General features: G+C 39.3%; 1 protein-coding gene across 5 annotated transcripts; it reads left to right on the plus strand.

The window, feature by feature from the left end:
- The first annotated feature begins 28730 nt into the window (after nucleotides 1-28730).
- LOC121984381 (ER membrane protein complex subunit 3-like) lies at nucleotides 28731-59926 on the plus strand. 5 transcript variants are annotated; one of them, XM_042537295.1, is made up of 10 exons: nucleotides 28731-28970; nucleotides 29102-29274; nucleotides 29391-29484; nucleotides 31606-31725; nucleotides 31806-31854; nucleotides 57653-57752; nucleotides 57844-57905; nucleotides 58010-58068; nucleotides 58148-58226; nucleotides 59519-59926. In XM_042537295.1, exons 1-9 carry the CDS (start codon nucleotides 28746-28748, stop codon nucleotides 58181-58183), a joined length of 918 nt encoding a protein of 305 aa, XP_042393229.1. In that variant the 5' UTR covers nucleotides 28731-28745; the 3' UTR covers nucleotides 58184-58226; nucleotides 59519-59926. The 5 variants fall into 5 exon arrangements, with proteins under 5 accessions (XP_042393229.1, XP_042393226.1, XP_042393227.1 ...); XM_042537292.1 differs by lacking the exon at nucleotides 58148-58226; XM_042537293.1 differs by lacking the exon at nucleotides 58148-58226 and having other exon boundaries at nucleotides 28731-28958.
- Nucleotides 59927-72089: the final 12163 nt, after the last annotated feature.

The following is a 72089-nucleotide window of genomic DNA, read 5'->3' on the forward strand; positions in this document are numbered from 1 at the left end:
ATGTGGAGACCCCAGTGGTGACTGAAGTCCCATCAGTTGCCCTGGAAGTCGCCACGACACCTAGAAGACAAGAAGCATATCTCATCCAGTGGCTGAAGCTGAAACCAGAAAGCTTGGGATGCCCAGGCTTGGTTTAAAACACTAGAGAGCACTATGGAGCTTCTTGACTGGCCAGAAGTCGAGAAGGTCAAGTGCGCCTCTTTCTGCCTGTCTGGAGATGCTCGTATGTGGTGGGAGAGGATAAAGACCAAGAGAGCAGCCGATCAGATGAGCTGGGCAGATTTTCAGTTAGAGTTCTATGAAGAGTTCTATCACCAACAAGCACTATGAGGAGTTTATAGAGTTCAAGTCAGCCAAGATAGAAGACAAGACAATAGGGAGCCCGGAGCCCCAGGCAAGTAAGTGCAGAAGAACAGAAAGAAGGTAAGAAAGAGGGGGTTTGGGTGGTCTGTGAATATCCCGAGGTATTCCCAACAGATCTACCTGGACTACCTCCCAATAAATGGGTAGATTTGAGATTGAATTGGTTCCTAGAACCGGTCCAATTTCAAAAGCTCCTTATCGCATGTCTCCAGCAGAGCTGAAGGAGTTACAAGAACAACTACAGCGGTTACTTGACAAAGGCTTCATTCGCCCCAGTCACTTACCTTGGGGAGTTCCTGTGTTGTTCGTTAAGAAGAAAGACGGATCTGTGCTAATGTGCATAGATTTCAGAACGCTGAGCAAAGTAGCAGTTAAGACAAGTACCCCCTTCCCAGGATCGATGACTTATTTGATCAGTAAAGAGGAGCAACAGTGTTCTCAAAGATAGACCTACGCTCTGGGTACCATCAGCTGAAGGTGAAAGAAAGAGATATACCCAGAACGGCGTTCAGGACCAGATACGAGCACTACGAGTTTGTAGTCATGCCTTTTGGAGTGATTAATGCACCTGCGGTCTTCATGGACTTAATGAACAGGGTGTTCAGAGAATATCTTGACAAATTTGTCATCGTATTCATCGACGACATTCTGGTCCATTCAAGGACCCCAGAGGAGCATGACACGCACTTGAGGATAGTACTACAGACCCTTCAGCAAAAGTAGCTTTATGCTAAATTCTCAAAGTGCGAGTTCTGGTTAGATCAAGTGACATTTCTAGGTCACATAATTTCTAAAAAAGGTATTCAAGTGGACCCAACCAAAATAGAGGCGGTCAACAACTGGCATAGACCCAAGAACGCCAGGGAGATCAGAAGCTTCCTTGGTTTAGCTGGGTACTACAGGAAGTTCGTGGAGGACTTTTCCCCGATAGCCTCTCCACTAACAGCCCTCACCAGAAAGAACAAGAGATTCGAATGGTCAGATAAATGTGAGCAGAGTTTCCAAGAGCTAAAGAAGAGATTGATCAGTGCTCCCATTCTGACTGTTCCACAGAGCGACAAGAGTTTCGACATCTACAGTGATGCTTCCAAGATGGGCTTAGGAGTTGTCCTCATGCAAGAAGGAAAAGTCATAGCTTATGCTTCCAGACAACTCAAAGAATTATGAGAAGAACTACCCTACTCATGATCTTGAGCTGGCAGCTGTGGTTTTTGCACTTAAACTCTGGCGACATTATTTGTATGGAGTTCAGTGTAGAATCTTCACAGATCATCAGAGTCTTAAGTACTTCTTCACTCAGAAGGACTTAAACATGAGACAGCGCAGGTGGCTGGAGTTGGTCAAAGATTACGACTGTGAAATCCTCTACCACCCAGGTAAAGCTAACAAAGTGGCTGATGCACTAAGCAGAAAATCCAGTGCATCCCTGATGTCTTTGTCATCATTAGCACTGCCACTGCAGAAGGAGTTGTCAGAATTTGGACTTGAAATTATTGAAGGGCAACTCTCTGCATTAACCTTAGAGTCTACATTGCTTGTGGAGATACAGTGAAAGCAAAGCGAAGATCCGGACATCCAGAAGATCAAGCAGGGGATACAGAAAGAAGACAACTCAGAGTTTAGAGTAACAAATAGCGGAATTCTTTATCAGGGGAGTCGCATTTGCGTGCCCAATGATGAAGAACTAAGGAAGAAGATCTTAGAGGAAGCTCACAGTACACCATATTCCGTGCATCTTGGTTCTTCCAAGATGTACCAAGATGTGAAACACAGGTTTTGGTGGTCAGGACTCAAAAGAGATGTAGCTAAGTATGTCAGTACCTGCTTGACATGCCAGAGAGTCAAAGCAGAACACCGGAGACCAGGAGGAGTTCTTCAGCCTCTTCCAATACCAGAGTGGAAGTGGGAAGACATATCCATGGACTTCATAATAGGTCTTCCAAGAACTACAAACGGATATGACGCAATATGGATAGTAGTGGACAGATTGACTAAGTCAGCCCATTTCCTAGCCATCAAGGTGTACCACTCTATAGAGCAGTTGGCCTAGCTATATGTTAAAGAGGTAGTCAGACTTCATGGAGTTCCTAAATCTATCATTTTTGATAGAGATGAGCGCTTCACTTCACACTTTTGGAAGTGCGTTCAGAATGCACTAGGCACCTAACTCAAGTTCAGCACAACTTTCCATCCACAGACTGATGGACAGACAGAGCGAGTGAATCAGATTTTAGAAGATATGCTCAGAGCTTGTGCGCTAGATTTCAAAGGAAGTTGGTGCAAGTATTTGTGCTTAGCTGAATTCGCTTACAATAATAGCTATCAGGCCACCATCAAGATGACACCTTATGAAGCACTATATGGCAGGAAATGTCGATCACCCATATGCTGACAAGAAGCAGGAGAGAGAAAAGAGATGGAAGCAGAGTTGGGCATTCAGACAGAGTTGATAGATGAGACTACTCAGGCGATCCAGAAAATCAGACAGAGAATTGAGACTGCCCAGAGCAGACAGAAGAGTTATGCTGACACACGTCGTAGGCCACTGAAATTCCAAGTAGGAGATTCAGTTTTCCTCAAGGTCGCTCCTATGAAGGGAGTGATGAGATTTGGCAAGAAGGGCAAATTAAGTCCTCGCTATGTAGGACCTTACCTGATCATAGAGAGGATTGGGAAAGTAGCTTACAAGTTGGACATGCCACAAGACATGTCAGCAATATACAAAGTATTTCATGTCTCCATGCTAAAGAAGTGTCTCTATGACCCGAGCCAAGTGATTCAGCCTCAGTCAGTGCAGATCCAAGAGGATCTTAGTTATGAGAGCAGACCTACACAGATAGTGGACAGAGCAGTTAAGAGATTAAGAAATAAAGAAGTACCACTAGTGAAGGTCATCTGGCAGAACCAGAAGCACGAGGAAGTCACTTGGGAGCGGGAGGACAGTATGAGACAGAAGTATCCAGAGCTATTCTAAGTTCGAGGACGAACTTTTTATAAGGTATGAGGGATTGTAACGACCCAATTTTCCCTTTTTCAAGTTCTAAAAGTCCATAAAAATATTTGGAAATGCTTTTAAAATATTCTAGAGATTTTTAGAAATTTTTAGAGTATTTTTATGCAATTTTTGGAGGTCGTTTAGTATGTTTACAAAAAGAAAGAAATTCTGACAAAAACCGTTGAAGGCAAGGCTCGAACCCGTGACCTCGGGTCGAACTCGATCTAACTGGACGCAGTCGACCAGCTGAGCTACGCGGGTTTTGTTAACCCAATATGGAGAGAAATAGATTTAAGTTATAGAAAAGGGCAGAAATAAACCTAGGTTTTAAAGGGTTAATTTTCTTCCCAAGCCCTAATTTCTATTCCTTCTCCTCTTCGGGTGCGTCGGCGTCGCTGGTCTCGGGCGAAACGCAGCAACTTTGGAGCTTCTCTCCGGCGGCCGACGAAGGCTTCTTCCGGTGAACCTTGCGGATCCGAGTTCCTCCCGTCGAAGAGAGCCCGCAAACACAGAAGAAGCGCCGAGATTTGAGCTCATCCGAACCCTAGACCCCCTTCCTCTTCTCGGTTGTAAGTCCTAGCAATCAAGGGTAAGTACTACTCACCTGCGGTAGGAGTTGCTCCGAACTTTGGATTTCGTTCCTTGCTTCTGGATCTTGCTGTGCCGAGTAGAAGAGCATGTTAGGGCAATAGATTTTCGGATTTTTATGCTAGGCTTTCCTTTTCAATCAACTAGGGTTGTTGTGTTGAAATTTCCTATGCGAGTTTCCTTGTAGAAGTTACTGTGCCGAATTTACCATGCTAAGTGCTGTGCCGAGGGTTTCTTGCTTGAGTTGCTGTTGAACAAGACTATAAGCTAGGGTTTTCCCTTTTATTCCTTACCTTCTGTAGCATAACTATTGAGCATGATAGGTTATGGTTCGAGTTTAATTGTATAGAGGAAGTTTAGCTCTTGATTGTAGTATCCGTGTATGTCCACCTGCTGCCATAAATTCCAGCAAGTTCATTTTCTTGTTTTGGCCGAGCAAATGGGCATAAATAGCCCTTAGTTAATAGTAGGTAGTTCTGAGTTTTGTTTGCTACCTCCATGAACATGAACAGCCCTGCACGGTTAGTTTCCCTTGCCACTAAATGAGCATGCACAACTTAGTATACTAGTAAGTTTGGATAGATTATTTGTTACTGTTTTAAGGGCAAGAATAACCTTGTTATAACAGTTCAAAGTTAGTTCATTTTGCCCTATTTTACAGCATGGTTAGTAAGCTTAAAGTTGCTTTCTTAGCTCTATTTTATAGCATGATTAGTAAGCTTAAAGTTGCTTTCTTAGCTCTATTCTATAGCATGATTAGTAAGCTTAAAGTTGCTTTCTTTGCTCTATTTTATAGCATGGTTAGTAAGCTTAAAGTTGCTTTCTTTGCTCTATTTTATAGCATGATTAGTAAGATTAAAGTTGCTTTCTTAGCTCTATTTTATAGGATGATTAGTAAGATTAGATTAGCTTTCTTTGCTCTTATCACAGCATGTTTTAAAAGTTCAAACTAGCTCTCTTTTGCTCTATTCTATAGCATGATTAGTAAGATCAAATTAGTCTTCCTTTGTAAGATTAGATTAGCTTTCTTTGCTCTTATCATAGCATGTTTTAAAAGTTCAAACTAGCTCTCTTTTGCTCTATTCTATAGCATGATTAGTAAGTTCAGATGTGCTTTCTTTTCCTTTGTTTTATAGCATGTTTAGAAAGATCAGATTTTGCTTTTCTGTTGCTTTGTTTTATAACATGCTTAGAGAGAGTTTAGATTTGTTTCCCTTGTATTGTTTTTATAGCATGCTTAGTTAATTGTAATCCTACATTTGTTAGGTATATCTAAAGGATTCCAATAAACTCTAATAAAGGATTATGAGAAAACTGAGTAAAAAGAAAAAGACCAAGGTCTAGTTAAAAGAGATAACAAGTAAATTAAAGTAAGAGGCTAGTACCCGACTTCCAAGGTTGTCGTTAAATAAATCCAGGTGACCAATTCCAAGGTCTTGGCCCTGGTAAGACCAAGGTCTTTACCTCATAGGACTAGAGGCTCGCTACCTCAGTCACTATTAGATAGCGCGCAAAACAAAGATGGTACTAAGCCTGGGCCCAAAGAAGAAAAGAAAAGAAAAGAAGAACAAGAAGAAGAAAGTGAAAGAGAAATTAAAAGATTAATTTCTAGTATAAGTAAAGCAAGAAGAAAAGAAGAAGAAGGTAAAAGAGAAATTAAAAGATTAATTTCTGGTATAAAGATATAAGAAAATGAAACAAGTTTTATGCTTAGAATCAATAAAAGTTTAGTTCTTTAATTCTAAGCTTACAGTAGTTGTTTCATTACTTTCCTGTCAGTTAGTGAGCATGTTTAGTATTCAGTTTTATTTCTGTATACCATGAGTACATGCAGCTTTGCTTTAGCATTTCAGTTTTAGTATTGTTGCATTCTTTTTCTGCACTTCGAGTTTTTGTGAGATAGATTAGTACTTACTAAGCGTTTTCGCTTATAGATCTTTTTTTTCCTTTCATCCTACTGCAGATAAAGGAAAAGCTAAGATATGAAAGGGAGGCGACAGGATGGTGGTGGTGATGAAGGTGTGTGATGTCTGGACTGTGGAGAGATCCAGAAGTAGCTGGCAAAATTGTCTAGACTTTCTTTTAGTCCTCTGTTAATGTTGTATTACATTTGGGATTGTAGTTGAGTTTATTTCCGCATGTCTAGCTAGTCTCTTTTATTATTTGTGGAGTGCTGTAGTCATTGCTATTGCTAGAGTAGTTTCTTTGTTTTTATTGTGATTTTTATTACTGTGTGGTTGTGGAAAATATGTTCCAGCCGTCTGTGGCTACGTATACTATGTTTGTATTATAGATTTGGTCACCGGTACAGGGGAGACTCTGCCGAAATTTTTCGGTAGGGTTTCCATGTGATATTTAATCATACCGGTTAAGTAGAGTTAGTAGTTAAGTAACGGTCATCTTTAGAGAGTAGTAGTAGTAAGAAGGGTGGTCTGTTACACTAGTTTATAGCATATCAATTATTGAATTAATTATAGGAGGTTGTCGACATATATAGAGAGCATTATTCTTAATTATTCCTAGTTAAGTATTAATATATAAGGCCAATATTAATATGCTAAGACTAACATATAGGTCAATTGATGACTTATTCTCACAAGATATGGATATAAGATATCAAGTTGACACATGGGTATATATTAGAAATCTATACTGAATTGACTCATTGTGAGAAGTTTCATGGATCGTTATATGAGTGTCATAAATATTCTCATAGTGACTATTAGTATAGATAGTCCTTATATCTAAAGTTACTATGGTTCCCTACATATGGAGTTGTGTACTTTTATATCGACAAACATTACCTATAAAAAGGTGGACTATAAAGTTGTTCACTGGTATACAATAAGCTATGCATAGGGATGTGAGTAATGTAGATGAGATTTGTCCTTTCCATATAACGAAAGACATATCTGTGGGCCTCTTGATTGAGTAGGACTACTAAAATGCATAACCATACTCAAATAAGTCAATATTAGATATTAAACTTATTTGGTTAAGTGAGTCTATTTAAAGATCAAAAAACACATAAATTGATTAGAGGATGACACAGTTTATGTCTCGTAGATCAATCTAGATATCAAGGATAAAAAGATTGAGCAATCAAGATCATGGTCAAGGATAGGTTAGGTTATATCTCAACATTTTCATCACTTGGGTAGCATTGATGCATTGTTAGATGTCTCTCATTGCTTGTGTATCTAAAATAGTTTTAGAAGCACTACCAATGTTATGAGAAACTAATAGGTCACACACAAAGAGCTTGTTGATTTGGAGATTGATTTTTTTTTGGCTTTGAACCTTAAGCATATTGGATTAATAAGTTAATCTAATTGGGTTTTGGACATATTGGATTAATTAGTTAATCCTTTTAAGAACCCAACTATAGAGCACGCTAAGAGTTCTTGTTGAAGATGAAGAGTTCTTGTTGAAGATGAAGAGTTAGCAAGAAGGTGAAGGGTTAGCTTCTTCTTCCTTACCACATTAAATACCCATCACTAGCAAGAACCCATTAGAAAAAAGAAAAGAGTTCTTTTTCTTCTTCACCTTTTGCCACCTTAAATAGCCATCTCTAGCAAGAAGGTGTGGTGGTGTGAGACTCTCTTATTCTGGAATTCGTGAGACGAAGGAAGGGATATGTTCATGTGGATACCGTAGAGGTGTGGACATTCTAATCGTGCTAAGATCAACCGAACTAGAAGTCTTCTGAGGGTTGTTCATGCATCAAAGGTAACAATTCTATTTGCTAGTGTATTTGCAAGAATAATTTTGCAATCACATAGATCCCCGGAGGGATCAATCTTCGCTGTGTTTTTAATTTATTTATTGCTATAAATCTCTATAATGGTATCAGAGTCATTTGTGAATACATTCTACATCTTCTTTTATATTTGATATAAACGAATGGACATGTGTTTATTATGATTTGCTCAAAATGATTTATAGGTGGTTCTGACGGGTGTTGTTTTTTATTTATCTGGAATGAAATAGTTTGTGTTAATCAATAGTGATTGTGGCATCTTCAAGTTAAATATGAAGGCGTGCTATAATCCGATTTCATTTGGTGAATCATAAATCCTATGACCCCGTATGGTTTCACCATATAAATCGTTAATCAGAATCATAATAAAATGGTGTTATAGATTTGTTACATGTGATATTTGCTATGGTTCATGGTTATGGCCTATTATCCAATTTTATTAGATTATGTGTATTATTGTAAATTCATAATATAGCCTATGTGCATGCCTTTTAACTTCACACTTTAAGTTGTAAAAGGATTTCTCTTCTCAACAAACTCTCCTCGAATGTAACTCAAGGCTTTATTTTGCAATGTATAAATTAGAATAATTCTAATATAATACTAAACGACAATTGAAAAGAAGGAGGCCAACAACATATCACAATCAAAGAAGCACTTAGAGAAGATGCAATCTCCTAGGTTGGCTTATCGATCCTCTCATTGGCTTGAGAATATCATAGTAGATGGGTCATAACCATGTCACATTTTTTGCTTATTTTGCATATATGTTGATGTATGTCATGCTTGAATATGATGCATATATAATTAGCAGTTTTACCATAGTTAGGTCAATTTAATATACCTACGAAAGTTTGATACTCACTACTACCTTGATCAATTATAGACATGTTTGCCAAAATAAAATGACTTAATTTATCTTGGTAGAGTGTAACAGGATAATTATGATGTCTAACTATTAAACTTTGGGTGTGACTTAAGAGGCATATGGTCATTCGATGAGCAACAGAACAAATAATCTTATTTACCTAACTATCCAAGAGTTGCATACGATGTAATTGGTAAATGTTACCTATCTAATATATCTAAGTCTTGAGTGATTAATCAAAACTAACTCAAGATGAGGTACAATATGGATCTTGTCCCACTTGAATGTTATTGTTATTGGGGGTTGGAGCTAGTAGTGTGGGTAGACTACGGTTGCTCACATCTACGACTTGCTCCTACTAAGCTTTATATTTTAGTGGGAGAATCATTTAATTAAATGCCTAATTAAGTGATTTAAATATGATACTTATTTCTGTATTTTTTTTAGATCACTATGTCAACACACACATCTAATACCCTCTCACTGTGATCTATCCTTGATAAGGACAGGCTCAATAGAGCTAATTTTTTGGACTGGTATAGAAACTTAAGAATTATTCTCAAGCAAGAGAGAAAACTATACATCATAGAGCAACCTATTCCTAAACTACCCGCCTCTAATACTACTCGTGCTAATGAGGATGCTCATAAGAAGCATAAGGATGATACTTTGGATGTGTCATGCCTTATGCTTACTACCATGAACTCTAAGCTCTAGAAGTAACATGAGAATATGAATGCTTATGATATGATTGAACATCTTAGACAACTATATCAGTGGCAGGCAAGACACTAGAGATTTGAGATATTTAAGGCTTTATTTCAATGAAAGATACACGGAGGTCTTGTAGGAACTCAACTACTAAAAATGATTAGGTACGTTAAGAACCTTGAGAGATTGGGATTTCCATTGAGCAAAGAATTGACCATTGACCTTATTCAGCAATCATTGCTAGAAAGCTATAGTCAATTTGTCGTGAACTATAACATGAATGAAATTGATAAACTGTTACTTGAGATGTTAAGCATGTTGAGAATTGTTAAACTAAATCTTAAGAAGATAAAGCCTAGTACCATTTTGATTGTGCAAAAGGGTAAAAGCAAATGGAAGCTCAAAGTTAAGGGTAATCCCCAAGCCAAAGGCAAGACCAAGTCTCATGCATTGAAATCTAAAGGTAGAGTGGCTAAGGAAGGAACCTGCTATTGACATTCAATCAAAGTCACACATTGAAAAGATTTAGGAAAGATCATAGGGTTAAAAGGATGTAGGATATCTTCATTGGCATGAGGTCTTTTGGGAAGAGCCCAAGATCAAATCCATAAGGGTCTAGGCTCAAAGTGAACAATATCATGACATTGTGGAGATATGTGAGCATTCTTCGATCCCAACAAATGGTATCAGAGACATGGTCTAGACCAGATGCAATGTGGGGTGACCTTGAATGAAGTTGAGGGTAGACCCGGAGTAGGTCAAGATGACTGATGCTTGCGGGAAGGCCTAGAGTAGGTCAGGGTGATCGGATACTCGCAAGGAGGGCTGAAGTAGATTAAGGTGACTGAATGCTCATGGGGAGGCTCAGAGTAGGTCAAGGTGACCGGGTACGGATGCTTGCGGAGAACCCTAGAGCAGGTCAAGGTGACCAGATGCTCGCGAGGAGCCCCAGATCATGAGACTAATTTTGGTCATTCGTTTAAGAGGGGGATTGTTGGGGTTCAATCAAAATCCCCATATTGGAAAGATTTGGGAAGATCATGGGGTTAAAAGGATGCAGGATATCTCCATTGGCATGAGACCTTTTGGGAAGAGCCCAAGAGCAAAGTCATGAGGGCCTAGGCTCAAAGTGGACAATATCATGTCATTGTGGAGATATGTGAACATCCTTCTGTCCCAACACCTACTTCCACTATAGTGAGACCAGACATTGGAAGAGGAACTGTAAGTTGTACTTGGAGGAAGTAAAAAAGAAAAGGAGTGAGACTTCTGTCTCAGCTATATATCTTATAGAAGTCAATCTATCCACTTTTTTCTTCATGGGGATTAGATATCGGTTATGCATCTCGCATTTGAACTAATTGTTGGGTTTTTCGGGCCGCGAAAACCGCTTTTTGGCGTCGCGGAAACCCCGAAACTCCCTAGCCAACGGATCCGTGCGAAGAGTATAGAACAAAAATTTTACATGTACGAGTTTCTTACTTAGATCTACTCTTAGATCTATATGTTTAGAAAATTACCCTTGATGGGTGCCCTTTTCGAATCCCGCTCGTCCAAGGAAGTTCTGGATCTCAAGATTATCAACGTAGACAATCCTCTAGAAGTATCTACACGAACAAGAAGTGTTCTCTAACACACAAGGATGGAGAAGAGAACACCACAAGTGTGCTAGCACTTCTTGATGCTCTCGGATGGGATTGGAAGAAGAAGAAAAGAAAAGAAGAGAACACACTCCTCTAAAAAATCTCTATGTGACTTTCACTAACCTTTCTTCTTGGATTAGACTCATTCTCCTTTCTTCTCCCTTGCTTGAAACCCATGACCAAGAGAAGAGAAGGAGCAAAAAAAAGAGAGATTGAGGAAGAAGATGATGTGAATGTGAGTGAATGAAAAATTCATTCTCATTCAAAACCAAAAAGGTAACCCCCATTCTGATTAAATGTGGCCATTAAAGAGAATAGATATGTAACCCCCATGAGGTGGCACACTTTGATGATGTGGCACATCATCATTAGTCCTCCTAATGCCAAATCACTAATGATGTGGCAAATAGTCAAGTCAAACTTGACTCTTCCTCTTCCTCTCAAGTCAAGTCAAACTTGACTTAATCTCTCTCATGGTTGATCTAATCCAACCATTTAATTCAAGCCAATTTAATATAATGAATCTAATTCATTTAATTAAATTGATTCAATGAGTCATAATCTAAATTAGACTCATTGAACACATGAATCAACTTGAGTCCAACTCAATTAGCCCAATTAGGATTACTCTTAATCCAATTTGATTCATCACATGAATCTAATCCTCTTGGTTCATCATATGAACCTAATCTCCATCCACTTGTTCTTTGTGTGTGACCCAATAGGTTCTTGTAACATTGGCAATGCCCCTAAATCCATTTAGGACCATAAGTAATGAGCGGTATCTAGCAATACATCATTACTACCCAAGTTTCAAGAATGTTGAGATCCAACATCATCTTGTGACTACTAATTGTGACTCCTCACAATATATGACAAGTGTCATTCTAGCCTAGACATCTAGATTGATTAATGTGAGGCATAGACCGTGTCATCCTCTAATCAATCTAAATCTTGAACTCCAAGTAGACTCAATAAATCAAATGAGCTCAATATCTCATATTGACTCATTTGGGCATGGCCATGCACTTCGTGGTCTCACTCTATCAAGAATACCGATGTCTCTCCCGTCATATAGGATGGATAGATCCCATCTACATCACTCACATTCCTTCGCATAATTTGTTACATACCGAGTAATCGCCTTTATAGTCCACCCAGTTACGGGTGACGTTTGACGAAACTAAAGTACATAACTCCTTATGTAGGGAACCATGGTGACTTTAGGTCTAAGGACTAGAAGTCATACTAATAGCCACATGAGAAAGTATATGACACTCATATAACGATTCATGATACTTTCTCATGGCGGGTCATTCAGTATACATTCTCTAATGTATACCCATGTGTCAACTTGATATCTCTATATCCATGACTTGTGAGATCAAGTCATCGAGTTGACCTACATGCTAGTCTTATTGCATTAACATTGTCCCTGAATGTTAATACTCGACTATGAATGATTAAGAGTAGTGTTCCCTATATCATCTCACTATCGATTCAACCAATCGATTGATATAGGTAAGAACCTTCTACTCAAGGATGCTATTATACTTAGTTTATTTGGCACCAATATAAGTAAGTATAATAACCAAAACAAATGCCTTTATTTATTTAAGAATATGATACAACAAGTCCATAAAACAATCATCAAATGATTGGCTCTAGGGCTCTAACTAACAATCTCCCACTAGCACTAGTGTCAATCAGTGTAGGCTCTAAGCCCCAATGACCTAGTGTGACCATCATGCTTCCTCTGTGCCAAAGCCTTGGTCAAGGGATCTGCGATGTTAGCCTCTATGGGTACTCTGCAAATCTTCACATCTCCTCTCTCGATAATCTCTCGAATGAGATGGAAGCGCCGTAGTATGTGTTTGGTTCGCTGGTGTGAGCGAGGTTCCTTCGCCTGTGCTATAACTCCATTGTTGTCACAATAGAGCTTAATAGGGTCAGCAATGCTAGGAACCACCCCAAGTTCAGTGACGAACTTGCGAATCCAAACTGTCTCCTTTGCTGCCTCTGATGCAGCAATATAATCGGCCTCTGTCGTAGAATCAGCTACTGTGTCCTGCTTCGAACTCTTCCAGCTCACAGCACCACCATTTATGCAAAACACGAACCCTGACTGCGATCGATAATCATCCTGGTCGGTTTGGAAGCTAGCATCACTGTAACCCTTTACAGCTAGCTCATCATTGCCTCCATATATCAAGAAATATTCTTTAGTCCTTCTTAAGTACTTAAGAATATTATTGACCGCTATCCAGTGACTTTCACCTGGATCTGACTGGTATCTGCTCGTCATGCTCAAAGCATACGAGACATCAGGTCGTGTACATAGTATGGCGTACATGATAGATCCTATGGCTGAGGCATAAGGGATCTGATCCATGCGGTCTCTCTCCTCTCTAGAAGAGGGACCTTGAGTCTTCGAAAGACTCACGCCATGTGACATCGGCAGAAACCCCTTCTTGGAGTTCTGCATGGCAAACCGAAGGAGTACCTTGTCAATGTATGTACTCTGACTTAGGCCAAGCAATCTCTTAGATCTATCTCTATAGATCTGTATCCCTAGAATACGGGATGCCTCACCTAAGTCCTTCATTGAGAAACATGTCCCTAACCAAGTCTTGACAGACTGTAGCAAAGGGATGTCTTTCCCAATGAGTAGTATGTCATCCACATACAATATGAGGAAGATAACTATGTCCCCTACAACCTTCTTGTAGACACAAGGTTCATCTTCGTTCTTGATGAAATCAAACTGTTTGATTGCATCATCGAATTGAAGATTCCAGCTCCGAGAAGCTTGCTTTAGTCCATAAATGGACTTATGCAGCTTGCATACTCTGCTAGTATGTTGTGGATCTACAAAACCCTCAGGTTGTGTCATGTACACATCCTCAAGTAGGTTTCCATTCAGAAACGCAGTTTTGACATCCATCTGTCATATCTCATAGTCATGGTAAGCTGCAATAGCAAGCATGATCCGAATGGACTTAAACATCGCTACTGGAGAAAAGGTTTCATCATAGTCAATACCATGAATCTGCTTGAAACCTTTAGCTACCAAGCGACCCTTATAGATAAGTCCATCCATGTCAGTCTTTCTCTTAAAGACCCACTTACACCCAATGGGTTTTACCCCTTCAGGTGGATCAACTAAAGTCCATACTTGGTTGGTGTACATGGATTCCATTTCAGATCTCATGGCCTCTAGCCATTTCTCGGAATCTGGTCTCATCACAGCTTCCTGATAGGTGGTAGGCTCATCCTCTACGAGCTCAACGTCATCATGGTCAGACAAGAGAAATAAGTATCTCTCAGGCTGACGAGGTACCCTATCAGACCTGCGAAGAGGTATGTCTACTTGAACTGGTTGTTGTTCCTCAACTCCTTGTGGAACAACATCATCCACAACACTTTGTGGTTCCAGTTCAACTTCCATCGAGGCTTCAGTGCTATTGTTCGCATCTTGAACTTCTTCAAGATCGAATGTGCTCCCACTAGTCTTTCTAGAAACAAAGTCCCTTTCTAGAAAGACCCCAGTCTTTGACACAACTACCTTGTCTGAATGTAGAAGTAATATCCCTTAGTTTCCTTGGGATATCCAATGAAATAGCACTTGTCGGATTTGGGTCCTAACTTGTCTGAGACTTGACGTCGAACGTAAGCCTCACAACCCCAAATCCTCATGAAAGACACTTGGGCATCTCTCCCAGTCCATATCCTATATGGTGTCTTTATCACGGCCTTGGATGGAACTCGGTTGAGTATAAAAGCTGCCGTGTCTAGAGCATAGCCCCAAAGGAATGTCGGAAGATCTGTATGACTCATCATAGACCGTACCATATCTAATAAGGTATGATTCCTCCTTTCGGATACACTATTCCACTGTGGTGTTCCAGGAGGAGTGAGTTGGGATAGGATCCCACACTCAGCTAGATAGTCACGAAACTCATAGCTAAGGTATTCTCCACCTCGATCTGATCGAAGTATCTTAATACTCTTGCCAAGCTGTTTCTGTACTTCATTCTTGAATTCTTTGAACTTTTCAAAGGATTCAGACTTATGTGTCATCAAGTACACATAACCATATCTACTGAAGTCATCAGTAAATGTGATGAAGTACCTATAACCGCCTCTAGCAGCGACATTTAAAGGGCCACATACATCACTATGTATAAGTCCTAACAAATCAGTCGCTCTTTCGCTGTGCCCACTAAAAGGTGTCTTGGTCATCTTGCCTAGTAGGCATGACTCGCACGTCTCATAAGATTCAAAATCAAATGAGTCCAGCAAACCATCCTTATGGAGCTAGGATAAACGTTTGTCATTTATATGACCTAAGTGACAGTGCCAGAGATAGGTTTGATTCATGTCATTTGACTTGAACCTCTTGGTATTTATGTTATAGATAGGGCTCTCAAGGTCTAGAATATAGAGTCTGTTCATCAGAGGTGCACTACAATAGAACATATCGTTTAAATAGACGGAACAACATTTGGTCTTTATTGTAAACGAAAATCCTTTCTTGTCCAAACAAGAAACTGAAATTATGTTCTTAGTCAAGGCAGGTACATAACAACAATCATCTAATTATAGTACAAGCCTAGAGGGTAGAGATAGATAGTAAGTTCCTACAGCAATAGCAGCAACTCGTGCTCCATTGCCTACTCGTAGGTCTACCTCACCCTTCGTCAATGTCCTGCTATTTCTCAGCGCTTGTACATTAGTACAAATGTGCGAAGCACATCCGGTATCTAATACCCACGATGAAGAAATAGAGAGGTTGACTTCTATAACATGTATACCTGAAGTAGAAATCTTATTTCTCTTCTTCTTAAGATCTTCCAGGTATTCTTTGGAGTTCCTCTTCCAGTGCCTTGCTTGTCCTTGATATAGGTGACAAAGATGTTTAACCATATCATAAGCGCCCATCAACTCATGTTGCTTCTGAAGCTCAGCGTTCATGGTCGCGAGCATAAGACAGGACACATCTAATGCGTCATCTTGATGCTTCTTGTAAGCATCTCGATCTGCTCGTGTGGCAGTGGCAGGAGGAGCCTCCGGAATGGGCTGCTCCAGAACGTACAGTTTACGTTCTTGGGTGAGAACTATTCTCAGGTTCCTGTACCAGTCCAGGAAATTTTCTTCGTTGAGCTTGTCCTTCTTAAGGACAGAACGCAGAGAGAAGTTGTTCGTGTTTGACGTCATGGAAATTCTACAACAGAAATAAATGCAGAAATAGATATCATATTCTTAATCATTTAATTAGGCCTTCAACTAAATGATGCTCCCACTGAATTCTATAATTCATGTGGGACAAGATCCACATCATACTAACCCTTGAGTTAGCTTTGGCTAATACGCCCAAGACTTAGTATGATCGGTAGGTAACGATTATCAATTACATCTCTACGCAACTCTTGTTTATAGGATCAAGATCCGCATTGATATTAAAACTTGAGTTAGCTTTGGCTAATACGCCCAAGAATTAATATAAACATGATTTTGTCCTACCTTTCCAACCGTTAGAAGAATGTCTATAGTTGTATTCGATCCAACCAAGTAAACTAGGAATACTCAATCTAATTGAGTTTGTACTCGCCCATGCGTTGATTAGAGGGACCAAGATTGTCCCTCCGTACCCTACCAAGATAATATGTGTTGCTCTGCTTTGGCAGATTCAACAACACATGTGATCGAGGTAGTGATAGGTATCACGGCACGGTAGGCATTAGAGTTGACATGATTTAGATCTAATCTAAACGTCGATGTTGTATCATATACTCGATATAGATCTAATCTAATCGATAGGGTGCATCTTGTACATGATGTAGATCTAATCTAATCGTAAGGGTGCATCTTGTGCATGATTTAGATCTAATCTTAATCGTTAGATACTAATTAATTACTTAATTAAACATGAATCACATACACAAGTAATTAACTAAATTTTGTGATTATGTCATGGCCCTACTACGATCTTCTCAAGCCAATGAGAAGATCGGATGGTCAACCTAAGGTCAATAGCTTCTCAAGCTCCTTCCTTTGACCACCTCGTGTTGCTCGCGCCCTCCTCGTAACTTCGTCTCGAGTGGACCTTCCACCGCTTCAAAATTTACATTACAATTTTGAAACTCGAGTTACATTCGAGTTTAAATCTAATTTACAACCAGAATATAAATAGGGAGGCACGATGCGCAGGTCGCGTATCAAATACAGCACACACTAACACATAACGGCACGCAGGCCGTATTATAAATTACAACACAAATCCAATCATATTGGGTCTTTTTGGGCCATGACTATCACAAAAATAATATATAATTCAAAATTATATATTTTCATAATTTTCTGTAATTTTTCATAATTTTTACAATTTTATGAGTAAATTTTTCCCGGCTGTCCCAATTAGCAATTTCGAGCGCAATCGCGGAGCAAATCCCCTTGCGGGGTTAGGGGCAGTACCCCTACCCACGATCTAACCATCGTGAGTTGCTCCTAAGTGATCCTACAGTGCCTTATCCCACTGTCCCAAAAGGTTTTTGGGTCGAAACATTGCCGTTACGGAAAAATCTTCTCGGTAGTCGAAGCCTACAAGTGTCTAAACACTTGTGCTTCGCTTCTACGAGAAAAATACCCTTTAAAACTATAAAAATCATGAAATAACAGAAATTCACAGAATGTTTATTTTTCATAAAAACCAAAATAAACTCGTACACGTCTTCGCACGTGGCTCTGATACCACTGTTGGGTTTTTCGGGCCGCGAAAATCGCTTTTTCGCGTCGCGGAAACCCCGAAACTCCCTAGCCAACGGATCCGTGCGAAGAGTATAGAACAAAAATTTTACATGTACGAGTTTCTTACCTAGATCTACTCTTAGATCTATATGTTTAGAAAATTACTCTTGATGCGTGCCCTTTTCGAATCCCGCTCGTCCAAGGAAGTGCCGGATCTCAAGATTATTAACGTAGACAATCCTCTAGAAGTATCCACATGAACAAGATGTGTTCTCTAACACACAAGGATGGAGAAGAGAACACCACAAGTGTGCTAGCACTTCTTGATGCTCTCGGATGGGATTGGAAGAAGAAGAAAAGAAAATAAGAGAACACACTCTTCTAAAAAATCTCTATGTGACTTTCACTAACCTTTCTTCTTGGATTAGACTCACTCTCCTTTCTTCTCCCTTGCTTGAAACCCACGACCAAGAGAAGAGAAGGAGCAAAAAAAAGAGAGATTGAGGAAGAAGATGATGTGAATGTGAGTGAATGAAAAATTCATTCTCATTCAAAACAAAAAAGGTAACCCCCATTCTCATTAAATGTGACCATTAAAGAGAATAGATTTGTAACCCCCATGAGGTGGCACACTTTGATGATGTGGCACATCATCATTAGTTCTCCTAATGCCAAATCACTAATGATGTGGCAAATAGTCAAGTCAAACTTGACTCTTCCTCTTCCTCTCAAGTCAAGTCAAACTTGACTTAATCTCTCTCATGGTTGATCTAATCCAACCATTTAATTCAAGCCAATTTAATATAATGAATCTAATTCATTTAATTAAATTGATTCAATGAGTCATAATCTAAATTAGACTCATTGAACACATGAATCAACTTGAGTCCAACTCAATTAGCCCAATTATGATTACTCTTAATCCAATTTGATTCATCACATGAATCTAATCCTCTTGGTTCATCATATGAACCTAATCTCCATCCACTTGTTCTTTGTGTGTGACCCAATAGGTTCTTGTAACATTGGTAATGCCCCTAAACCCATTTAGGACCATAAGTAATGAGCGGTATCTAGCAATACATCATTACTACCCAAGTTACAAGAATGTTGAGATCCAACATCACCTTGTGACTACTAATTGTGACTCCTCACAATATATGACAAGTGTCCTTCTATCCTAGACATCTAGATTGATTAATGTGAGACATAGACCATATCATCCTCTAATCAATCTAAATCTTGAACTCCAAGTAGACTCAATAAATCAAATGAGCTCAATATCTCATATTGACTCATTTGGGCATGGCCATGCACTTCGTGGTCTCACTCTATCAAGAATACCGATGTCTCTCCCGTCATATAGGATGGATAGATCCCATCTACATCACTCACATTCCTTCGCATAATTTGTTACATACCGAGTAATCGCCTTTATAGTCCACCCAGTTACGGGTGACGTTTGACGAAACCAAAGTACATAACTCCTTATGTAGGGAACCATGGTGACTTCAGGTCTAAGGACTAGTAGTCATACTAATAGCCACATGAGAAAGTATATGACACTCATATAATGATTCATGATACTTTCTCATGACGGGTCATTCAGTATACATTCTCTAATGCATACCCATGTGTCAACTTGATATCTCTATATCTATGACTTGTGAGATCAAGTCATCAAGTTGACCTACATGCTAGTTTTATTGCATTAACATTGTCCCTGAATGTTAATACTCGACTAGGAATTATTAAGAGTAGTGTTCCCTATATCATCTCACTATCGATTCAACCAATCGATTGATATAGGTAAGAACCTTCTACTCAAGGATACTATTATACTTAGTTTATTTGGCACCAATACAAGTAAGTATAATAACCAAAATAAATGTCTTTATTTATTTAAGAATATGATACAACAAGTCCATAATACAATCATCAAATGATTGGCTCTAGGACTCTAACTAACACTAATGTGTATGAGCTAAGAAAAAGTAGATCATTGACAAAGGGTGAAGTGGACTTACGAGTAAACAATAATGCAAGAGTTGCTGCTATAGCTGTAGAAATATATTTCTTATCTTTGCCACTAGGCTTGTCTTAGAACTTAAGGAGTGATATTAGATGTCTTCTTTGACTAAGAACATAATTTCTATTTCTTATTTGGACATAAAAGAATTTTCATTTATAATAAAGAATAAAGATTATTCCATTTATTTAAATGATATGTTCTATTGTAGTGCATAACTAATAAATGGACTCTATGTTCTAGATCTTGAAAACTCAATCTATAACATAAATACAAAATAGTTAAAATCTAATGATTTAAAATAAACATATCTCTGGCATTGTCTCTTGGGACACATAAATGAGAAACGTATATTAAAACTCCATAAGGATGGACTTTTAGACTCATTTGATTTTAAATTATATGAGGTATGCGAATCTTGTCTATTAGGCAAGATAACAAAAACTCCTTTTAGTGGACACAAAGAATGAGCTAATGATTTATTAGGATTAATACATAGTGATATATGTGACCCTTTCAATATAGTAGCTAGAAGAGGGCTATCAATAATTCATTATTTTTATTGATAATTTCAGTAGATATAGCTATGTGTATCTAATGATGTAAGATACAGCAAATTAAATAATAAGTATGATTGAAGAAATAACCTTAGAGAATTTTTTGAAAATTTTTAGAAATTTTTTAATGATTTAAACGGAGTTCATATGACACGTTTAAAGGAATGAATTGATTAGGCTTAGAGAAAACCTATTTAGAATATCACTTAAGTGAGAGTTGATTAACTTGATTAACCTAAGTTGATTAACTTAAACCTAAGTATATAAAGTAAACCTAAGTTTACTTAATTCCCTCATTTCTCTCCTTTCCATCTCTCTGGATCCAATCTATGTCGACTCCTCCCTCTTTCTCCTCTTTGCTTCCTCGCACCACTACCTAACACCGCGGCTTGGCATTAGTTGGCCGTCTGCCACCAGCCGCCCAAGCTTCCCCTATTTTCCCTGATTTCTCTCCTCTCACGTGATATGCATAGAAGAAAGCATCCACTGCTTGGCGTCGCCAACATCGTCGCTGGGAGGGTGGAGTTGATGAAGGGGTTGAGGGCAAACTCTTCCCCTTGCTTGCGGATCCCAGCAAAGCAACATCGATGAGGTCTATTGCCTCCTCTTCATCGGATTTGTAGTATCTTTACCTCGTCGGCATAGATCTGCTACTGACTCTTCCAATTTCCTTCGACCACGAGTTTTGCCCTAGTTCTAATCAAGTCACCTACCTTCTCACCCGCCAGACGCAACCACTTCTGTAAACCATCATCGTTGTGTGTTGCCACAGTGAGGTCTGTCGTTAGTACCTCTTCTCCACGCCATTGCCATTGTCATTGCCTTCCTTCTGGTGAGCAATGGGTTGCTCCTCATGCAAAGATCGGGAAGAAGCAGTGAACCTCCGACAAAAAGAAGGAAGGTAACGAATGGAGGAGTTTGGAATTTGGGGTACTGTTTTGATTGTAGTTGATGTAGATTGAGGTTTGTGATAGTTTTGGACTGATTAAGATTATGTGAATTGGTTTGAAATGTTTGTAGTTGTTGGATCAACCATTGTAGCTCCAACCCTTCTTTTGGCAACAGCTTCATAGTAGCTTCAATCATGAATTTCCAGTAGCAAGCTTCTCCAGCTGTGAATCCTATAGCGAAGCATCCGATTTAGGTGAGTTTTAAAGTTGATTTTATTTCTATATTGGATGTGAATATTGTATTATAGATTGGATTGATTGTGGGTTGAAATAATTGAGATGGATTAATTATGTAGCATTGATCCATGATGTTTAGTAGATGATACAATGGTTTGAATGAGGGGTTAATGGATTATAGAAATTGATTAAGTTGTATTAGATTAATTAATGGATTGTAGGTTATGATTGAAGCAATTAAAGGATTTATGGATGAAAGTAATTGAAGTTAATCATTAATTAGGATAATTAATCATCATTCGATTAGGGTTTTCCCTAATTAATTTGGGTTTGTGTTTAGCTAGTTGTTTCTTATGTGATTAGCTAAACTATACATCATGTGACTTGTAGAATTTTGATTCGAGATGAACGTTTCAAACGTGGGATTGCTTAGCACGATTGACACATAAGGCAGGTACTTCTTGCTTTGTCTCTTTAGTATTTTGACCTTAGTGCATGAGCTATATATTCAGATAGTTGTTGTATTTACCTTGACTCCACTCGTATTTTTCCTGTGCTTGATACTTATTCACTTGATCTTTGAGATACTCATTTCTATATCTATACATCTCACATTGCTATCCATGATATTTAGCAGATAATAGATACTATATACTAGATATTAGATATCATGCTTACTTGCTTTGAATACTATTTATTTACATACCTTATTGAGCATGCTGGCTTCCTATAGCATACCTGATTTCTATTTATATGTATATATGATGACTATTGCATCTTACACATCATGTCATTGCATGCATGTCGGCGACCATGTCACCCTTATGGTTGAGAGGGTCGTTGGCCAGAGCAGCACGCTCGGCCACTCATGGATAGTGGTAGCTGGAGCAGATATCGCTTGTCCTGTCATGCCACACTCGACCACTCATGGGTAGCTGTAGTTGGAGTTATGTGCAGCAGGGACCCCCTTCGCCTGACGCTAGATAGCTACTCAACACCTGTCCACTCGATCACTCGAGAGTAGTGGCAGCCTTTGAGTGAGTACAATTGTCATCGATCCAGCCTCTCGACCATACAGGGGTCGTGGTGCAGAGGGGTGGGGGGTGGTCATCCGTGTATATGCTATTATTATTATACCTGCAGATGTTGTTGATTGCTTACTTATGCGGTTGTTTTATTATATCCATGTGATATGCTTACATATGTTGAGTTATATACCTGTTGTATAGGCTTAGACACTAGCTTACTTGTTAGTAGTATGTATATATCTCACAAGTTATCCTTGTAGTTATGAGCAGTATTGTAGCAGATCTTTACTACTCCTGACATTCTATTACTAGCCTAAGATATGGTTTCAGGTATGAACATTTATTATGATATCACTGTAGTATTTGTTAATATTCATTATAAGGTTGTATACCTTGTATCTCTAGTTCTTTATTACGTTCATGCACTATCTATCTATTAACCACTGAGTCCCAGCACTCACCATCCCATAAACTAGTTTTCTTTCGCTAGGTAGTAGGTAAAGGATTTATGGAGTCACCTAAAGATCTTGTCCGCCAGTCTCATGTCACATTGAGCGACTTCTTTTATTATTGCTTTCATTTGCATTATTAGCTTTCGATTTGTTTCGTGAATATGTATCCTTTGTATGAAGTTTAGTTTTGTGACTTCCTGTAATTATTTTGATGTGGTTGTGTCAAGACGGGTCAGCTCACATTTAGTTGTATTATGATTTTACATTCATTATTTTATGACTTCCGCTGTGTTTTCCTACAACCGTGTGGGTTGTTTACTATACAACTACGTGGTTATGTTCCTTTTGTTCCAGCCATGTGGGTTGTGTATATAACTACGTGGTTGTGTTTTTATATCCAGCCATGTGGGTTGTTGTTGGCTTATGAGTAGCCTTGGGGCAATGTATACATGTTTCATTTGTCACTTCTACATGGGAGGTGCTATCCGATTTTCGTCGGACAACCATACCCGCGAGGCGTGACAAATGAAACGCAAGTCAAAATCCTTTGTAAAATTAAAAAAAATTCAAGAATGAAGTACAAAACCAACTTGGCAAAAAATATTAAAATACTTCGATCAAATCGAGCTGGTGAATACCTAAGCCAAGAGTTTCGTAATCATCTAGTTGAGTTAGGAATCCTATCCCAACTCACTCCACCTAACACACCACAATGGAATAACGTATCAAAATGGAAAAAGCGTACTTTATTAGATATGGTACAATAAATGATAAGTCGGACGGATCTTTCTTCTTCCTTTTGGGGGCATGCTCTAAAGACAGCTGCATTCACACTTAACTGTGTTTCGTCTAAGGCAGTCACAAAGACATCATATATGATATAGACCGGGCAAAGTTCTAAGATGTCTTTCATAAAGATTTAGGGTTATGAAACTTATGTTTGACAACAAGTCTTAGAGAAACTAGGACCCAAATCCGACAAGTGCTATTTTGTAGGATATCCCAAGGAAACAAAGAGATATTACTTTTATAATCTAACATAAGGTAAAGTGTTTGTCGCAAAAAGTGGTATTTTCTAGAAAGAGAATTTATTTCTAGAAGAACTAGTGGGAGAGAAGTAGATCTTGAAGAAATTCTAATTAGCACTGAGACCTTAATGAAAATTGAACATAAACCATAAAGTATTGTGAATCATGACTCTATTACACCACAAGAAGTTATGGAGCAATAACCTGTTTAAGTAGAACGAGCTTTATGCAAATCTGATAGGGTTTGTCGTCAACCTGAGAGATATTCATTTCTCCTGTCTAACGAAAATGATATAATGCTTGTTGATTTGAACAAGCTATATCCTATCAGGAAGCTGTGATAAGCTTAAATTTTGAGATAAGCTCAGATTCTGAGAAATGGCTAGATGTCATAAGGTTTGAAATGCAATCCATGTATTCCAACCAAGTATGTGTTGGATCGAGTCACACATGAGAAGGGGGTGAATCACATGGTTTTGAAAAACTTATTTTCTCATTTTTAAAATCGTGAGTGCGCAACGGAAAACTACGAGAAAAGACAGAAATAGAAAAGCAAGTAAAAGAACATGTGTTTGGTTTTTCTTAGTTGGAAGCCTTTGACGACTCCTACTCCAAGATCCAGGTCCCGTGGACCTTTCGATGGGTAATCCACTAAATTACCTTTTCCGGTACCTCTAGAAAAGGGAATCAAGTATACAGAAAGAAGCAACAAGTACAACACCCTGCACTTGTCCTATTGCAAATAATTAAGTACACAAATTATAGTTTGTTACCCAACACCTTTGAAGATTATCAGCTTAGGCTTGGTGTCGGTTGGTTCCTCGGCAGTAGTTAAGCATAACAGTGTCGTAGCAGAGTCACAGCAGTAGGCCAGAGCAATTGGAACCTCAATCAAATGCGTAGAAGCTTGTATATGTGTTGTATTGAAGCATTCTCGAGACTGCCTTATATAAAGCATGGAAGGCACCTTCCATAGGCGTAGAAGGCGCCTCCAATGAGAAAATCTAGCCCAAACTTCGCTGGAGCTTATCGTCGAATAGGTCAAATTTTACCCTTGGGAAGGCACCTTCCGTAGCCATGGAAGACGCCTTCTATGAATAGTACGAAGATGCCTTTACTGCTTGAAGGCGTCTTCGGACACTATTCATTCAAAGGCAAATATGCTCCTTTTATCCTGCAAAACAACATTAGTCCAAATAACTTGTAAAACAAATATTAAAATAATAATAATTAATAATAAAGGGTAGTAATTAATTCCTTTCCTCCCAGAACCAGGAACTAGTCAAGGTCTCAGTTTAGGAATTCTAAATGGACCTAAACTAGACCGACACCTACTGTACCTCAACCAGGATGCGTCCTCACAGAGTTACTCTCTTCTAGTGACTTACCTTAACTTACCAACTTGCCAAACATCCGGTCAGCCCGTCAATCTGTCTAGACTTCATACCAGCTATTCGGTCGGCCAGTCGACCTAGCTAGATTTCTTGCCAGATATCCGATCAATTCATCGACCTATCTGGACTTCTCCTGCACACTTAATTAAGTGGTTAGATCACAACAATACCTAACTTAACTTACTTTGTTATTCATCAAAATCTTAGTAAGATTGTTAGTGTAAACTGCACCAACAGTATGAACTCTGGTTGACTCAACTAAAGATCTCAAACCTATTAAGTATAATTATATTTTTTCAAGAAGAAAATTAACATGGATGGCCAAGTGCGTACATATAAAAGGTGATTAGTAGTTAAAAGATTCAAACAAATTCATGGTATAAACTATGATGAAACATTTTCAATAGTTGCAATACTTAAGTCTATTCAGATCTTGCTTGATATTGCAGCTTATTAGGATTATGAGATCTGATAGATGGATATCAAAATTGTATTCCTTAATGAAAATTTACTCGCGGCTGTGTATATGATGCAACTTGAGGGTTTTGTGGATCCAAAGGATATTGGAGAGGTATGTAAATTGTAAATGTTCATTTATGGATTAAAGCAAGTTTCTAGAAGCCGAAATCTTCTATTCAATGATGCAATCAAAGAGTTTGATTTCATTAAGAATGAAGATGAACTTTGCGTGTACAAAAAGGTTAGTGGGAGCATCGTTATATTTCTGATCTTATATGTAGATGATATACTTCTCATTGGAAATGATATCTTTGTCCTACAATCTGTGAAAACTTGACTTAGAAATTATTTCTCAATAAAAAACTTAGGTGAAGTTGCTTATATTTTAGGTATCAAGATCTATATAGATATATCTAAAAGATTATTTGGCCTAAGTCAGAGTATATATATTGATAAAGTGTGTAATCGTTTCCAATGTCACTTGGTGTGAGCCTTTCCAAGGCTCAATGTCCCTCTACTAAGGAGGAAAGAGATAACATGGATAAGATTCCTTATGCATTTGTTATTAGATCTTCATGAATGTCATGTTATGTACTCGTCCTGATGTTTTGTATGCATTAAGCATGACAAGCAGATACCAGTCAGATTTAGGTGAAAGTCATTGGATAGTGGTCAAGAATATACTTAAGTACTTGAGAAGAACTAAAAATTATTTCTTGATATTTGGAGGAGATGTGAGATGTGTATGACACTAATAGATGCTAACATAGTGGATCCACTGACTAAGACTTTAGCACAGAAGAAGCATGATAGTCACACTAGGTCACTCAATATTCGATACTTTAGTGATGGACTCTGGTGTTAATGAGAGATTGTTAGTGTAAGCCCTAAGAATTAATCATGAGTTGATTGACTTAGGATATATTGTATCATATTTTTCGCATAAAAGGTAATATTTTAGTTATTATATTTATTTCATACTTGTGCTAGCTGAATATATATAATAATGCCTTAGAATAGTAGGTTATAGTCTACAACATATCAATTGTTGAATTGATTATGAGAGACTGTCGACATATATAGAGACCACTATTCTTAATTATTCCTAGTCAAGTATTAATATATAATGACAATATTAATACGATGAGACTAACATATAGGTCAATTGATAACTTTCACAAAACATGAATATAAGATATCAAATTGACACATGATTATATATTAGAGAATTTATACTGAATTGACTCGTTATGAAAAGTTTTATGGACCATTATATGAGTGTCATAAATATTCTCATAGTGATTATTAGTATAAATAATCTTTAGACCTGAAATCACTACGGTTGCCTACATAAGCAGTTGTGTACTTTGATATCAACAAACATCACTTGTAATAAGGTGAACTATAAAGTCATTCACTAGGTATGTAATAAACTATGCAAAGGGATGTGAGTGATATAGAAGAAATTTGTCGCTTCCATATAACATAAGAGATATCTATGAGCCCATTGATTGAGTAGGACCATTGAAATACATGATTATGTTCAAATAAGTCAATATAGGATATTAACCTTATTTGGTTAAGTGAGTTTATTTAGAGATCAAGAAACACATAGATTTATTAGAAGATAACATGGTCTATGCCTCGTAGATCAATATAGATATTAAGGACATAAAGGTTAAGCTATACAAGATAATGGTCATGGACATGTTAGGTCGGATCTTGATATTCTCGTCACTTGAGTATCATTGATACATTACTAGATGTCATTTATTGCTTGTGTATCTAAAATAATTTTAGAAACACTGCCAACATTATGAGAATCTAATGAGTTACACACACAGAGCATGTAGATTTGAAGATTAATTTATTTTATGATTTCAAACCTTAAGCATATTGGATTAATAAATTAATCTAATTGAGTTTTAGCCTTATTGGATTAATTAGTTACTCCATTTAAGGCTCAATTCAACTATAGAGCCTGCTAAGAGTTCTTCTTGAAGATGAATAATTTTTCTTGAAGATGAATAGTTCTTCAAGAAGGTGAAGGATTAATAAGAAGGTGAAGAGTTAACAAAAAAAGTGAAGGATTAACAAGAAGATGAAGAGTCAACAAGAAGATAAAGAGTTAACTTTTTCTTCTTTACCACCTTAATACCCATCACTAGCAAGACCCCCTTCTGTAAAAAGAAAAGAGTTCTTCTTCACCTTTTATCACCTTAAATAGCCATCTCTAGTAAGAAGGCATGGTGGTGTGAGATTCCGATTCTGGAATTCATGAGACGAATGAAGGGACATGCTCGTGTGGATGTCGTAGAGGTATGGACATTCTAATCGCGCTTAGATCAGCCGGACTAGAAGTCTTCTAAGTGTTGTTTATGCATCAAATGTAATAATCCTATTCACTAGTGTAGTTGTAAGAGTAGTTTTATAATCGCATGAATCTTTGGAGGGATCAATTTTCACTACGTTTTAATTTGTTTATCGCTATAGATCTCTACAATCGCTTGGTTCGTGATTTATCTCACTATAGAGCTAGCAATGAGGAGTGCTTGAGATGAGTGAAATTATCTTTTTGCTGCACTGATTACTGCTTGAAGAGCCTAACTAGTGTCGTAGCCCGAGCAACAGTAATATTCGAACACTCTCAAATATGTTACTAAATGATTATCACACACTATAGTAAAAAGATGATTGCACTCACCCTAAGTATTTCTCATAGTCCGCCCCCAGATATATGAAGGGAGGTAAATCATGATGTCAACTTATAACCAACCTCTAAGTGGTTAAAAAGTACAAAATATTTTTTTATAAGAATATATGTATATCAAAAATTGATCTCTTATCTATGATAGTAAAATTGTACTAAGTGATTATCAGGACAGAGAGATTATCACACACACGATCCAATTAGAGGAATGAATTGATACGATCCAATTAGTGAATGAATTATTCAGGGCAGTTCACTTTGGAAAAAGGGGTTATTTGGGAATTTAATGATTGGGAGTTTTTTTTTTTTTGGGCATTTCCCTCCGGCAGTGTGGCTCTATTTTTCTGTATCCTCCTCCGCAATCGAGCCGGCTGCGACCGCTGCACCCTCCGGCTGTGTGCCGTTTTTCGTCTCTGAGATTTGGACGTATTCCTTCCTCAATTCGCAGCAAGCAAGCACTGAGGCCTGTCGCCAAAGCAGAGTTCCCTACCCCCGACCGGTTTATCTCCCTGTCAATATCCGGATCGAGATCTAGTTTCGAATTTATTTTGGCTTCTTTTACCTTTTCTACCTTACCTTTGCTCCTTGCGATCTTAGGTAGATTGAACCTAGTGAGTGTAACTGATGAACGAACTGCTCTAGGTTTGCAAGGACATTTTCACGATGGCGGAAGATCTTGTCCTTGACAGGGCCATAAGGGATTGGGTCTTGATCCCTCTCTCCATTGTGATGGTTTTGATCGGCGTCCTCCGCTACTTTGTCTCCAAGCTTATGCGATCCTACCAGACCCCAGATCGTAAAGTTGTGAAGGAAGGGTTCGTCTCTCTTTCATTTCACATTCTCCTTCTCACTCTTCCTTAACCTCTAATTAATTCTGTCCTAATTCTCCTGTTTTATTGTATTTGATTTAACGTCCTTTTATCGCTTTTAGGCAAGTGGTTCTTAGAGCGAGGAATTTGAGGGCTGCAGCTGGATTTATTCCCACTAAGTCTTTCTGGTCCCGAAGGGTGTATTTCACCAATGAGGTAGGCATCTCGGTTTGGGTGAAGTGCTTAAAAGAAATTGCTTTATTAATACTTTTTGTAAGGAACAATAGTGCTAAACACATCGAAAAGCGCAACGGAAAAATAAGTTCTTATCCAGAAGATCCATACAGGAAACCATATACTAAGTTTTGTTAAAAGATATATATATTTACTGCGTGTCCTTCGCAATCCCGACAGTAACGTTTCTTGAAGATGTAGATCTCAGCGCGATCAACACGTCCGCGCCTCTATGGTATCCACACGAACATGTTCTCCGTCCATCTCACGAACTCACGAAATGGAAAAAGAAACAACCAAAGGTTGTGCTAGCAACCTCTTGTGAAAGTTTTTGGCCTAGAGTGGAAGAAGGAAGAAGAGCAAAAACCAAGAAGAGCATAATCACCTAAAAGGTCACTTCATCTATATAAGGTAACTTCACAAAAGGGTTACTTTACCAAATAGGTTACTTCACCAAAAAAGTTACTTTACCAAAAAGGTTATTTCACTTAAAGGTTACTTTTACGAATGGTTTTTGTATTCATCCAATGAATACAAAATATTTTTGTCTCTTGATCTTCCTTTTGATTAATGATATATGAATCTCTATTAATATTCATTAATCTTAATGGGTTGGATTTAGAATATAGGATTAACCATTAACCCAATAAGCCATTAACCCAATAAACCAATGAGTCTAACCCATTACTTAATAAGTCTAATCTGAATTCATTCGAGTCTAACTCAATGTGTATAATTCGGATTAAACTTAACCCCATAATCCATCTACAAATCAACATGTTCTTTATGTGTGATCTAATAGGCTCTCGTAACGTTGGCAATGTATCTAAAACCATTTTAGAAACATAAGCAATGAGTGACATCTAGCAATGCATTATTGCTACCCAAGTGACGAGAATGTCGAGATCCGACCTAACTTTTCCGTGTCTATTATCTTGTATGACTCAATCCTTCTATCCTTGATATCTAGATTGATCAATGAGGCATAGAATGTGTCATCCTCTTATCAATCTTTGTGTTTCTTGATCTCTAAGTAGACACACTCAATCAAATAAGCTCAATATCTCATATTGACTCATTTAAGCATGGCCATGCATTCTTGTGTCTTACTAATCAAACGGCTCACAGATATCACTTCCGTCATATGGAAGGGATAGACCCCATCTACATCACTCACATCCCTCCGCATAATTCATTGCATACCCAGTGATCGACTTTATTGTCTACCTTGTTACAGGTGACGTTTACCGATACCAAAGTACACAACTCCTTGAGAACCGTAGTGACTTTAGGTCTAAGGACTATTCATACCAATAGTCACATGAGAATGTTTATGACACTCATATAACGATCCATGAAACATTCTCATGGTGGGTCATTCAGTATATATTCTCTAATATATGTCCATGTGTCAACCTGATATCTCATATCCATGACTTATGAGATTAAGTCATCCGTTGACCTACATGCTAGTCTCAACACATTAATATTGTCCTTGCATATTAATGCTTAACTAGGAATAGTTAAGAGTAGTGTTCTATGCATATCTACAATATCTCACTATCAATTCAACCAATTGATATGTTATAGATTAGAACCTCCTACTCTAGGACATTATTATACTTATCAATCGGCACTGAACTGAAATAAATATAATAACCAACTTTGCCTTTTATTAATAATGATATATGATACAAAATGAGCCCTTTACAATCATCTCATAATTGGTACTAGGGCTAATACTAATACTTTTATCTCCCTGTTTTCCCTAAATCTTAATTTTCCTGAAGGAGATGCGGAGTGACAATATGATGTATTTTCATATGTGCATTAGATTTCATAAAATCATGGTAGAACCTCAATGGGTTATGGTAACATCATTGTTGTTGCAAAATAGCTGGAAAGAGGAAATATGTTCTCTTTTATCTCATAACTACTCAAAAGGTTTTCTTCAATAGATTTGTGCATCTCTACTTATCAAATACATTTTGCAGAACATTGTCTATTTGATTGGCATAGAAGTTGTGTTGAGAAGAAAAATGTAATGGAAACAGTATTAGCCAATCCAATCTTCTTGGATAGTGATAACACTTAGTGCTGCAGGAGAATGGCTTGCTGCATGTTCCAAAAGGGCAGGCTCAGAACCCACAAGCACAGATGTTTTCAGACCCAAACATGGCTATGGATATGATGAAAAAGAACATTTCAATGATTGTTCCACAGGTTAAAAACTTTCAGCTCTTTTTTGAATGGCTTTATCTCCACTTTCATTTTTTGATGGAAAATAATATTACATCTTTCAGACACTTACCTTTACATGGGTGAACTTTTTCTTCTCTGGTTTTGTGGCAGGTAAATATGTCTTCCATTGTCTGTTGTCAGTTTCTTGTTTACTTTATCTAACAATTGGTTGAGTTGATAGGTCTCTTGCAGTAAAGGATACTACTGTCTTTCTTTCCTAATCCATTAATCATGGAATCATGTCATTATTATCAACCTCTACATTTTTAGACATCATGGTTCAATTTATTTTGGTTTGAGATGAATAGGAAACTGAAGTAGCAATTTTTTTTTTCAAATATACAGTTGATGTAAATGCAGAGTAGCATATTTAACATGTTCGAGAAAATCATTTTCTGTCCAAGCCTTTATTCTCTAAGTGTTCGTCCTGGCGAACTCATACCATCTCTTAATCTTGGTGGTACACCTGCTGCATAAACTAATGAGCAAAATGAAGGAATCTCTGGAACGGAAGAGGATCTTACCCCCTGTAGACACTCTTAGCTCATAAAGCTTATGATTCCTCATTAGAATTTGGACATGATACATGCCCCCAAATTCTGTATAATACCTTTGAAGAATAATACCATTGAACCTGGTAAAATCATGGAAGTAAATAGTTCAAATATCAGGATTCTCCTTCACTGTAACTTCTAAATTGGATATGAATTCATATTATTTTGGAACTCCTTTCCCCAAAATTAGGATTGGATTGGATGTTTTCCTCAAAAAAATATGCATAGGCAAAGTTGATATCTTGCATTAATTAATTTGCTTGATGATGGATAGTAAAATCAAATTTCTCATAGTGAACTTGCAACTAAGGATTGCCACTGTTCTTCTATCCTTGGAAGTGATGTTAGAGATACAAAAACTACTATGCTCTTTTAGGAGGGAACACCTTTCTCGTACTCAAAAGGAATTGGGGATAGGTTTAGGTTTAGCTGCTAGGATATTTTTAGCATCCAGATTCATGCATAGGAAAAGTGAAGGGCAATATTTGCAAGTGCTTTGGGGAATACAAAAGTCACTGAAGTTTTATATTTAAAGAAATAAATCAACAAGGTAATACAGTTCTGGATTTTCATTTTATTATGTATCTTATGATTATTGATGATTATGTTATAAAAGAAAGATGAGCATTTGAATACTTTCAAAGGTTGTAATGATAATAGTCTAATAGATTTTTTTCCTTTTCATTTGAAGGCATACAAAAAATATGCAAAAACATAATATGGTCATTTCTAGAGAAGGGTTAAGTAATCATCATGTTGTGGTTGTCAAATTTTGCTGAACTTGTTACCAATTGGCCGATTTGGATAGGAATTAGCAAGTGTTGAATGCTGATCACATTTTGGCTTAGATCAAAATCAAGAAGTGTTATTTGATTTAGTCAAGAAATCAAGCACACTTATGAGGAGAAATACAATATGTGAGATTATTGAAGAAAATAGGCAGAAACCAATTTATCACATATGATTTTTATTGACTTGAAAAAGTCATATGACAAAGCCAGGCCCCTCCATTAGTATTGTTTTAGGTTATAGAGAAGAAAGGAATTTCTAATAATTATATTGGAGCAATAAATGATATCAATCATAATATAGTTACTAGTATTGGAGTTATAGGTAATGTGTCAAAAAATTTTCCTATGATTTTAGGTTTCTATCAAAAGGCTCAATTTCAACTTTTTATCTTTTTAATCTAATACTAGATGACTTCACCAATTATAGATGATCTTGTCAGAAAGTGAAGAAGATGGTAGGCTAGGAACGTGGGTGGACCTGGTGAAGACTCCTCATTGTCCTGCAAAACCAGGAGTGTTAGTGGTCTACTCGGGAAGGGGTTCCCGTCGTTGGTCCTCCGACGCTAAGTCAGTCTTCGATCTAGTGGAGAAGAGAAAACTATAGCTAGAACGTGTAGAATAACAAGATATTGCATACCTCTGCTTGTGGATGGGAACCCCCTTTATAGTGTCACTGTAGCACTGTGCACGCATCTCAAAGCGTATGCATGTTTTCCAAAGTATCCTAAGAAAAGACATGTCAAAAAGTGTCCCTGTTACCTTTCCTTAAGCGAGCACACAAATCTTTGATGTGAGGAAGCTTCTAAAGTACGATTTATGCTTTGTTGTCAATGGCACAAACCTCCAAAAGAGTATGAGAAGATATGTAGGGGTCCCCTTGGCCGATCGGAAGCCACTCGGCGGGGACAGAGGCCGCTCGGCAGGGACGTCCTAGCTCAGTTGCATTGAACATAACTGTTTTCTTTCACTCGTCTTTCATGTAGTAGGAGGGCTGCCTTTCATCCTACCGGCCATGGGTTCGGTTGGCCGGGACAGAGGTCTGGGGGATCCATTGTTTCTCTTAACCCTAAGCGCAGGTTTTTCGTGGATGGTCGTTCGGATGACCATGCCCGACATTGGACTCTGTTCGGCCAACTATGCCTGATCGATGAACCTAGGCTTCTGACTGTCTTTGCTTTGACTTCCACGCCGACCGTTATTCCCTGCTTTGACCCATCTTTGGTGGGACCTCTCTTCATCACCGTATCATAAGCCTTCTCCTCAAGCCTAGTCGAAGGAGGTTTACAAGTCCAATTGACTGAACAATTAGTATGTTCTGAAACTTTTTTTCCTGACCGGGTGTTCTAGGGTTTAGAGCCACCGCTCGGTTATGACATTCCGAGGTTGATGCCGCTCGGAGCCGTCACTGACGACACTTAGCCAATTTTTTAACTTCTTTCTGATCATTCTCCCGATTGGCTACTCAAACTCCGAGGTTGATGCCGCTTTGATCTAACACGGACAATACTTAGCCGTTTTGTAGCTTCTTTCTGATTTCTTCTCCGAGCGACCACCTTCACTTACTACCTTTTAATTGTCGCTAATGTCACCATAATTTCTTGGAAACCATTTAAATCCTCTACTATTAATGTAAAGCACGCCGACCATGCCTTTTAATCATGTGCTTCTATTCCTCATTAATGTCACCTGCTATGTTGTTAGAGGCGCGAAGTGGCTACTAGAGCCCGAGGCGCGCCCCTCTTGAACACGAGGTTGATGACTACTAAACTATTGACACACTCATATAATATATCAAATATGATAACTATTAATATTCCACACACATCAATATCAAATATGACAAGCAAAGCAACACCATAATAAAATTAATAAAAGTTTCAAACTTTCAAGTTTCAACTTTCTAATTTAAACTAACAAAGTTCATCAAAACAAGTGTAATAAGTCAAATTAATCATCAAACTCAAGATCATCCTCATTGTATTCTTCTTCTTCTTTATCTTCATCTTCTTCAAATTCAATTTCTTCTTCTTCTTCTTCTTCTTCTTCATCTCTAAGTCTTAGAGATGAGTATCTCATAGAGGAAGATGTATTTCTCTTCTTAACTTGTTTAGGCCTAGCATGTGAACTAGAGGTCATGGATGCAATATTTTTTCCTCTAGTACAATATTCAGGCTCTTCAACTTCGCTAGCCCTAGCAACGACATCCCATGTTAAGTCATCATCTTCAAAAACCAACTCATCTTCTTCATTATCACTTTCTCCATCCATTCTACCCATCAACCATTCATTACTATCATCAATATCTGTGAAAGAGATGAGGTTAATCTTATCACGTGCATCATACCGAAGTTTTAAGGCACGATTATATTTCACAAATACCAAATCATTTAAGCACTGCTAAGCTAGCCTATTCCTTTTTTTGCCGTGAATCTACAAAATGTCAAAAATCACAATAAGTATAATAAAATAGCAAAGAATATTTTCTATTTATAAAAGTAACATACTAATAGTATTAAACATTTATATTTATTATTACATACCTGCTCAAATACACTTCAATTGCGCTCGCAACTAGAAACACTACAAGTGAGGCTAAGCACTTTAATAGCAAACTTTTGCAATTCTGGGGTATTTGCTCCATAACATTCCCACCATTCTGTTGGAGATAATGCTCTTCTATGTCTAATTGCCACATTCTTCCCAAATAACCCTTCTGTCTTTCGATATATAGAGAGCTGGGTAGTGATTTTATCTTGCTCAGCAGCGCTTGAAACCAATCTCTCCATACTTTCAAACAAACCATTCACCACTTCTCCACAGATATTTGAATCTGTGTATGAATAAAAATATTCTGGATTCAAATGATGTCCTGCAGCATGCAGAGGCCGATGAAGTTGACATTCCCATCTCGCATCAATGATCTCAAACACTTCTTTGTATTTCTCTTCTTTCTCCTTAAAGGCCTTCATAATTATTTCTTTTGCCCTATCCATAGGCTCATAAATATAGCCCATTGCAGGTTTTCTTTCGCCATCAATCAGTTTCAGAACACGGACTAAAGGGCCATATATCTTTAAAATATGCACAATACTGCTCCAGTTTCAGAACACTGACTAAATATAGCCCATTGCAGGTTTTTTGTCGCCGCCACTTCTTTTGCCCATTTACTCTCTGTCCAATCCTTTGAAATGAACATTTTTCTTAAATTTTGCTTCGGTAGGTGCATCCTTTCAAGCGTGAGAAAAGTAGTAGCAAATCTTGTGACACTCGCCCGACAAAGCTCTTTTTGTCTTGTGAATTGCCTCAACATATTTACCATGCCGGGACAAACATAAATGTAAGCATTCACACTCATTGCCTTCTTCAATGTTGCTTTAAAATCAGACAATTTTCCAATATCTTCTAAGATCAAGTCGACGCAGTGAGCAACACAAGGAGTCCAATACAAGTGTGACCTTTTTGCTTCTAATAATTTTCCTACAAAAGAAGTTAGAAAAATAGATAGGTTTAACATATATAAGAAAAAACATATTAATAAGAAAGAATTAAATAGATTCTTACTAGCAAACACATTGTTACTTGCACTATCCGTAACAAACAACATTTACTTATCCTACATGCTCCACAAATCGATCAAGCAACTGAAATATTTTCTCTCCAGTCTTTGCATAATCAGAAACATAAACCGATTCACTGAAAACTGAACCTTTAGGAGAATTAACTAAAAAATTAATCAATATTCTCTGCCTTTTGTTTGTCCACCCATCTGCCATTAAACTACAACTATACTTGGCCCATTCTGTTTCACATGATTTAATGTAATCATTTGTCACACTATCAACAACTTTTTTTAGAAAAGAAACCCGCACCTTATGATAACTAGGTCATTTTAGACCTATACCATATTGGCCAACCAAGTCCAACATTCTTTTGAAGCTTGAATAGTTAACGACATTAAAAGGAATTGCCGCATCATACATCCACTCAGTTATGGCCATATAAGCTTTTTCCCTCAATTCTTTCTTGTATGCCTCATTTATCGTGGTTTGTCTTTCTTTACCCTTTCAACTTTCAATATTTTTTTTTTACATTAGGAGTAAAATACGTATCCATTGGACCTATTTGTCTGGGCCTTTTTTTGCATATTTACTGATCTAGAACTTGTACTTGTACTTATAGGCGACACAACTTTAGCTCCAATATCATCCATATCAATATCATCACCAAGAGGGTCTACATCCTTAAAGTCCAATGTCGCAAGTTTAGAAAGATTACTTTTCTTCGTCTTTTTCTCCATGAAAATTTTAATTTCTTCACGTACATGAGACAAACATTTTTTGTAAGTCGTAGTATTTCGAAACCCCCCAACAAGATGTTTTGCACGATAGATACTCTCTTTTGTAACTTTTTGACAAAAGTTACAAATTAAATCATTTTTATTATCCGGATTAACTTTTTGAAAATAATTCCATCCCAGATCTTTTGATATATATGTTGGAGTATCACTACTACCTTCCATGATAATTGAACAAGAAAATAGTCTAAAAAATTAAAAATAAAATAAAATCAATATGGTACCAGCAATAAAAAAGCACTGTACAGTATGTACCAGCAATAGCAAAATAGTAAAAAACAAAAAGCAAAACAAGACAAAAAAAATGAAAAAATAGTAAAAAAATGAAATATTGGACAGCAACACCAATACGAACCAATAAAAACGGAAAAACAGTACCAAAAAAATCCAAAATCGGACAGCAGTAGGAAGCAAAAACACAACCTGCAAAAATTAAAAAATAGGAAACCAAAATAAAACAAAACCAGATAGCAGCATAGCAAGAACACGAATCGGACAGCAGCACAACAAAGAAAAGAAGATACAGAACTGCAGAAGAAAAGAAGATACATAAACGAAGAAGAAAAAGAAATGAAGAGAAGAAGCGAAGAGAAGAAGATGATAACAGACGAAAAAGAAGAGAAGAAGAAGACAAAGTGAAGAACAGAAAAAACAGAAAAAAGAAGGAAAACATACTTGGGCGACGATGCAACTCAGCGATGGCGCGACTCAACGATGGCGGCGACGGACAGACGGAAATGGGTTTAGGTTTCTTCCTCCCTTCCTGTGTTCTCTTCCTCCCTTCCTGCATTTTCTGCTCCTGTTTCCCGTGTCCTAATTCCGAACAACGTTGATTTGGAATGTTTTTTTTGGTTTAAAATCCAGATTTGTTCACGATCGATCGCGGCGCCTCGATCACGCCTTCGTTGAGGTGCAAAGGCGCACGAGGTGCACCTAGGCACGCGCTTGGCGAACAGCGCACGCCTCGCGTGGGAAGAGGCGTTCTTCCCAGCGCCTAGCGCCTCAGGCGCGCCTTTAACAACACGGGTCACCTGTAATTGAATGCCATGTGTCGCTTTATCCTAGTGCCGCGTGTGTGATGTGACAGGCGACTGTTTGGATCCGATGCGACAACTGCCTTTTCGAATTCAACGGTCAAGATTAAACCTTGTTTTCCTAAACTCTTGATTGGACGACTCAGAGCAGTCGTCCCTAGGGTTTTTAGACCCTTTGTTTCTTCCTTCAACTCTTATCGTTTCCTTTGTTCTCATCGACGTCTTCCTTGCTCCTTGCTCTCTTCTTCTCACTGGCGATCTTCTCCTTGTAAGCTCTTTCTCCTTTCTCCCTTTCGATCTTTGATTTCTATCATTTGTTCATGGTGCGTTCTCCTTCTCCACTCCCGGCTATCCCCGGGCTGTGGTATACCTCCACCGAGTCTAATTTCAATGGTGACAAGGTCGATCAAATGAAGATGACTTACCATATTCCTGACGATTACAAAATCGTAATCCCTTTTTCCTGTGCTTGCCCACATACGCCTCCGGACGGCTTCCTCCCTTTCTTTAAAGACCAATTCTATGTCGGCTTGCGATTTCCTATTCGCCCTTTTTTCTCTAAAAGTTTGTAGATATTTTCACATTCCCTTGCAACAGTTAGTACCCAACTCCTTTAGGTTACTGTGCGGAGTGGTTATCCTATTCCAATTGTACGAAATTCCTCTTTTACCTTGTATTTTTTTTACTATTTTTATTATACAAAATTGTCCGAGCCGGACACCTTCCTCTTCTAGGCCTGAGTGGGTGTTGTATACTTTAAAAAGATGCCCACCTTTAATAAGAGCAGGAAGGATCATTACTTTTTCGTCCGTCTTCCCGATCATCCTGCTTTCTCGACCGACTAGCAAATGGAGCTGCCAAAATCCCCGTTGGGAGTTGTCCTACCTCCAAGTAGTCATGCACCTAGCCGATCAGAAATATCACATCCACAAATTATTGCTGGAGAGCCTTCTATATATGTTTGGGCTAAGTCCCATCCGAGCTCGGTTGCTTAGTTAAGCCATTTCTTTATCCATTGTTTTTGAATCTAACTGATTTCTTTTTCTTTCTTGCAGCTCAAGTTATGTTTAAGTCGTTGATGAGCAGCAAGGGTAAGCTAACTGATGTCGAAATCAATGCAAAGGGGGCAGCCAAGTTGGAAAATTCATGGGTGCCTGCCAGTCGGCACATCAGAGGAGCAGATCAGATCGGAGAAGCAAGCCGAGACGTGGGAAGCGATGCCGCGGCTACCATAGGTGAGCTTCCACCCGCCTGACCTCCATGGTCCCAGTGGCAGTTCCTTCCAAGTCGACCACCTCCGGCAAGCCCCTGATCCAGCGCTAACACCGGAAGAGGCTCCGATCGGAGGCTTCCTCCCGCTCGGAGGCCTCTAATCCGCATCCCTCTGCAGTCGTATCAGCTCCTTGACCTCCATCTGAGCGGGGCAAGAGCTCTTCATCCGTCGTCCTTGAGCGGACTGTCGGTCTGCCGACACATCCATCGTCCAATCAGACCCCTTCCTTGTCCAAGCTGCTAGCTGGGACGACGATAGCACCCCTACATCAATTATCCGTTCCTCCCCGATGTCCAAGTCCAAGGGTAAGTCTACTTCGGAACCTTCATATTTGAGCGGCCGTAGGCATATTACGGCTATCATCAAATTACCAATATGATTGGTGCCATCCGGACGACGTCGAGCCGCGCTTTCCCAAACACCAGATCAAGACACAAGGTCCCCTAGCCCAAACCTGGGTAGATGCTAGGGCTAGGGCGGCGATAATTCTGCCCAGGGAACTCGCTGACAGCTTAGTCAGAAATCTACTGGGGTAAGCTTATTTGGAATTTCTTATTCCTTTTTCTCGGTCGGCCGTGAAAGACTTGCAGTTATGGATGGAAAGCTTGGCTATGTGCCAAAGACTATCCTTCCTTGAACATGAAAACAGGTAGCTGCATGCTTCGACTAGGCAGTCCAGCACCTCGCAGGCCATGGTCGATCAGCTCACTACTGAGGTGGTCCAGCTGAAAAAGATCTAGATACAACTGCTGAGCAGCTCCTAGGGTCTTAGCGAGCGCTGACAATTGAGAAGAATAAAAACCACGATCAGGCCCTCCAGCTCGATCGACTGACCAAGCAGGCTCATACTTTCGAGGCCAAACTCAACTCTGCGAACGTCAGGAAGTTCCGGGCCATCGATGACTTAGATATTAAAAACAAAGAAACCCGGGTCTTGGCAAGAAACTTGAGGAGGCAGAGGCAGCTTTAGCTACGGAGCAAGTTAGCCGAACAGCTGAACAGTTAGCCCCAAATTGAGGAGTACCAACAAACAATTGTTGGAAAGGACGTCGAGCTGCAATCATTGAAGGTTGAGTTGGAGGCGTCCAAGGCTCAACTTGCTAAGTTACAAGAAGATAAGCCCGTCCGGTTGGAAACCTTCAGAGTTGAGTGTCTTCGTTCAGAGGGCTTCAATCAGATGCTTTTCGATCGGTCCTTCCGACTGTTTGAGGGCGGCTATCTTTCCACGAGGTCTCGAATAAGATTATCCAGAGGGAGAAGATTGTAGATTTGCTCCCCAATGATGTAACCACCGATCTGGCATAGTTTTATCTTGTATTTATCAACAACCTTTTGTGGCAACTCAGCAGCTTCTGTAAAAATTTTCTAAGTCTAATTCGATGTGCATTCGTTCAACATTTCAGAGTTCTCGTTCCCTTTAACCTTCATGTTCCGTCCTCGAGACTTAACGTAAGCGCAATGCAGAGCGCGAGAGCTAGGCCTGCTCGGAACTTAGCTGAATGGCTCAAGAGCCTAGAGACGTGAGAGTTTAGCTCACTTATAACTCGCCCGACCGGTGACACGTAGCGCGAGGGCTTTGCTCGTTTATAACTTGACCGAATGGCTCAAGAGTATGGAGGCGTGAGAGTTTAGCTCACTTATAACTCGCCCGAACGGCGCGAGAGTCTTTGACACTTAGCGCGAGGGCTTTGCTCGCTTATAACTTGGCCGAACAGCTCAAGAGTCTAGAGGTGTGAGAGCTTAGCTTACTTCTAACTTACCCGAACAACGCAAGAGTCTTTGACACTTAGTGCGAGGGCTTTGCTCATTTATAACTTGGCCGAATGACTTAAGAGTCTAGAGGTGTAAGAGCTTAGCTCTCACTTATAACTCGCTTGAAAGACGCGAGAGTCTTTCATGCTTAGCGCGAGTGCTTTGCTTGCTTATAACTTGGTCGAACGACTTAAGAGTCTCGAGGCGTGAGAGCTTAGCTCACTTATAATTTGCCCGAACGACACGAGTCTTTGACACTTAGCGCGAGGGCTTTACTCACTTACAACTTGGTTGAATGACTCAAGAGTTTGGAGTCGTGAGAGCTTAGCTCACTTATAATTCGCTCGAAGGGCGCGAGAGCTTTTGACACTTAGTTCGAGGGCTTTGCTCGCTTATAACATGGCTGAACGACTTAAGAGTCTGGAGACGTGAGAGCTTAGCTCGCTTATAACTTGCTCGAACGACACAAAAGTTTTTGACACTTAGTGCGAGGGCTTTGCTCGCTTATAACTTGATCGAACGACTCAAGAGTCTGGAGGCGTGAACGCTTAGCTCACTTATAGCTCGCCTGAATGGTGCGATAGTCTTTGACACTTAACGTGAGGGTTTTGTTCGCTTATAACTTGGCTGAACGACTCATGAGTCTAGGGGCGTGAGAGCTTAACTCACTTATAACTCTCCCGAACGGCGTGAGAGCTTTGACACTTAACGTGAGGGCTTTGCTCGGTTTTAATTTGGCTGAATGACTTAAGAGTTTGGAGGCGTGAGAGCTTAGCTCACTTATAACTCGTTCGAACAGCGCGAGAGTCTTTGACACTTAATAATTTTTCATTCAAATCTTCCTACATTCATAGAACAAATTTTTTTACAATTTACATGAATTGAATCGCAAACTTACTACCTGACTCGATAGGGCTGTAGATGGTTTGTGCTCTAAGGCCGGTCCAGATTCCTCCCGTTCTCATCTTGTAGATAATAAGATCCCGAGCTGAGATTCTGAATTACTTTATACGATCCACCCCTTACTAATATCGTCTTGACTCTTTTCCAGACTAAGTCGTCGACTTGGAATGATCTGGGAATCACCCTTCGGTTATAGTTCTGCTTCATCCTTTGTCGGTACGCCATTAGTCGAACGACTGCTTGATCTCTGATTTCATCTACCAAGTCTAATTCCATGAGATGTCGCTTGGGATTGTCTTAATCATATAGCTGTCTTCGATCGGACTCCACGCATATCTCAATCGACACTACTGCTTCTCCTCCATACACCAAGTGAAATGGGGTTATACTAGTAGCTTCTTGACGGTGGGAAGTTCATCGATCTAGCTTCCTCCTAGGTGGTCGAGCCGAGTCCTGAGTCCTCTAAGGATTTCTCTGTTGGTGACTTTTGCTTGATCGTTGCTCTGGGGATAGACTATTGAAGTGAAGGCCTGTAGAATACCATAGTCGGCACACTACTCCCCAATCCTTTGTTATTGAAATTGCCTTTCATTATCAGAGACGAGCTTGTGAGGAACGTTGAGCCAGTACACAATATTTTACCATAAAAATTTGATAACTATTTGTTCGGTTATCTTAGCAAGTGGTTTAGCCTCATTCCATTTAGAGAAATAATCCACGGTTACGAGAAAATTTTTTCTACCAGTCGCCATTGGAAAAAGTCTAACGATATTTATGGTCCACTGGTCGAATAGACAAGAGATAATGGATGCTTTCAGTTCTTCGGTAGGTCAGTATGGTATGTTCTAATACCTTTGACAAGATAGGTAAGTTGCCACTGCCTATGCGACGTCTGCTTGTGAGGTAGGCAAAAAATATCTAGCCAGTAAAATTTTCTGAGTTAGAGAGCGGTCGCTCGGAAGACTGCCACAAGAGCCTTGATGCACTTCTTACAGGATGTATTGAGTGTCTTCTGATATGATGCACTTGAGTAATGACCTCGAGAAAACTCTTTTGTATAGGTGGTCTTCAATTAATGTGAATCGCCCGACTCTTTTTTTTATTAACCAAGCCGGCTCTCGGTCGGTCGGCACGTTGCCCGATCGGAGGAACTCAATAAAATGTGTCCTCCAATCACTTGAGACTCTCATTTATGTTGTTCTCTCGATGCGAGCTACCAACATCACCTGCTCGATCGGCTTATCCAACACTGTAGGACTTAAGGAACTTGCTAACTTGACCAACTTGTCCGTATATTGGTTGTTCGCCCGGGGGATCTTTTGCACGATCACCTTTTGGAATCTCGCCTTTAACTTCTCAAAAACCTCAGTATATAATTTTAACCTGACGTTATTTATTTCGAAAGTACCTGAGAGTTACTGGGCTGCTAGTTGGGAATTCGAGTGGATAAGGACCCGTGTGGCTCCCACATGCCTAGCTGCTTGTAGACCGACGATTAGTGATTCATATTCTGCCTCATTATTTGTAGCTTGGTAGTCCAGCCGAACGGATAGTTGTATTTTGTCTTCTTATGGTGATATTAAGAGTATTCCTACTCTGTTGCGGACGACCCGTCTATATATATTCTCCAAGTTGCCTATGGCTCGGTGTTCTGTACTTCAGTGACAAAATTGGCTAAGGCTTGTACCTTGATCGCCGATCTGTGCTGGTACTGTATATTAAACTTGCTCAGCTCCGTAGTCCACTTGATTAGCCGTCCGGACGCCTTGGGTTGAGGACTTTCCCTAGCGTGCTGTTAGTTAACATAATTATGGGATGCGAGAGAAAATAAGAGTATAACCTCTGAGGGCCGAGGACTAACCCGTACGTTAACTTCTCAAGACAGGTGTAGCCACATTCGACATCTTTCAATAAGTGACACAAGAAGTACACCGGTTGTTGTTCATTGCCGTTTTGTCGCACCAACGCTGATTTGACCGCTTGCCGGCGATGAACTTTGCTAGTACGGGTAAAGAAGTTAAATAATTCTTGAGTTCTTTTCGTGCTTTATCACATGCTGCATCCCATTGAAACTTCGTATAGAAATTTAAAGAATGGATGACTTCGATAGGACGACTTGGAGATGAATCTTGACAAGGCAGTAATCCGTTCAGTCAGCCGTTGAACTTCCTTTAAATTGCACAGAGGGGGCATGTCTTGGAGTGCCTTCACTTTGCTTGGATTTGCTTCGATTCCCCGCTTGGTTACGATATAACCGAGAAATCGTCCGCTTTTTGCTCCGATCAAGCACTTGCTAGGATTGAGCTTGACTCCGTACTTCCTCAAGGTCTGACATGTCTCCTCTATTCTGCACAAAGTCAGTAGCTCGGAGGGATTTTATCAACATATCATCGACGTATACCTCCATATTTCTGTCGATCTGCCTCCGAAACACCTTGTTCATCAATCTTTGGTAGGTGGTTTCGGCGTTCTTCAGCTCGAACGACATGATGTTGTAGTAGAAGGTCCCGTTTGTCGTGATGAAGCTGACCATTTTTTAATCTTCTTAGGCGAGCGGAACCTGATGGTAGCCCTGATAAGCATCAGCATGCAGATCAGCTCGCAACTAGCTGTGGAGTCCACTGATAAATGTGATAAAGGATAGTAGTACTTTGGACAGGCTTTGGTCAGATCTCGAAAGTCGATGCAGATCCACCATTTGTTGCTCGGCTTGGAGACCAACACCACATTGGCGAGCCAACTCGAGAATTGTACTTTGCGGATGTACCCAGCCTCCAATAACTTCTCTACCTTCGCTCGGATAATCTGGTTATGTTCCGAGCTGAAATCCCTCTTTTGTTTCACTGGCCTGGTGTCCGATCAGACGTGTAGCTTGTGTTGTGTTATCATTGACGAGATACCTAGGAGCTCATGAGTTGCCCACACGAACATATCATGGTTCTGCCTTAGACAGGCAACCAGCTTGGCCTTCTTTTCCATGCACAGAACGACCGTGATAAAGGTAGTGGCACCCGGTCGGCTGGGATGCACTTGTACTTCTTCTTTCTCCTTATAGATCTGCGTGGGAGGTTCCTCTAGAGTTGCATTTACGTCCAACCGTTGCACCTTTTGAGCGGCTCGGCCAATATGACATTATAAGTGGATGGAGTGTCAACTACAATGAAATTAGTTGTCCTCATCCTCTTGAGCGGCTCTTCCCTGAGTGATATAGCCAGCGGAGCCTAGTCGATTGGCAACATTTCGTTACCCGTGAAACCGTATAAGGGACTCGTCATGGGCTTGAGCTCGCTCTGATCAATTTAGAGTTTGATCAAATGCCTTCTTGAATATAATATTCACTGAGTTATCTGTATCTACAAAAGTTCAGTGAATGCTATAATTAGCAATTACTGCCTTGATGATCAAGGCGTCATCACTAGGGACTTCTACTCTTAAATCATGAGGACCAAAATTGATCTTTGGCCCCTTTGTTCTTTCTTTGCTGCACCCGATAGTATAGATTTCCAATCGCCAAGCATGTGACTTCCGAGTCCTGTTGGAATCACCATCGATTGAGTCTCCTGTGATTATGTTAATGTCGCCGCCAGCGGCATTACTACGATTCTCTTCTTCCCAAGCAGACGGGCATGACCGCTCGGATGACACTTGGGTAGGCCTTTGATAATCTCTTCGTTGGGGTTGCGGTTAGTGCTGTTCAATTGTCGGCCTGCCCTCGTGTTGTCCTCTCGATCGACGGTGATAGTAGCGGTCAGGAGACGGGGATCGGCGGCGGAATCTTGGAGGAGTTAGTTGATGTGGCTTTGGTTTGAGATGATAGGAATCTCTAGTGTTATGAGTTGTTGAGCGGTGATAACTACAGAAGAGCGGTGCCCACGGTTGGGACTCGGTGAACTTCGTTTGCTCAACCTCAATATGCTAGATTGTATGAGTTCGGGGCTCTTGGTGTTGTTGCGCTAATCCCAATCGGTGCCCTTTTGGCGGTTGATGGGTATGGGCCGCTCGACGCTCCAGGACAGCTACTGGCTCGGGAATTACTTCCTTCTTTCGAGTTGACTAGGCCTCCTAGATGTTGATGTATTTAGTAGCCCACCCGAGCAAATGGTTGAAGTCCCTCGGGAGCTTTCGGATGAATGAACGAAAGAAGTCGCCATCTATAAGTCCTTGGGAAAAGGAATTTACCAAGATTTCAAGGGTGACTGATGGGACATCCATACCCACTTGGTTAAATCTTTTAATGTAGGCCCGCGATGCTTCCTTGGGCTCTTGTTTAACTGCGAACAGGTTCATGTTCGTCTTCTGGTAGCGGCGGCTACTAGCAAATATTGTAAGAAAGCCGTTCGGAAGTCTTTGAAGCTGCAGATGGATCCGATTGGCAAGTGTTTGAACCATTTCTGCGCCGATCTGGAGACCATGGTGAGGAATACTTGACACCGTCGGTGTACTGGTGGAGCGTGACCATGTTGTCGAACTTGATTAGATGGTCTTCGGGGTCAGTTGTCCTCATGTACTCTCCGATCGTCAGAGGCCTATAGTGGGAGGCAACTGATCGTCAAGGATTTCTTATGAGAATTGCCTGTTGATCAGCTCGGGAGAGTTGTCGAGTCGGGGTTCTTTGCCTTTCCACCCATCCCGGACGGGCACGCTCTCCAAGAGAATCCTTGTGTCCTGTCCCCTCAGTCCTGCTCTTCCGAGGGTGTGTGAAATAACGCTCGGTGATATAAAATTGACGCGTTTGGTGCTTCTCGGAAGGCGCCAGTTGGCCTGTTGTTCGACTTGCGGCCGACGGGGTCTGTTGCTCGGCCTCTTGGGTTAGCTCGTTGGCCTGTCGTTGACATGGTCGAGTCATTCGGTGCTCAACAATCGACTGTTGTTTCTTGTTGTTGCTACACCATCGTTACAGCTCGAGAACTTATCAACATCTCTAAATTTTCCTAGGTTAGCGTCACAGGAGTGAGTCGTCCAACGCCTTCTATCTTCACGTTTCGGCTACAGGTGAACTTTCCACAGACGGCGCCAAATATGATCCTGTCCGAAAGCGAAGAAGATGATAGGCTGGGAATGTGGCTCTGCAGTTGACCGGGTGAAGACTCCTCGCTATCTTGCAAAACCAAGAGCGTTAGTGCCTGGCCAGAAAGGAGTTTCCGGTGTTGGTCCTTCGATGTTCAAATTAGTTTTCAATCTAATGGAGAACAGTAGTAGAGAAAACTGTAGCTAGAACGTGTAGAATAATAAGATATCGCATACCTCTGCTTATGGATGAGAACCCTCTTTTATACTGTCACCGTATCGTCTGTGCACTCATCTCAAAGCATATGCACGTTTTCTAAAGCGTTCTTGGAAAAGACAAGTCAAAAAGTCTCTAACACCTTCCTTAAGCGATCACACAAATCTTTGATGTGATGGGCTAAAAGCTTCTAAAGTATGATTTGCCTGCTGGACATGGTCTGTAGTTAGTGGCACAAATCTCCAAAAGAGTACGAGGAGATATGTAGGTGGCCCCGATCGGAAGTCGCTCAGCGGGAACAGAGGCCGCTCGTCGAGGACTTCCTAGCTTAGTTGCATCGAATAGAGTTGTTTTCCTTCATTCGACTTTTCTATTGTCGGAGGGCTGCCTTTCAGCCGATCGGCCATGCATCCGGTTGGCCGGGACGGTGGTCCGGGGGAGTCATTGTTTGTCTCTTAACCCCAGTCATAGGTTTTCCGCAAACGACCGTCTGGATGACCACCTTAGTTTCGCATTGGGACTGTTCAGCCAGCTACGCTCGATCAATGAACCTGGACTTTTGACTGTCTTGACTTTGACCTCCATGTCGGCCACTCTTCCCTACTTTGACCCATCTTTGGTGGGAACCCCTCTCCATCACCGTATTAATAGATAAACTGATATTTGCAAATAATATAATTCAAAGCTTTGTATTCTATAGAAAAATCGGAAACCAAGGGTTCAAGTAGAACAAACACTTAATATACAAGTTGTATGGGATTAAGAAAAAATACTGCTGGAATTTTTAAGGCAGGTAACATGAAATCGTTGTTGCCAAATTCTTTTAAATATCTTGGATCAGTTATTTAGCATGAAGGAAATATTTATGAAGATGGCATTAATATGAGAAGGAATGTACGGAGAGAAGACTAAAGTTTTATGCATTATTGTGTGCCATTCAAGAGAGTAGAAAATGAATATGAGCATAAATTTTAGTATCAATATATAATAAGATGTGGGAATAGTTTGTTCGAGGATCGAGAGGCTGTGCTAGAGGGGATGAATAACAAATGTTTCTAATTAAAGATTTAAACAATTCTTGCTGATTGCTAGCAAGGTAAGATCATAACAAATCGAAGTGGAAAATAAATAAAAACAAATACGAAGGCAAACAAATTAGGTGACATAAGATTTAACGTCATTCACAGCTCCTCATGAGCTGCTATGTCCATGGTCTAAGTCGTTGTATTGCCACTAATCTTTTTCCTTCTTGGTTAAGTTCTGGAGGTGGAGAAATTTACACAAAAAATTTTACAATTAAAAACTCAAGGACGGCTCTCAATTTATTCAGGAATATGCTCAAATATAGTTGAAAATGTTTCAAACCCTAAATTACGCTCCTTTTATAGCTTTATTCGACCTCTTTTCCATTGTTACCCGATGCTAGTGGTCGATTGGGATTCTTCATCAATCGATTAGTTAATTGTTAATGTCAGTCGATCACCGTTGCTGCTCTATCAACGACTTCTGTCAGTGTGGATTGTGTAACAGAAGTTGATCAGAAATTGCCCCACAAGCCGACTCAGCAACCGACTGGGCCATGAACAAAACATTCTTTACACTGCCCATCTAGATGTAGTCCATTGCACCATCTGACTAGCAACTGATATTCCATAAGCTGGTCTGAAACTCTAACTTCTCATATGTGATTTGGGGCTTCACTAGTTGACTAATTCCCATCCATCAGTCGCCAATCAGTCTATTGATTCCCATCCCAAAAAATCACAAATAGAAAACTCTTGTACTCGAACTCTTAAGTCCTCGATTCAGTTATCAACTCCTTTACTGGTCAACTAATCCTATGACTCTGGCCATTTTAAAACCCGAGTCTACCTATAGTGAGATACTACCCTTCACCGAGGTACAATTCTCTTAATGCTCAAACTCTCCAACAGTTTACCTTGCCTTGAAGCCAGTTCTTGTTAAACTACTTTTCCCTCAAATGCATCTGAGCCTTCGACTCCTACTTGTGCTATCCTTTATGCCTTCTCCTTTGCCTGCGATGTTCGCTTCCTTGGCTTAGTCATCCCCCAATGCTCCTTGTCTTACCGTTCTTCAGATGCGTCACACCATCCTTCTTTGAACTTTATGGACCTTGAGTCATTAGATCATCATCTAACCTTGACCACACCAAAGTCTCGCACGACTCAAATACACGTCAAATACAATACTAATCTTAACGTAAACTATTTGCTCAATCCATCAAAATATCGACCCTTAGATGATATTAACATGTTTAAAGGCAACTAATAAATTCATGAATTATTTGAATAGTTGTAAGGGATAGAGGGAAACTAGAGAAAATTTCAACATAATCAAAATAATTTAGTCACTTTGAATGTTATTAGTGATATAATTTTGGATATATATAATATAATCTTAGTACTTAGAGTTTCTAACTTTATTTGTTTCCTTTTCTTGTGTCAAATCTTGGGGACAACATTGGTATGGAAATAATGAAAAGATGTGCGCATTGCCAAAGTATATATATGAGCAAAAGGATTGTAGGATTGGATGGCGCAAGGGGGGCGGGGGTGTGAATAGGCGCGTATATTTTTTTATTATTTCAATCATTCTTGTCTCTATAATATGTTAGTGCGCATATGAAATATAAATCAAAACACAAGCATAAGATGCAAGTACAAAATTAGTTAGCTTTTATGTGGTTCAAAATGTCGATTTTTATTTCATGGCTTATTATCCGTCGATGGATCACTTCACTCCTAGAATCATTATTATCCTTTCTCCTTTTCCGGATATACTTCGGAGGTAGAGAAACTTCTTACAATAACTTAGTCTTACAACATCACAAGAAATATAAAGAAATACATGCAAAATACAAACTAATGTGATAAATGAACTTACAATCAAGAACCCTTTGCGTGCTTTAGTTTGCATTTTGAAGGCTAGTGTCGTAAATGAACAAAACGTTTGTGGTAAAAACTAGTTTATGTTCATTTAATATACAATGGACAAGCTTGAACAAGTCAATAAACTAAATGAGCAAACTTGAAGATATACACATTTAGTTTGTTAATATAGTGTAAACTCTTCGTGAATAATGTCCACGAACAACGTTTGTGAACCATACTTATCAATAAAGTTCTTATTAAACTTGTAAATGGACAAAGAAACTCTCAAAATGAACAAATAATATTGGAATATCAAGTTCGCTAACTAACCAAACAAGTTTAAAAAGTAAAATTAAGAGCTTGATAACATTTAAATAAACAAAGCTCAAGCCAAGCTTGAACCAAAATCAAGTGAATAAAAGGGAAACTAAGCCGAGCTTGAATAACTGTACCATTGAGTTTGTTTATTTTAGGGTCAACTTGGATTGGCTCAACGGCCTTATTAAACAAGCTTAAACAACACAAAGTTTGACACAACTTTGCTTATTTACAATATCTTGAAGGCTTTAGAATACAACAACACTCACTTAAGAACCCAACAAACAACACTCACCCAAGAACCCAACAAACAAATGTATCGAATCCTTTACAGATCTAGGCTTTTGTTAATGACTTGAATCTGTCGATCAATCGATTGCTTGTTGAACAATCGATTGATCTCTTCCTTCTAATTGATTACTGTACTGTGGTTATCAAGAATTCAACCATTGTTGTAACTTTATGTATCCCGGGTCACCAATGGATGTTGTTGTGACATTGGTCAACTCATATTACTATTTCTAGTTGACTGCTAATGCACTAGTTGACTAGTAAATATTATGTTAGTTCTCATGCAAGCATAGTTGACTGATTCTTTTGTTAGTCAACTAGTATGAGCATCACTCGATTAATCCAAATTGTAATTCATTCAAATCACAAGTTTGTGGTTTTAAATTTCTAATTGACTGACAAGCTGATTGCAAACACATTTAAGTTTTGATTTCATTTAAGCCTGAATTGACTCACTAGTCGACCCTAACAGTATCCAAATCACGAATTTGTCCAAACCAAGTTTGTGGTTTTAGATTAATCAATTGATTGCTCCTACTTCATTAGTTGATTGACACTTTGATTCCATCCACACCCATGTTGAATCCATGTCGTGCCAAATGACTCTATATCTTTGGGATTTCCTACTTTGTCATGCACAACTCAACCTTGACTCACCAAGATATCATTCTTGCTTAGTATCTAGTTGAACTTATTAAGATTTTCCTTGCCTAGAGATTCTGTCTCTGGGACTTAATATTCCGCCAACCTTGGCCTACTAGGATTTTCACTTGTCCACCCTCAAGACAATCTTAATCCGCTAGGACTTTTACGACCTAAAGTTCACTTCTTTGAGACTTCAACCTTGCCTAACATCCCGTTACCTTTTACCAGCCATGATTTCATCACTTACCTAAAGTTCGCCCCTTTGGGACTTCAGCTTTGCCCATTCACCTTTGGCCTTTTAGGATTTATCACGTGCTAAGCATGCATTCTTTTATGACCTTTTTGGATTTCCATCACTACGTAGTATCTAGTCCTCTTCCATGAGTTACTTGAACTTCAGTCATTGCCAAACATCTAATCCTCCTTCACCTTAACCTTAAGCTGCTAGGACTTTGCTCACGTGCCTAAGATCCAATCCTTTTTGACTTGTGAAGACTTCCCTCACGTACCTAAGATTCCATTGCCAACAATGGTTGCACTTTTTAAGCTAAGGGCCTAGCCTGCCTGACCCACTTGGAGTTCTCATCAACTCCAAGACCTTTTCCCACCTAGACTTTTTCACTATCAAGTATTCGATCAATTTTCACCTACTTGACAAATCCAAACACATTGCTCAACCATCAAACATATTGGTGAAATATTAAAATCTAATCCATACCGTGGTCAATTGCACCTAGGCTCAGGTGATGCATCTGGGCTTGCACGACACATCCAGACTCGTTGCTGGGCAGGTGATGCGTCCGAACGAGGCACGGTGCGTCGGCACCATAGGCTTGCTTGTGCCTAAAGCACAGTCTAAGGCAAAGGCCTAGCGCGCCGACACCAGAGCTGCCTCGCTCGCCCACCATTCTCTCTCTTTGACCTCCTAAAGCACCGCCTAAAGCATAGGCAGCGATGCTCGCCTCATGTCTCGGCCACCATTTAGAACACCGTCTAAAAGTCATTTTGATTGCAATACCGAGGAAGGCAATATGTCGAATAGAAAACAAGTATGAAGACTACGTCAAAATATAAAGACATATACGAAGACAGCTTCTGATTTATTGGCTTATCTTTATCCAAATTAGACCTTAGTGAAATCAAAATCTTTTGATATTTTGCATTAATAACTAAAAAAGCCAAGATTTTGAATTGATTTGGTTTCTTTGTGTCTTTTTTGATGCCCATCCCTATTATCGTTACCATCAATACATCCTTGTAGTGTTGAATTAGAAGATTTGTATTGTTGACATCAGATAGTTGATCATAGATTGTGTGTGCATCTAGAGGGATAAAAAAATGTATGACCTAAACATAAAATTCCTTTATTTGCAAAGTCAATATAAAGATTAAGTGTAGTGGAATAATAAAAGTAATAAGAGAAATTGCAAGTGCTAACATGGATAGTTTACATGGTACTACTCCACGGCCTAACGATCTGTTAGGCAGGGGTGGAGCCAATGTAGGCCCAGTGTGGGCAGCTGCCCACACTTGGCCGGAAAAGAAAAAATGTTAATGTACATGGCAGTGCAGCAGCAACCGTAGAGACAAGCCATGAACGAAGCAGTGGAAGTCAACTCTCTTTTTCTCTATTTGCATGATAATTTGGTGGGAATTTAAAATCGGAAAGAGAAAGAGAAAGAGAGCATTTTGGTATGAATCAGATGACAGATAAGAGGGCAGGCAGTGGCGGAGATTTACATGAAATTAAAAAGTATTTTAAAAATAAAAACATAATCATTAAATGATGAGTTTATTTGACAAAAGAGTATGTCAACAGAGTCTACTAAAACTCGCTCTGTTTACAAAGGTATTTATTAGGAACTATAGATAGAACAATTACATTGAAACTAATTTTCTACTGATTTACAATGTCCCATCATAATCCATTAAAAGTGATAAATTTGTATCACTACTGTGTTGATTTATTTTATGATGTTATTGATATGCAACTTCAAGAGTTAAATAATCGTTTTCTCAAAAGCAGTTATGGAATTACTCTTTTGTATACCTTGTTTTGTACCCACACAATTCATTTTTGATTTTTGACAAGAAAAAATTAATGCGGAATTGAACCTCATTTCGAGTTAGATTCTATTTGTTCAAACCTCAATTTGAGCAAAATCGAACTATAATTTGAAATAACTTAAATTTGAGTTCGATTCGAATTATTTATACCTTAATTTAAGCATATTTAAATTAAAAAAATTACGTAAAAATAATCAGAGTTTGATTTAAGTTCGGTTCGCTAGCTGCTCGTGAACAATCGAATAAAATATTATAGATTCGAATTCGTCATGAAAAAATTATCGAACATCTAGTTCGGCTTGAATTCTATAATTTTGTATATGAATCAAATTTGTTTCGAGCCTGCTAAAAAAACTTACAAACATGTTCAATTCATTTTCACCCTAATTGTCAACACTTAATCAAAATCTTAGCTCCGCCCTTAGGTGGATTAAGTCTCAAATTCCCACTACGAACTTTGAGAATGGTTAGGAAACTTCGTACATAAAATATTTAAACTTCTTACATAAAATCTTTTTACAAATATGAATTAAACACAGAGAAGATATTACCAAACGTGAGCATTAGAAGTCTTAGAATGAGCATATAAAGAAGCCAGTACTTATTGTGTATCAGTTGCATATTTGAGGTCCCCTTGCATCATGATTTATAGTAATGCCGATGTATTCTAACTCTTCTATCTTATCTGGGTATTTTTTGGTGGAAATCAATTGCCTCAATTTTTTAAGAGTCAACTAGTATCCACATAAGAAAATGTTATCACGGCCAATATCCAATTTACTAACTCTTGTAGCTAGTTGACTAATAATACATAGAGTTGACTGTGTTGGATAAAATCACAAGCCTAAGTTCAAACATCAGTCAGATAAGTCTATGTTTTGCTCAACTTATGCCTCATAAGCCATCGTAATCTTTCGAAATCAAGCTCATGCTTAGATTATGACTAGGAACTCATGTTCCTCTATCGAAGGCTCTCAATCAAGCCTATCCAATATGTAATCGTAAACCCAAAGATTCATTGTCTTCTGATTATCACAGCCATAGTTTGCAAAATCGTAATCCAAGCAAGATCGATTTGGGGTCAGGATAGGATTGGTCGAGATCGGATCATAGAATCATACGATCCTACCAAAACCCCTTAAAATTTTATGGTACATGCTAAATTATTAGAAAAAAAATTTAAAAAAGGTCATGTACATATAAATAGATTAATAATTTTGCATATACATGCAATCGCTGACACTCGACACCTGACATTATTATATGTATAAATTTAAATTAACTAGTAATTTAACTACTATTTCTAGCATAATAACACTCAATAATATTTATATTTTCACATCACAAAATGAAAAAGTATAAAATTTCTACTAACACAATAGCAATAATCGCATTCAACCTCAAGAATGTTCTCTTGGTTCACAAGATGACTCAATTTAAAGGCCAACAAAATAGCTGATGTAGTGAAAGCTATTGAAACCTTTGATTCAAACATGAACGCTGCAAATAATCATCTAAAAATCTATTGATTCCACATAATACTAGGCAATAAACATCCAAAAACGTATCGTTTTGGGGAAATGAAACGACATAATATTATTGATTAAAAACTAGCTAAAAACAACTAGATAGACGTTTAAATAGTCTGAGAATCATAACCCTATCTCTGTAAAAGAATAAAATAACCTAAATTATAAAATAGTCCAAAAGATAATAAGAAAAGAAAAAATCTTCCGGGCCTCCGAAAAGGTTTTAAACGATATTTTTTGAGTCTAAAATTGGACGGTTATCAACTATATATCTCTGAATGACTTCGATTTAATATATTATAGGTTTCGTGGTTCAACCCGAATCAAAATTTATGACCTCTCAAAGTTTCTACCGATCCTGGTCCGATTCTTTTCCAATCCTACCAATCCTGCTCCGACCCACCCACTGATCCTACTCCTATTCCACTATAAAAAAAACGATCCTGAACGATCTAGGATTGATTCGGTGTTCCGGCAATCCAAGATCTCGATTTTGCAAACATGGATTCACAACTTTATGCCGTCCAAGAGTCCATCTCTATCCTTTGGATGGGTTAATCCTACTGCCTGCTAATGGACCTTTTGAGTCTTGAGTTGGTCATGCCAAGTCAACATCACAATCATGGTTTAAAATATCGACCCGGGCCGAGGTTTCGGTCCTAGACTGGAACGATACGATTTCAGTATCGTATCGTACCGTGCCGATACGGTTTCGGTATTTTTTTATTTATATATAATAATTAGTATATAAATATATTTATTGTGTATAATTTAAAAATAAGTTGTATATTAATTTATATAAATTATTTGAACAACTTAATATAGTTAGAAAAAAAATTAAATATAGTTTTCTTTAAAAATTATTAATAACTCGAATTAAAATTGATATATTATAATTATATAAATTATTTATTTATTTATTTAATTATCAGTTTAAATAATATATATTTAAAATAGTAAAAAAATCACACTATCAATTAAACAGTAAAATAATAAAATAATAATAAAAATTTATCAGAATATAAGTATGATTTTTTTTTTTAAATTTTAGAATTTTTTATAATTTTTTTATAATTTTTTATAATTTTTTTAAAAAATTTTAATTTTTAAATAAAATTTAAAACAGTAAAATAATTTATAATATCAATTAATAATTTTTCTAATTTTAAATATATTTTTTTATATATTTTATAAAAATAATTTAGTTAGAGCTTATGAAAGCCTATTCGAAATATTACACCTCAGTTGGGAGTTGGGAGTTGGAAATTGTTTAAATTAATTAAATCTTTTATGTTATTTTTTCTTAACAGTGCATCATCATCACGCGACGGGCGCGCTAGTTGCCAGAAGCGCTAGAAGCGTCACGCGACGCTTCCAGAGTCGGTGGAAGCGTCGCGGGACGCTTCCAGCATTGCAAAAGCGTCACGAGACGCTTTCGCTAGTGCTGGAAGCATCGTGCGCAGAGGCGTCCCACGATCGACAAATGACGCACGTGAAATTTATTCGCGTGTGGTGCCGGTTTCCCTTCTGCACTGGAACCGTAAATTTCGACAGTTTCAGGCGGCAGGGCTCAGCACTTCAAACATTGATCACAATTCGACCATGTTGATCTACAATGTTCACGTGTGCATGTTGCCAAGTCCTTGCAAACTCCATGTACACATTAGTAACACTGAGAAAATCCTAATTTAAAAACCTTTGTAACATATCAAAATATTTCTGAGCATTGTGACCTGCGGGACATTGCACCAATAATTGTGACTCGTGAACTCTATTCTTTTCAGTTTTGCACAATTATATAATAATCTCAATATTTTTATTGGAAAGTTCATTATTGGTTTGATTCTAAAGCTTCTTAATATGATTCTTGTAAATGTATAAAGCTACAATTACGTTTTTTTTCCCTTCATGGTTTGTAGTAAAATGCATCTACTTTTTCAAACTAAGACTTTGGGTGGTCAGTATTGTAGTAGAGTAACATTGGTTCAAACTTACATCGCCCTTGGGCTGACTTAGGTGATTGCGTGGTGCATGTAAGTGTATATGCTTTAAGCAGTGTATATGGCTTATCTTATCATGGTATAGAACATGATCTAGTCAATTGTCTTCATATTTTCCCCAAATCAATTGCTAGTTAACATGATGTTTTTGTTTAACCTTCCAAGACAGTTCTACAGGAAGATGTAAAGTTGCAATTTTTGTTTATGTTTTCTTTTAGACTATATCTTTTTGTTTTATTTAATACTTGCTGTAAAATTGACCATATTATTAATATACTTGCAGCAAAAATACCATTTCCTTTAACCCAAAGATTCAGGGGAATGCTACAGAATGGGATTGACCTGAGCACTGTTGATGTCAGCTATGTCAGCAGTCGTTCTTGGTATATGATGCTGTATTATTTATTGTTTCTGTTTGTCTGCCCTTATCTTTTATTATCCAAGGACAAGATATGAAATTCAATTCTCCAACAGGTACTTTCTTAATTTGTTTGGACTAAGGGGTTTATTCACTCTTATTCTCGGTGAAGAAAACGGTCAGTACGAAAATCGTCATTTTGTACTAACTTTTAGGATTCAGATTAGAGTTACTTATATGGCTGATTATTCTATTTGTGGATACTTTTGTATGTCTTCTTAGCCACGGATGATACACAGCGAATGATGCAGATGAGTGGATTTGGTTTTGATCCAACAAGGGTAAATTGTCTAGAAATCATATTCTGTTTCTAATGATGAAATATATTGATGATTGCAATTTTTTTCTTTCACTATGTAGCAACTTTTTGGGCAATACACTTCGTTTCATGTATGATTTTCGTACACTAATGCTGCACAATCTTTGACGGAATGATGAGGTAGAGATTGTTCATATAATTTGTACTACATTATAAATTACGCTATGTATAAATTAAACTATGATTTAATGAGCCCTCTTTGGCCCCACAGATTGGTGTAGTTGTTACCTGTATGGTATTTGCTCCAATAGGTTTTGGGGTCAATTCTCAGTGGGTGCAAATGCCTCGTTGAGTGCCTGACCTCCCCATGCAAAGGATCAATGCTCTGGGGCAAAATAACCTCCGTGATTTACCTGCTTGTATTTACCGTGAGGCCAGCGATATTGGGCCGCTTGAGGTGTGATATCACCTTTTAGCTCCAATGAGCCTCTTTACATATTTAATTTAGGGACTGGAAATTATGGTTAATAATTATAGAATTTTTTGTAGTATTTAGATCAAATGGGGTTAAAGAATCTCTTCAGAAAAATAAAGGTTGTAAAAGTGTAGGTCTGGATGGTGTTCCTAGTGAAATTTAAAGAATTTAAGGGATCGACATAATCTAGAAATAAGTTAACAAAATTTTGAGGATTAAGAAGAAGCTCAGAAATTGAGGAAAAGTTCTAATATATATTAATAAAAGGGATATACAATGTTGTAGCAATAGAGAGATTTAGTTCTGAATTGAGATTTGAAAGAAGAAACAAGAGATGAAGCAAAATTTTCAAAAAAAAAAAATTTGAGTTCATTGAAGATCAATTTTAGATACTCTTTAATTTGCAAAATAATTAATATATATAAAAACGAAGAATTTACATATGATTTTTAAACATAGGAAAAAAAAGCTATTATAGAGTTTATAGAGAATTACTGTGGTGATTTCTGGAGAGAGGATATCTAGCGATTATATTAATGTAATAAGAATTTGATAGCAATAGATGATTTTTCCATACTGTCGGTTAACACCAAGCTTCAACTCTAGTAGAATCTATGTTTTAACATGACTATTTTTTAGTCACTAGGTTTATATTAATCTGTTAAAGTCTTAAAGATTGATTGTCACAACCCATTCAGTCGTTTCCATGTGTGAAATTAGATTCATTTATGGTGGCGATATTCCTATTGGCATGGTTTTGTGCTGGTTGTTGGATCATCTAGAGGAAGCATTACAAAAATGCTTCCAATATGGAATTGTCACTGGCGAAACAAAAATGTTTCGCTCATCAATGGGCATGCAGAATAACACACGATCATTGACCCTGTATTTATATATTGGTATTAATTGAATCATTCATTAAAATTTGGTCTTTCATCGTTGATAAATTTACTATGATATCAAAAATTTAATCTTTATCATTTTTGATAATTTTCAGAGTTTAAGTGCCGAGAAGGATAGCCTGGACATCATTCAACATGAGTGGTTTCTTGCCAATATGGAGAAACGTGCTGAAGATGTCTTGAAGAAACTTCTCAAGTAGCCACATCAACTTCCCCATAATAGTGTCAAGGCAGACAAAGCATATCACTTCCTCATATTGACCTAACATCGAAAGATAGAGTTAAGCCGATTATAAAAGACATTTGTAATTCTTGTCTATGAAATAATCATTCATTTATTATGTGTTTTGGAGTGAAGGAAAGAATATTAACAAAAGATATAATTCTTTATTTGAAAATTGATACTCAGTGTGATTTATGTAACAATGAATTAAGAGATGTTGAATGAATATTAATTGTCCATGTTCACGTTGAAGAGTGATAACAAATGGATGCATAAAGAAGTAAAGAAATCTCATAGCGGAATTGACCAAAAGAAATTATAGATAGCTCACAACCAAGTGAATTTTGAGTTTACTTCCGTTTCGAAGTTTTGTGTTATTCACAAATAAAAGTTTATATTTTTTGTTTTACATCTTGATATTTAGATTTTATTTGAGCAGTTGGATAGTTGGCACTCACATAGAGTGTAGATATAGAGGTCCTATGTGAGTGTGATTACATATTAATTTCGTTTTAGATGATTTTACAAAGTCAGAAGGAAATAGTTTATACATTAATATTTTATGTGAGTGCGATTAGTATCCATGTCTCAAGACCAGTAGATTTTTTCCATATATGTTTCTCTGGCTAGGAGATATTTGGAGGGATCATCATATCCATTTCAGAGCCAATTACTACCTTGGACTGAAGCACGCAATGCCTTAGTTGGAGTTGGTCTACTAGTTCACCAAGTGCTCCACATTCAAGGTCCAGATTAGAATGATACTCTGAGATGTCTAGCTAAAGATTATTCATTTCATGGATATCTATTTTAATTGAATGTTTGGCTGGTTCGATCTTTAAGTCTATCCATTCTAGTGGAGAGCTGTCAAATGTGTAGATGACAAAAATCTCTTCTTAAGAGTCTGAGCTACAATGTATCTAAAGTTTATGTAGTAGCCCGTAAGTCATGAGTGTAAATGGAGTGATCCATTTTTTTCAAATTGTGCGGAATCAATTTTTCATAATTAATATTTACTTTCTGAAAAAAGTAAAGTAGTTGGCACTAACACCCATAATTCATTGAGTTTGCACAGGATGTGGAGAACTTTTGACATTTAAATTTGTCACTAAATTATGCTTCATAGATTATTGTCATGCCTTCTAGCGGACTTATGCAAAATATTTTAAGTACTTCGTATAAGTTTAGAAAAGTTTGAAAAGTTGACTGCGAATGTATGTAGAAATGTCTTCTGGAAATAATAGTGGGAAATCCCAGAAGTATATTTTCTGAATCTATTTGCACCATAGTAATTGCAGCTTTTGTTTTAAGTTGTCTTTTATGGAGGTTTGCCAAAATTAAGAATGCATGTGAGTGTGGTCTAATGGCTATATTTCCATTTGTTCAAATTGGGAGCTTGTTGCTTGTAAGTAAGTCTTTGCTGGCTGGACTCGTTAATTAGTCTTAAGTAATATACTTATAAAAAAAATTAGGGCATACGTTTACCCCAACGGATTAAATGCATCATCCAATGAGTAAAACTCATTATAAAAAAGTTTGTCGCATTCTTGGATGACAATTTGTACTTCCGCCCAATCAGAATATATTCTTGCTTAAGTATTAGAAAATACTGCATAGCAATTTTTTTTTTCATTCTGGTTTCTAAACAATTGTTAGAAAGTAATTGGACAAGACATTGATTATAATAATCTTGTAGTTGGAGCTTCCCAGTATTGTTGGAATGTTCCAAATATTTTCAAGTAGACAATTTTATATGGTGTCAAGTTTTTCTCTTAATGAAAAATGAAATTGATTCAAATGTCTTATAAATTGTTGAAGTTCTTAGTTCCCAAGCTTCATTATTTTCATGACAAAGGTTATCACCTTCTTCTATCGATCCATATGTCCTATAATATAAGTTAATGTAAAAATCTGGACAACGTATTCACTAGGAAATTAATTGTTCCCATAATATGTTCTCATTGAATTCTTAATCCTCGATTTATAATTATGTTTGTAAACTTAAGTCATCTTTTTTTTACTTAAAGTATTTCTTAATCCCTTTGTTTGTATTTAACAATTGTCTCACAGTTAGTTCTAATAGTAATTTCTTACTTATTATAGATAAAAAACATAAATGCATTAAGATAATAGACTACTACTAAATTTTCATAATATAGGGAAGTTAAATGACCTTTTTCCTTGTTTCAAATTATATCTGCATAACGCTTTAGAGGTTTTGAGATCATATTTGGAAGTTTTTCTAAACATAACTCCCCATCTAGATCCACACTCATCAGTTTCTATTACTATGTAATCAATATCTAATGGAAGGGTTAACATTACGATAGTTTTAACCATTTCTTTAATTTGTTTTACTAACTCAATATTTTGTTGATAGAAATATTTGTCTTGTATTTGAAGTCTTGTTGTATAGTGGTCCACTAATTTTTCTTATATTTTTAAAGTAATGTCGGATGTAGTTAAGATGCCCAAGAAATGCTTTAAGAGTCTTTGTGTCTTCCATTTTGTCAAGGAACGTAAGTATTTTAGAAGTCATATGAGATTGAAGTGAATATTCTCTGTCCAATTTCTGCTCTGAGAAATTCGACATGTGTGGTGGCTAGTTTCATTTTCTCCCGAGATACTATAAAATCATGTTTTTTTCAAATAAGTTAAAAATCATATGTAGATGAGCATAGTGCTCATCCTTTGTTTTAGAAAAGACTAAAATATCATCAATATACACACAACTAAACATGGAGACACCCCGAAAGATATCATCCATTTTTCGTTGAAAATTTTGAGGTGCTATCTTAAGTCCAAATGACATGACTAATCATTCGAAATGTCCTTCTAGACATGAGAAGACTGCACATTTGATTGAATCAGACACATTTGATTGAATCATGATACATTTTAACTTGCCAAAATCCTAATTTCATATCAAATTTAGAAAACCATTTTGAGTTTTGTATTTTGTTTAGAAGTTGATCTTTGTCAAGTATCTTATAACTATCTTCATAAGTATTATCATTTAATTTTTTGTAATTAAAAATTATTCTAGATTGTCCACGTTTTTGTTTAGATCCTTTATTTACTATGAAGGTCAGACTCCTATGTCTTGAGGTGAATTTTTGAATGGCTCCTAGGTTAAGTAGTTGTTTGATGTATAATGTGCATTCTTCTGTTTCCCAATTTATAAACCTTAAGTCTTGAGTTTTTATAGTTAGATTTGGATTTATTATTGTTAATTTGCAATAGATTTTATCTCTTTCTCAGTATTTTGTGAGGTTTTCTTCTATGATTTCTAGTTTCTCTACTCTGGAGATTAAAGAATCTAGCTCTGACAGTGTATTGATTAAGTGAAGTAAAGATGTTGAAGATAGTAGGTCTCCTGGGATATCTAAGTTTGGGTTACTAAGGTCTTCATTTGTGAAAGTTTCTTCTAAATAAAGGCTTGTACAGTCAAGTATTACTAGTTTTCTTGTAGATCTTGGATAGCTAAAGCACATGAGTATTCCTGTGTTACTAGACAGGAGCCCTTACATGAGTTTTTAATTGGGCATTGATGTGAGGCATTGCTAATTATAGTAGGAGCAATGACAATAATAGCAGTAGAGGGTGTTGGATCGTGAAACATCGATAGAGGGGGGGGGGGTGAATATCGATTCGAAAAACCCCGTTGAAAAGAGTTAAGCGCAGCGGAATAATAAAAAAACAATGGACAAATGAACACGGTGTTTTTTACTTCGTTCGGAGCCTGTGACGACTCCTACTCGAAGGCTCGTACTCCGTGAGTACTTTCGTTGGGCAATCACTAGCAGTTCGAAAATGATTACAATTTAAAGTACAGGAATGCTAGAAAAATAAAGAAAATACCGACAAGAATTAAAGAAAAGGAAAGGAGCGTATTGTCGGATCTTTGTTAGCGTCGCTGAAGCGCAGAGCAGTAGAGCAAGCAGTAGAAGACTTTCCTTTCGTTGTTGTACTGAAGCTCCCCTCTGACCCTCCTTTTATATGAGGCTCGGGGCGCCCTGGATCCCTTCCGGGCGCCCTGGTGGGACGTGGCAGGTCCAACCAGCAAGCCCCACGTGGCGACGCATGAGTTTGGATGAAATTTCCCTCCCGGGCACCCGGATCCCTTCCGGGCGCCCGGATCCTATTTTCCCGCAGAATCCGTCCTGCAAGACAAACGTTAGTCCGGAGGCAAATTTACCCTGCAACACAGATTGTTAGCAAAAGCAAAGTGAGTATGAATTAGCAAAAAGGAGTATGACTTAGATTCCGTCTTTCCGAGACCGGAATCTAGTCACGATCTCGACTTAGATATCCGAAATGGATCTAAGCCGGATCGACGCCTAATGTTTCCTTCCCGGGAATGCGTCCTCGCAGTCACTCCCCTCTAGTGACTTACCTTACTTACCTGCCAGACGTCCGGTCAGCCCGTCGACCCGTCTGGACTTCGTGCCAGCTATCCGGTCAGCCCGTCGACCTGTTGGGTTCTTCGAGCCGCGAAAACCGCTTTTTCGCGTCGCGGAAACCCCGAAGGACCCAAAGCCGTAGATCCGTGCAAAGATTCGTATAAAAATTCGAAAAACTATTTCTTGTACGAGTTCAAAAACTGATCTACTACTTAGATCTATGAGGAAAAAGTGTTTACCCTTGATGCGATGCCCTTCGCGTTCCCGCTCGTCCAAATGATGCCGGATCTCAAGACCGTCAAGCGCCGGTCCTCTAGAAGTATCCACACGGACAACTTAGGTGGAGAAAACCTCACACAAAGGTGTGCTAGCACCTTGGTAAGGTTCGGCCAAGTAAGGAGGAGAGGGAGAGGGAGAGCTTGAGAGAGAGAGGAGGAAGATGCACACAAGTGAATGAAAAATGAATTTTTCACCCAAAAACCAAGTGGCCGGCCACATTTCAAAATTCACATTAATTGCATTAATTGAAATTAATATGAAACCATAAAATCACATTAATTGCATTAATTGCAATTAATATGAAACCATTAAGAGAGTGGCTTTGTTACTTCCATGAGGTGGCACCCATGATGATGTGGAACATCATTATTGGTCCACCTAATGCCAACTCACCAATGAGGTGGCAAAAAAGTCAAGTCAAAATTGACCTTTGGTCTTCCTTCTCAAGTCAAGTCAAACTTGACTCCATCTCTACCATGGTGGATCTAATCCAACCATTTGATTCGAGCCAACTTAATATAATGAATCTAATTCATTAAATTAAATTGATTCAATGAGTCAAAATCTAAATTAGACTCATTTAACACATGAATCAACTTGAGTCGAACTCAAGTTAGCCCAATTAGGATTACTCTTAATCCAATTTGATTCATCAAATGAATCTAATCCTCTTGGTTCATCATATGAACCTAATCTCCACCTAATTGTCCTAAGTGTGTGACCCTATAGGTTCTTGTAACGTTGGCAATGCCCTAAACCCATTTAGGAGCATAAGTAATGAGCGGTATCTAGCAACACATCATTACTACCCAAATTACAAGAATGTCGAGATCCGACATCACCTTGTGACTACCAATTGTGACTACTCACAAAATAATGACAAGTGTCCTTCTATCCTAGACATCTAGATTGATCAATGTGAGGCATAGACCGTGTCATCCTCTAATCAATCTAAATCTTGAACTCCAAGTAGACTCACTCGATCAAATGAGCTCAACATCTAATGTTGACTCATTTGGGCATGGCCATGCGCTTAGTGGTCTCACTCTATCAAGAATAGCGATGTCGCTCCCGTCATATGGGAGGGATAGATCCCATCTACATCACTCACATCCCTCTGCATAATTTGTTACATACCCAGTAATCGCCTTTATAGTCCACCCAGTTACGGGTGACGTTTGACGAAACTAAAGTACATAACTCCTTATGTAGGGATCCATGGTGACTTCAGGTCTAAGGACTAATAGTCATACTAATAGCCACATGAGAAAGTATATGACACTCATATAACGATCCATGATACTTTCTCATGGCGGGTCATTCAGTATACATTCTCTAATGCATACCCATGTGTCAGCTTGATATCTCTATATCCATGACTTGTGAGATCAAGTCATCGAGCTGACCTACATGCTAGTCTTATTGTATTAACATTGTCCCTGAATGCTAATACTCGACTAGGAATGATTTAGACTAGTGTTCCCTATATCATCTCACTATCGATTCAACTAATCGATTGATATAGGTATGAACCTTCTACTCAAGGACGCTATTATACTTAGTCTATTTGACACTAATATAAATAAGTATAATAACCAAACAAATGCCTTTATTAATATACAAGAATATGATATACATGAGTCCGTACAATCATCAAATGATTGGCTCTAGGGCTCTAACTAACACGACCTAGCTGGACTTCGTGCCTAAGCGTCCGGTCAGCCCGTCAACCCGCTTGGACTTTGTGCCAGCTATCCGGTCAGCCCGTCGACCTAGCTGGGCTTCGTGCCAGGCATCCGGTCAGCCCGTTGACCTGTCTGGACTTCTCCTGCACACTCGATCAAAGTGTCAGACAACAAAAAACTAACTTAACCTGATTTGTCATTCATCAAAACCTGGGTTAAATTGTTAGTGCTAACCGCGCCAACAATCTCCCCCTTTTTGATGGAATGACAACCTGGTTAAGTTAGTGAAAACATATGCAAGAAACAACATGCATTTATGTGGTTTTAAAGTTAGTTTGTATTTTCAAATTGGTTTAGCTAACTTAATCACCTAACCCTCCCCCTTTGACATTCATCAAAAAGTAAGCATGGATAAAGTAAGCATAGATATAGACCTCAGACAAAGTAAGAAATAATGTCAAGTTAATCTGTGGGAGTTAAACTTATTTAAAGCATTAGCTGTTTAGAAAAATAGCTAAGTTTAGATAGTCTGATTTTCAAACATAATTGTATAAGTTCTAAATTTCAATATCAAGTTTAAATTTTCAAAACAAGTTTCAATTTTGAAACACTTTTCAATCATAAGTTTACAAATTCAAAATTCTAAAACTAAGTTTTAGATTTAAGGAAACAATCAGTTTTAAAACTTTGAAATTTATTTTTCAACAAAAAGATTCAATTTTCAAAATTAAGGAAAAATGATTTTGTAAACTTAAGTTTTTTTTTTTTAAAAAAAATCTAAGTTTCACAATTTTCAATAACAAAGCAATTTTAAGAACTAAGTAATTTAAAGTAAAATCAAATTGTCAGAATTAAGTAAAATCAAATTTTAAGAACTAGATTTTTAAATTCAATTTTCAAAACTTTGTTAAATCTAATTTTCAAAATCAATTTTCAATAAAAAGTAAAACCCAATTCTTAAAAACAGCTTAGTTTTTCAAAAATAGGTTTAAGAAATTTTTAATAAAATATTTTTCAAACACAAATTTTTAAAATAAAGGGAAAATTTTAATTAATACCTCCCCTGAACCTGACATAAAATTTTGAAAAGAAGATTAAAAAATAACACTTAATGAGATAATTAAAAAATAAATCTCCCCCTGAATTTGATACTCCTTTCATTTATTAATCCTCCTTATTTATTACTCCCCCTTAATATAATGCTAAGTGATCCTATCCGAATTGCCGAACCAAGGGACGCTGGGCACGTGGCGCTCTCCTAGTCGATGGCACAGGCCTCCGAAGCTCCGGCGAAGTCCTGCACAGAAGTCGGGCCGGGAAGGGGTTCCCGGCGGCGACCCTCCGACGCTCAAGTCAGGTAAGTAGTGGAAAAAGGAGCTCCCAAGCTTGTAGAATGTGTACCTCCGGCGAAGTCTACGGTTCTTTATATAGGGCGATGAGAAAGCTCCTACACGCCTATCGAGGCGCGTGTGTATCCGCAGCCCATGCCTCGGTGTGTGCCTGTCAGAAAACTTACTTGACGCCATACTGCAACAGTCCCATCGCGCCTTCGATGGGATAACAAGACACCCCGTTGTCAGACTAGGAGTATGGCTTAGTCACGTGGCTTGACGGCTATCAGGAGATGTTCCTGTTCTCCTTTACCGCCGGCCGGGACGTACGTCCGGCCGGCTGGATGGAGAACATCGTCCGTACAGCCTTCATCCCCTGCGCCGGCCGGACGGCACGCCCCTCACATCTCGCCTGTCGCTTGTGCTGAGATGCCGGGGAGACTTCCAGGCGAGTGACTTCGTCTCGGCTCTGAGACATTGTTTCATTGAGCGTCGAAACCCCAACCCGGCCAGGGCGCCTTTTACTACTGAATGTCCATTGGTCGGCCGATCGGCCTTATCCATTTCTTCCAAGTCCGGTCGGCTCACCCTTCTCCGGCGGGCTACTTGGCCATTTGACCTCCACGTGGCGTTGACCCCTCGTTAGGGGGTCCCGGGCTCTTACCACCGGATCACTTGCCTTCCCCTCGAGTCTAGTCGAAGGAGGCGAAGTCCGACTGACTGGACTGCCGATCTGACAGAACAACGATAATTGCATTGGGCCGCTCGGCCAGGTCTAATGATGCTTGCCCGTTCGGCGATATCTGGCCCGTGCCTTGTGGTCTCTTGGACTCCATGTCCTATGCTCTCCCCTACTATTCATCACGTGCACTGCGCACGGTAAGGGGAGCTCATTAAATGCGGCCAGTATCCAGCTGACACGTGGTGATCATGCGTTTGTCAGAGTATGGCGGCGGCGTCACTTCCGATGGGACAGCCGCCATTTGAAATGGACGGCTGGATGATGACCTCGTTATCGATGACCTGGATCGGACGGTGGAGGTTGCTCCCGGGCGGCGATATAAAGCCCGCGACTCCGTTTCCGCCGCCTCGTTGCTTCATCTTCCTCCGGCGCTCCTCTGCTCATTTTTTTCTCCGGCGACCTCGCCCCTCAATTCTTCGGCAACTCCCAGGCCCCCGTCGATCGTCTTTCTTGCTCGTAAGACCCTCCTTATCGTTCCCAACGTTTTCTTCTTTCTGTTAATCGTTTCCTTCAGTTGGTTTTCCTCCATTCCTTGCTTGAACCTTCCCTTTTGGTCCCGTGTCCTTGTCTGTCGACCATGACTAGCACCTCGCAGCCAACCGACGGTGCTCCGGGTCTTTGGTACTCGAACATGGAAAGCCGGTTCGACGAGGAGGACGCCTTGCGCCTCACTCGAGCCTATGACCTGCCGATCGACCACCAAATAGTGTTAGCCACACCGGCCGATCGGCCTCACGATCCGCCGCCCGGCACTGTCGTTTTCTTCCGAGACCAATTTCTGGCTGGACTGCATTTTCCACCCCACAAGTTTTTCTTAGAAGTTTGCAATTATTTTCGCATTCCGCTCGGCCAGGTAGTTCCCAACTCTATTAGGCTGCTGAGCGGAGTGATAGTTTTATTCAAACTGAACGGCATCCCCTTAGAACCAAAAATTTTCCACTACTTTTTTTATCCCAAGCAAGCCGAGTGGGGCACCTTTGTTTTCCAGTCTAGGATAGGCTTCGTCCTTTTTGATAATATGCCGAGCTCCAACAAACATTGGAAGGAGCATTTTTTCTATATACGTTTTCCCGAGCGGCCAACTTTTCGCACCAAGTGGCAGACGGCGATGCCATCACAACCGGAGCTCGGCAAATTTAGAGGTGACGCGACCTACCTTCATGCAGCCGAACGGCTAGTTGGCCAGCGCTATCATATTGACAAGCTACTCCTCCCGGGAGTAATGCACATATTCGTCTTGTCCTCTACCACAGCCGATCTGCCCTGCAGCATGAGTAAGTTTCCTTATCTTCCCGTTAGTTTTGTTCTAACTGATTTATTTTTTGCTCCTGCAGCTGAAGTCATGTGGCGCGCCAAAGCTACCGAGAAGCTCAAATTGAAGGCCGCTCAGATTGAGGCGGTGACGAACAAGGAGGCCGCCGAACGGGGCCTTGCTCCAACTAATCCGGCCGGCGAAGAAGGTGAGGGGACACCAACTGTCCCCGAAGCCTCAGACGCCCCTGCCTCTCACGATGAGGCCGCGGGCGACATAGAACCTCCTACCGAAGCCGAGGTGGAGGGCCGTTCGGCCGATGATGTGCCGCTACGCACTCGGAAACGTCGACGACCAGAATCCGCATCTTCCTCGACTACACTTGATGAGCCACAACCCGAGCGGGGCGTGGATGCACCGGTGCTGTCCGGGACGGTTTCCCTCGAGTGTACTCCGACCCCTCATGGTTCTCCGAGGGCCAGCTCTGAGGTGTCGTCGTCCAGCCCTTCAAGAACTTTGCGCCGTATCAGGCGCTTGGGCGAGCTTCCCTCCTCGTCTACCGGTGGGCCGTCTGGTAAGGCCGCCGCTTCCCAGAGCGAGCCGAGCGGCCAAAATTTAATTAAAACCGTTCTGCGCATTCCTTCGGAGGCGTACATGGCTGCTGCTGATCGGCCTGTGGTCCCCGAGCAGTAGATTACCTTGACAGGCCCTCTGGCCCAAGCTTGGGTGGACGCTCGGCGTCGAATAGCCAAGATGACTCCCGGCAGCTCGGCGACAACAATCTACAACAGGCCACCGGGGTATGCTCTGTTTCTTTGTTTACGTATTTAAATTATGTTTTTAACCTGTTCACATTTGCTAGCAGAACTGGGTGGAGCAGATCACCATTAGCGATCGATTGGCCGAACTGGAGGACGAGTTGAAAAAACAAAAAGCTGCGGGGGGGGGGGGGGGGGGCCGGGCCGTCGACGGCCGCTCTGGAGAAGACCAAAAAACTACTGGATGCCGAACGGAAAAGGGCTTCCGATCTGGCGAGCAAGGTCATTCGGCTTGAAACGATGATCAAGCAACGAGATAAGGAGATCAAAACGGCGACCACTCGGAAGCAACAGGCCATCAATGATATGGACCACATGAAGGTGGAGATCAGGGGGCTGGAACAACGCATCAAAGATTTGGACGCCCTGCTAGCCACCGAGAAGGAGAGCCGCTCGGCCGATCTCCAAAGATTTGATGGAGATTTGAAGGATCTTCAGGCCGCCAGCGACGCTACCCATGCCGCGCTCAAAGAATATAAAGAGGGGGAGTCGGCTCGCTCCGAAGAAGGGAGGAAGGCGTTCCTCCGCTCGGAAGACTTCGGAGAGAAGTTTACCGACAAGATATCCCTCACTTTCGAGGAGGCGATCAAGGCGGCGGTGGGCTATCTGAAGACCAAAGGCCACCTGCCTGCCGAGCTGACCATCCCCCCCGAGGACCTCGCGAGCGTGATGGACGCCATCCCCGACGCTCTTTTTGATGTTGATGTGTGAGGAGCGTTTTTATGAACTTTTTTGTATTCCCTTCGTTCGGCCCAACTTATCTCTGTAATGACTTATTTGATTTACCTAATGAGTAATAGATGACCTTCTGCTCCTTCCACTTCTGTTTTAGCAAGGCATTTTTCCATCGTCACGCCAAAGTGTTCTTTATATCCTTTCCGCTCGGCACCACGCTTCTGTCCGGCTCAATTCGATCGTCTTAATGACATCTATCACGCGACCGCGCAGCTGCTAGGATTTCGAACGTAGCCGCTCGACATTTACATGCTAATATCCCTAACTTCCACTGACCCACTTTTTCTGTGTGCTTTACCCCCAAAGGGTTTTTTCGTACATTTTTGATAAGCGAGCCGCTCAGCCATATAACCAGGCTATCGTTGATTGCATCATGTGACTGGCTATCCGCTCGGACGTTTATAGGCGCCGGCTCGTCTCTCGATATTTATCGTCGGAGCTCGACGGCCTTCCGCTCAGACGTTTATAGACGCCGGCTCGTCTCTCGATATTTAACGTCGGAGCTCGACGGCCTTCCGCTCGGACGTTTACAGACGCCGGCTCGTCTCTCGATATTTAACGTCGGAGCTCGACGGCCTTCCGCTCGGACGTTTATAGACGCCGGCTCGTCTCTCGATATTTAACGTCGGAGCTCGACGGTCTTTCGCTCGGACGTTTATAGACGCCGGCTCGTCTCTCGATATTTAACGTCGGAGCTCGACGACCTTCCGCTCGGACGTTTATAGACGCCGGCTCGTCTCTCGATATTTAACGTCGGAGCTCGACGGCCTTTTGCTCGGACGTTTATAGACGCCGGCTCGTCTCTCGATATTTAACGTCGGAGCTCGACGGTCTTCACGACTAACTTTTAACTGATTATATACGCCCTGCCGCGGGCCGAGGGGCGTTCGTTATCGAGCGCGCGGCTCGTATATTTATATGCCCCAGCCGAACGGCAAGGGGTCTTCACGCAGTAAGCCGTTCGACGGAGAATGCTCAATGTGTTTTCATCTTTTTGCTTCCTGCATTACAAGTACCTAGGCGACTAGCATATACACAAAAATGAATTACATTCGTGCACCTTTCATCCAGCTCGATAAGGCTGGAGATGATTTGCACGCCACGGTCGATCCAGCTGTCGCCCGACTTCATCCTCCAAATAATATGCGCCCGAGCGGAGCTTTTCAATAACTTTGAAGGGGCCCGCCCACGGTGCCTC

This window comes from Zingiber officinale, chromosome 5B (assembly GCF_018446385.1).
Source record: "Zingiber officinale cultivar Zhangliang chromosome 5B, Zo_v1.1, whole genome shotgun sequence".
NCBI classification, from domain to species: domain Eukaryota; kingdom Viridiplantae; phylum Streptophyta; class Magnoliopsida; order Zingiberales; family Zingiberaceae; genus Zingiber; species Zingiber officinale.

What these genes read in the sequence shown, in the direction of transcription:
- LOC121984381 (XM_042537292.1), top strand. Translation starts at nt 28,746, where the DNA reads ATGATTGGGAGTTTTTTTTTTTTTGGGCATTTCCCTCCGGCAGTGTGG. An exon ending in CCCGACCGGTTTATCTCCCT is followed by an intron (nt 28,971 to 29,101) that starts GTCAATATCCGG and finishes GAACTGCTCTAG; the next exon opens with GTTTGCAAGGACATTTTCAC. An exon ending in CTTCTCTGGTTTTGTGGCAG is followed by an intron (nt 31,855 to 57,652) that starts GTAAATATGTCT and finishes ATATACTTGCAG; the next exon opens with CAAAAATACCATTTCCTTTA.